The sequence below is a fragment of the Anguilla anguilla genome, chromosome 18, assembly GCF_013347855.1.
Source record: "Anguilla anguilla isolate fAngAng1 chromosome 18, fAngAng1.pri, whole genome shotgun sequence".
NCBI lineage: Eukaryota > Metazoa > Chordata > Actinopteri > Anguilliformes > Anguillidae > Anguilla > Anguilla anguilla.
Genome location: NC_049218.1, coordinates 7,102,378 through 7,162,467, shown reverse-complemented (window position 1 = coordinate 7,162,467; position 60,090 = coordinate 7,102,378). Strand labels below are relative to the sequence as shown.

General features: G+C 42.7%; 4 protein-coding genes and 1 long non-coding RNA gene across 6 annotated transcripts; 1 reads left to right on the top strand and 4 right to left on the bottom strand.

Moving 5' to 3' along the window:
- Positions 1-2,589: 2,589 nt before the first annotated feature.
- LOC118218387 lies at positions 2,590-9,198 on the bottom strand. Its single transcript, XR_004763404.1, has 3 exons — positions 8,278-9,198; positions 3,557-3,678; positions 2,590-2,969 (listed from the first exon to the last, which is right to left on the bottom strand). It is a non-coding gene; the product is annotated as an uncharacterized LOC118218387 (long non-coding RNA).
- Positions 9,199-10,550: 1,352 nt separating this feature from the next.
- Positions 10,551-20,404, bottom strand: spef1 (sperm flagellar 1). The gene is made up of 7 exons (XM_035399783.1): positions 20,224-20,404; positions 19,669-19,780; positions 18,872-19,025; positions 18,404-18,462; positions 13,492-13,672; positions 11,931-12,081; positions 10,551-11,894 (listed from the first exon to the last, which is right to left on the bottom strand). The coding sequence occupies exons 1-6, from the start codon at positions 20,330-20,332 to the stop codon at positions 11,968-11,970; spliced, it is 729 nt and encodes a 242-aa protein (XP_035255674.1). The 5' UTR covers positions 20,333-20,404; the 3' UTR covers positions 10,551-11,894; positions 11,931-11,967.
- Positions 20,405-21,611: 1,207 nt separating this feature from the next.
- Positions 21,612-38,780, bottom strand: adam8a (ADAM metallopeptidase domain 8a). Its single transcript, XM_035399579.1, has 25 exons — positions 38,637-38,780; positions 38,097-38,203; positions 37,064-37,137; positions 36,445-36,523; positions 35,205-35,281; positions 32,290-32,473; positions 31,643-31,708; positions 31,424-31,495; positions 30,958-31,127; positions 30,270-30,351; positions 29,861-30,003; positions 29,547-29,724; positions 28,767-28,856; positions 28,173-28,368; positions 26,811-26,913; positions 25,775-25,946; positions 25,425-25,505; positions 25,230-25,314; positions 24,913-25,033; positions 23,902-24,076; positions 23,764-23,808; positions 23,566-23,622; positions 23,076-23,126; positions 22,711-22,788; positions 21,612-21,938 (listed from the first exon to the last, which is right to left on the bottom strand). The coding sequence occupies exons 1-25, from the start codon at positions 38,683-38,685 to the stop codon at positions 21,888-21,890; spliced, it is 2,586 nt and encodes an 861-aa protein (XP_035255470.1). The 5' UTR covers positions 38,686-38,780; the 3' UTR covers positions 21,612-21,887.
- Positions 38,781-42,586: 3,806 nt separating this feature from the next.
- Positions 42,587-47,309, top strand: znf511 (zinc finger protein 511). Of its 2 annotated transcripts, none has more exons than XM_035399484.1 (6): positions 42,587-42,951; positions 43,151-43,224; positions 43,936-44,137; positions 44,765-44,889; positions 45,373-45,549; positions 47,095-47,309. In XM_035399484.1, exons 1-6 carry the CDS (start codon positions 42,733-42,735, stop codon positions 47,162-47,164), a joined length of 867 nt encoding a protein of 288 aa, XP_035255375.1. In that variant the 5' UTR covers positions 42,587-42,732; the 3' UTR covers positions 47,165-47,309. The 2 variants fall into 2 exon arrangements, with proteins under 2 accessions (XP_035255375.1, XP_035255374.1); XM_035399483.1 differs by having other exon boundaries at positions 42,589-42,951; positions 45,370-45,549.
- A 1,531-nt stretch (positions 47,310-48,840) lies between these two features.
- Positions 48,841-51,778, bottom strand: msx3 (muscle segment homeobox 3). Its single transcript, XM_035399486.1, has 2 exons — positions 51,267-51,778; positions 48,841-50,712 (listed from the first exon to the last, which is right to left on the bottom strand). Exons 1-2 carry the CDS (start codon positions 51,664-51,666, stop codon positions 50,297-50,299), a joined length of 816 nt encoding a protein of 271 aa, XP_035255377.1. The 5' UTR covers positions 51,667-51,778; the 3' UTR covers positions 48,841-50,296.
- Between the last annotated feature and the right edge of the window lie 8,312 nt (positions 51,779-60,090).

The window sequence follows — 60,090 nt, the reverse complement described above, 5'->3', positions numbered from 1 at the left end:
TGAAAGAACACTAACAATGCAGCTGTAAAATGGGATGGTGAATAGCAGTCATTTGTGGGAGGACTTTGACCTCAGAACGAACCTGGCCTCCAGTATGACTTAGATTAATTTCATTTGCCTTTTTTCCTTTCTACAGCTCGGGGGTCTGTCTGTTCTAATTTTCTTAAAACAGACCCAGACAAAAAAACCAAAAAAAAAAGAAAGAAAAAACCAGGAAGTGTTCTCTGAGAGAGTCAGTGTACAAACATGATTCATGGAGGCCTAGCAGAGGAGCTGTGTGCTGGCTGTCGCTATGACCCATATTTCTGTATCCCCCCCCCCCCCCCCCCAAGAAAATGAGCTCCAAAGAGTTATTTGTTTAGGTGCAGGAAATGTCCGAGACGCTTGTGTGAGGAGAATGAACGATTCTGCTTTGCCTCGTCTTCCTTCCCAGTCATGAGGCCAGTATCCGATTATACTGCATATTACCAGGCTTCATTATATATATATATATATATATATATATATAAAAACAAAAAAAACCTTTAGTGAAAAATTCCAATATGTGCATAATTCCATAATGCATACTAAAGTCAAACTTATGGAATTATTGTACTTGCATTACAGATGCATTCAATATTTATTGTCTTTATTCGGCCTTCTTTCTCTGTGTTCGATGCTGTTTGCGCCTCGTGAGAAAAGCGCTCTTCAGATAAACTTATCGTCATGGTAACTGTGGCAGTTAGAATCTGCTGGGAGGAGTGTGTTTAGGTGCGTGCAGTAAAACCGTACCTGAACACTGCCAGCTCTGTGCAAAAAGTATTTAAAGGGAATGTGTATCGAATCTGGCCGACCCCTCTTTGCAGGTGCTGGTCATCAGAGCTGAGTGGTTCATCAGAGCAGATTGGCAGAGCCTGTGGGTGTGGCTGGTGTAGTTTAAGAGGGCTGTTTGTGTCCTTCTTGGTCCTTACATCTGGCCTGCTTGCCAAGCGGGCTATGTCCTTTGTGGGGGGGGGGGGTGGCTTTCTACCTTTCCAACATCTCAATACCACACTTAACATTCATCCTTACATTGCTTTACACTTACTGAAGTGTTCACTGTTCACACCTCTGATATCTCATACATACACCCTGTGCTTATGTATTACGCTTTTGTGTAGACTTAGTTTAAAAAGATAATATCTACAATTGCACACCTCCTTTGATTTTGATGTCTGGTTTCTCTTTCATGTCACAAACAGGAGCCCGTTTGTAACACCACGTGCACACGCATTAAAAATGATGATATCGGTGGTTTGGATGATGTTGAAATTAACACACATGGGTACATATGTTTAGAGGTAGTTGACTGCGGTGATGCGCAGCAAAAAGAACTCACCGTGAAGGGTGACCGTTGCACATCACCCTTCCCAAACCGCATTCTGGGCTGAAGCTGAATTTGAAAAGATCAGGCAGCGGATGTTCGTTTTCAGCCTTGGAGTCAAACATCGGTCAACAGGAAACGAACTGAACCGCATCCGTGGAAAAGTGAAAACACGACCGCTCTGTCTTCCCAGTGTTTTGTTTTGATTTTGAATAACAGAATGCTGTTGTCGTGGCATAGCACCGCTTGTGAAAAGGTGTCCTGTTCTCACGCCCAAACCTGGGGTCTGAATCACTTCCCATCATAGGTGGAGTTTGGCGCTTAAGCACGGGGGGTTGGGGGGTGGGGGGGGGGGGGGTAGGTGGGGGGGGGTCGGTCGTCACAGACTGGGGGATATCAGATTGCAATCAAGAACCGGGGCGGGAGGGGAGGTGAGTGATTTTGCAATCACGAGGGGTGGGGCGAGGTTCAGATTGCAATCGTAAACTGGGTGAAGTAGGGGAATTTGTGATCGCAAACTGGTCGCAAAACATACTAAAATATACCCCCCCACCCCCCACCCCAGGAAGGTGACGGTTTCAGCGGTAAATGACGGAATCCTGCCAAACCGACCCGTGTCCCGCTGCTGCAGACTACCATGGTCACGATCGTAATCGTTCAGGTCGGGGGTTTTTGCCCCATTTCGCTTTCTGTTTCCTCTGTAGAGCGACCTGTTCGAGACGGTCTCCGCAAAAAAGCGCCACACAAATAAAACTCAATCGAACTGAACAGTCCACCGGTGACGCAAACCCGGAATCGAACCCGCGACGTCTCGGCTCGCGATGAAGCTCGCAGTCTCAGGTGCTCCTCTCTTCCTCCTGACCATATTTGCCGCAACCCGAGTTGGAACCGAATGAACCCTGTCAGCATTTGCCCGCGCTTCCTCCCTGATAGGCACCAGGCACAGCTTCCTGGATGTGCCTGAGCCCTTCCTGTCCGTGGCCTTGGTCAGTGGATCCACAGGAAGTAGCCCCCCCCCCCCCCCCCCCCCCGGGCCACGCATCTGAGGACGGGGAGCGATGGGACACCCGGGCGACAGCCTCGTGCGACATGTTTGTGTCACTTCCTGACGTGGGCTAAATACGTAATGAAAACACCTCTTAACCCAGAGGTGTCACGCTCCAGTCCTGGGGGGCCGCAGTGCTTGCAGGTATTTGTGATCACCCTTTAATCAGGAGCCAATTGGGAACAAGGTATGTGGACTTTATTAATAGCTCTGTGACTAATAAGCCATTATGTCATACAGTGGTTGTCCAAGACTTGAGACTGAAATCGTGGCTTTAAACCTTTTGGCACCAGGAAGACCCCTTAAAATTCCTGACAAGGAAATCATTCAGTTTCAACCCATGTTCAGAACAAAACATTCAGAGAACATTCTTTTTTCATAAAAGATTCTGAAGCTGATTTTTATAGGTAAATTCTGGTGTTTAAAGTGCACATTCAGCGCTGGTCTGGTCATTTTCTTTGGACTTTTGCTGGGGTAGAGTTGGCAGTGACAGAGTTCCTGTCCCGTGAGGCTTGTAAAGCAGATTTGATGATGTTGAACCCGTGGGCCGCTGGTCTGCTCCTCAGCTGGGGCCGAGCCACCCTGTCAGGAGATGATGATGAAGGTGAACTGGCCTGGCACCAAGGAGAGGCGTTAGCATTGCACTGCTAATGCTGCAGCGGCGCGCTCCCCTCAACCCCTCCCCCCAGCACCCTGCACCCTGCCCCCAGCCCCCACCCATAGCACAGCTTTTGGCCACCAGGACCCCTGAAGGGGGGGGGGGGGGGCGGGAACTACTGCTCAACGAGTCTGTAGGAAAATATGGCTTTCTGAGAGAGAGACAGAGAGGGGGAGAGAGGGAGGGGGGGAGAGAGAGAGAGAGAGAGAGAGAGAGAGAGAGAGGCAGTGAGGGAAGAAGAGAGAGAGGAAGAGGAAGATATAAAGAGAATGAAATAGGGAGAAATAAAGACAGAGAAAAATTTTAAAGTGAGAAAGAAAGAAAGAGGCTGACACAATCCACACGCACACGCACACACACGCAGACACACACTCACACGCACGACCCAACACTCTTCCCCCGCACACTCACTCACACACACTAGTATTCTGACAGTATCCTGACAGAAATGTAGGTGTCCTAAGGTTCCCTGTGAGGGTGCTGGTGGATTCTCCAGGGGCCAATATCTCACCGCCAATCCCATCCTGAGTCACCGACAGCGGTGCCTCCTCCTAACGCCCCCACGCACAGACACACATTTCAACAGCTTATTTATCGCCTTCTCTTTCAGCACCCTGCTTTCATGTTGTTTATCTGAAAAAAAAAATATGATTCATCAAGTGAAGGACATACTTCATCAGATCAGGGATCAGATAGGAACGAAAACAGCTTATTTAACAGATGGTGTGTGTGTGTGCATGTGCTTATGCATACATGGCTGTGTGTGTGTGCGTGTGTGCGTTTGTGTGTGCATGGCATAATCATACATGGTTGTGTGTATTTCACATGTATTTCATGGTTGTGTGTATAGGCCACCGCTGTCAAATGGCATGACTTTCATTTGACAAAAACCCAAAGGAGTTAAATGTATATTCACCCCTAGGAAAAAGAAATATATGTGAAAATTACTTTGAAGTCCAAAATACGGAACAGATTTCTAGTTCTAAAAGTCTAACAATAAAAGTCACCAAAGAACCATATACAGTATATAACTCTACAAGCAGACACACTCCAACCACACACACATGCACGCACGCACACACACATGCACGCACGCACGCACGCACACACAAAACAAAATGAACTGAAACAGTGTGTGAGGCTACGAAAGGGAATTCTTAATCTAGCGGAAGGTTGAATTCCCAGAATTCCGCCTGCCGATCGGTCATCGCTGACACCTTGAGCCGGAGTTTTTTAAAAAAGACATACCGAGAGCCTCCACTCATCTGTGTACATTTCTACCCCGTTATCTCCGAGGAAGAATTTACAGCCAATCGGAGGCCTCCAGACTCTCCGCGAATCTGTTTGAAGCGGATCTGATAAACAGAAGGCCCGAGCGGGATGGAGGCCGGGGGAGGCGCGCGAGCTGAAAGGGTAGCGAGAGAGAGGGAGAGAGAGAGAGAGCAGCACAACGGCTCTGACCTCGCGGTGAAGCCGGCCGGCACCCAGACGAAGACGCATTCCTCGGCCCAAATGTTTGTTTTCCAGACGTTTCCCCGGCTGCGGACGCCGCCGAGGTCCAGGAGGAACGGCTCATGTGGTTGTTCTTACTTGTTTGGTCCATCTTGTCTGTTTTTGTGCAACTCTCAGGAAGAAATGATTTCTTAAAACTTTTTTTTTTTTTTTGTTATTCATTGCTCCACATCACATTAGATTACATTACATTACGGCTATTCAGTTAGAGCCTCTTAGTCCAGCATTTAGTAAGATGCTCTTACACATCTTTTGTTTTTTGTTTTTTTGTTTTTTTACATAGTATCCATTTATGCAGCTGGGTATATCGTGAAGCAATTCAGGTTAATTACCTTGCTCAACGGTACAAAGACAGTGTTCTACCTGGGATTTGAACCTGCAACCTTTAGGTTAGAAATACATTTCAGCATGATGTTCATGGTGCAAGGCTGTATACAGACTGCAGGAGACTGCTTGTCTGCCAGCTCTGGGGTTATGGTATTTAGTCTGCATCTGGGACAGTAGGCCAGTGAAGCCTTTGCCATGGAGCCAGACAAGGCCTGTCTGTTTGAGCATTTGAAGACACCCTGGCTGACTGGGAAATCCCCCGAGATGAGTCCTGATTGGGTGATGGATGGGGGGGAGGGGGGGTTTCCCTGGGAACTGTGAGGGCTGTAGTTGGGTTAGGTGACATCATCACAGCAAAACATTAATTCTGGGCTCTAATAAAAACAATGGAATTTTTACATGCGTATTCACATGGGGACGCATTTCAAATCCTTCCTATAAGAAATGCGCTGGTGCTCTAGACTGCAGGCAGAGTGACAGGGGTGATACTCAGCCCAACCATAGCTAGATTTGCTATGTATAGCTAACGCCATGTAGGGAGTCATTTTACAGTCATTTATTAATATGTGACCGAGTGAACCTGGTGCTATTTCGGCTGAACTGTATGGAATGTATGGATTCCTGCTGACCATAAATAACAAGGATGACAAAACTGTTGTTTTTTTTTTAAAAACATAAAAATAAAAACTCCACCGACCCTGGGTAGAGAAAGCCTCAATTTCTACAGCAGACACCAGAGCCAGGGCAGGTTCTCCTTATCAGACCCCCAACAGAGCTCGCGTCTCCCTCCACTACTTTCTGTCTCTCCGCTTCACATAACAGAGACGAGAGGAGAGTTGGCAAATACCTGCTAAATCCCCTTTACGGCGGTCATCAGCACCAATCTGTCAACCACTTCCTTTTCTAGCTATTTGGAGCTGTTACCTGTGGGGTTAGGTTTTTCACGCATGCGTGTCAGGCTTAATCAGGTGAATGTGAAGGTAGTTACAACACAGAACTGGGGATTTTGCACGGTATCAACAGGCGTCCAGTCGCAGCCATCTTCTCTTGTGGGTTTTCTGGTGGGTACAGTAAAAACAAATCATGCCTTGCTTTAAAAATTAGGTTACTTTCACACATTTGGATCGTTTTTTTTTTCAGAACCTGAGTACATATGCCGTCCAATTTAAATTAATTTGATGTATATTAAAGCTTACTCGGAATCCAAGAGCACACCAAAAAAGCGCTGATCTTTGTTTGGATTGGTGGTCAAGGTGACCACCTAGCACCGTAGCAGAGGCGCAAGCTGCTACCTGTTTGATGTGTTATTCATAGACTTCCATTCGATGCCAGTCATGATTAAGTGGGTGTTTCTCTTATAATTCAACACAGGAATTGTAGCACTTTGATGCGTCATTAATAAAACCCCTTTGTAAAATTTCATTTGGAAATCCAAACGCGGCTGAGTGGATTATAGCTGGTTAATCATGACTCTGAAGATTCAAACAGAAACAGATGGTTCAGTTCTTGGACCAGCACAGCTGTGACGGGCTAGTAGGCGAGAATGCCTGTCGGCTGAATTTGCGGGTGGAGGCATTAAAAATGGTTGAGCAATCACACGACATCCAAAATCGCCGCTAGTTCACCTTGCTCAGAAGTAAAAAATAATGTTCTTGGTTGCAAAACAAGGTTGAAACCTTGACTGCAGAAACTTGGTAAAATTAGTTCAAGACTCTTAGACGGTGCGTGTAAATTTCACACGCAGGCACAAAATGGCTGCCATATTTGAGGTTGGTGAGTTTGACAGGCAAGCATTCGGTGTTTACAGTGTATGCTGATTCAGCAAGGGTCAAAAAAAAGATAATTTTTTTTCCAAGTATTTGCTGTCCGCGTCCTCCTGTGTATCACGCAACTGTTAATCTTAACGGTTGTAAATGTTAAGGTCACCCCCCACATTAACGAATAGTACACTAACAAAAATAAAAGCGGAGTTTAAGGATATGAAGAAGTTAAACCATGGCGATAAAGTTTTCCTTGGACACAACAGGCCTCCATCAAACTACGTCTTATTAGCCGGCTAGTTTCCATGTGACTTGACACACCTAACCAAACACCTTCCCTGAGCTTGACTTTAAAAAGTTCATTGTCTTTAAAAAAAAAAGTGCTTTAAATGCTAAGCTGCCTTTATGCCAGAATGCGAAATGATAACAAAAACACCAGTAATCAAACTTTTTTATCAGGGAACTGACCCATGCGTCCTTTCAAGGGAGGCATGACAGCATGTGGCCTTAGCGGAAACCCAGCTGTTATCAGAAGGTTGCAGGTTCAAATCCCAGCTGGGTCAGCAAACATTCAGCAGTGTGTGAACTTGGATAAGGGTATCTGATGAATACCGAATCTCTGCAAAATAGGGGAAACAGATGTCTGAGGGCAACCGGGCGCAGCAGGAACTGGCCACATCGAGTCGAGTGTGTCACAGCTCGCCCCGGTCAATGCAGTACCCCGGATATGGCGGGATGAGTAATTGTTTCAGCAGACCCCACCCACAGACTTATCAAGAACCGGGAAGCAGGAAGTGTTGGCGGTGGCCCTAATCGGCAGGTGGTTTGAGACGCAAACTCGGTGCATGCTGGGTATTTTGACTGACAATCAGGAAGCCATGGATTTCAAGGTTGTTCGTTGATTGCATGGCCTTCAGTTTGTTGCCGACCCTGGTAGTTGCCTCCAGCATTGCGAGGTGACACGATTTTTCTTATCTTCTGTTTTTATGGTGCCAGGAATCAGGTTTCTGAGTTTCTGTCGTAAATTGGGCACAAAGGTTTGTTTTCTTCCCGAGAAGAGAGAAATGTAGTTCCTTTTCACCTGGTTTACTTTGCTGATGGAGTCATGCAGGGGTTGTGCAGCACATTACTTAGATCAATTTATGTCAGTTTGTGATGCCTTCAGTGTCTGTTCTTTATTCCCATTACATCAGTTTTCTGTCCCAAAAGTAGCAGTACTTTTTTTTTTCCCTTCTTCACATTATTGCTTGGCCTTGAGAATTTGTTTCAAACGTTTCGAATTTTAAAATGTTTTCCTTTTCTAGAAAATTTATTTCTATTACAGTTTTACACAGCTGCAGGTCGTTAAACTTTAACCATAGGCTAAGTTTGGCAGCTTATTATTTATTCCGTAGAAACGCCCTTTACATTTTAAGAATGCGTTTGGGAGTAGCCAGGAGGCATGCCAGTGCAGCTGATATCTGATGAACTCACGTGAAAAAATTTTACAACGCCCTTTAAGTAAAAAATGCTCTTGGTGCGGGAGAACTCCGGTCGCTTTGATTTCACTGCACTAGCCCGGGCATCAGCTCAAAGCTGCCGGGGAACCTGCGGTTTTTAATCTCACTAATGACCGTGAATCAGGGTTACTCACCATGTGGATCCGCTCGGGAGGTCATATCCCGCTCCATCTCCACATTCCTGACATCTCCGCTCTCCCGCGCCACGGAGACACGGAGGGATGAGGAGCGTGAGTCAGCGCGAGCTGTCAGCGGGACCAGAGCGCGCTTGGCAGCGGACGCAGCTGTGCATCGCAGGATCAGGAATAAAAACAGTCACCCTCTGTTCGTTTTGTGGTTTCGACAGAGGACAGGTAACGCGAGAAACATGCACCTCAAGTGTCTATGGAACAGAGCTCAATTCACAGCGGGGACGGTTCAAATCCAGGCCGCTGACTATAAATAATTGCACGGAAAAATGCACTCGCGCTGTATCTTACAAACTTAAAACATGCGCTTTACACAATAAAATATAATTAAATAAAACAAAATGAAGACTATAAACACAGTATAAAGCAGCAATACAAGTAGAATGGCAACGTAGCCTGAGATTGGAAAAAAAAAACAACGTAATGCTTTTTGTTCTAAACACGTTGGTTCCATTGCGATATCAAATCCATAGTTAGCATCTTATGAGCGGTTTGATACAACAAAAGTGGTCATATTCAACACACGTGTTACTGAACTAGTAGTATAGTATCACTGTCAGCCTCGTGGATTAAAATACTAGATTCAAATTCAGTATCTTGTTGAAATAAAGTTTTGTGAAGGTGGTCCAGTGACTTGGGGGTTGATGGTGACGGTCTCCCTTGATACTAGAGGATGTGAATTGAAGCTGTCACGTTTTCCCAGGGCTTATTGCTGCTTGTAATCAGGAGGATGCAGGTTGCCTTCCCTGGTGGGGTACTTCTGTATTGGAGAAGGTGAATGGACTCTCTACGGCATGTCTGTGTAACTGGATGATATGTAAAACTAGCCCTCTGTGGGATAACAATGCCAGATAATGGCCTGTATTCAATCTGCTTTTCTCCTTAACTTTGACTTACACGTAAATGCAATCATTACACTTTTTCTCACATGCTCAGCTTGGCAAGTTAGTTTGAGCTGATTGCCAAACTTGCCTAACTGTGTTTGCAATGAAATAAAATTATTTCTTTTAATTGCTAGTCAACATTGGGTGCAGTCCAGCAAAAAATTTGATTGGATGAACAGAGTGGAGGTAGCACTATGGAAACGAGCGAACATAAAACCTGAAGCAGACAGACAGAGCATAGAGCAGTGGTCTCCAACCCTGGTCCTGGAGAGCTACAGGGTCTGCTGGTTTTCATAGTGACTCTGCACTTCATGAATCAATTAGAGCAGTTCATTACACAATTAACTCAACTCACCTGGTGTCTTGGGTCTCAATTGGGTGCTGATTTTAACAAAAACAAAAACCAGCAGACCCTGTAGCTCTCCGGGACCAGGGTTGGAGACCACTGGCATAGAGAAAGAGAGTAAATAATGGATGAAAGTAGAATAGGGATGGTCAAATCTGGCCCTTGAGACCAGCAGCACTGCTGGTTTTAATTATTCCCCTCTAATCAGGTCTGATTTACACCTGGGACCCCCAGGTGAGGTAAATCTCTGGCCAATCAGTAGCATTAATCAATCAATTAACTGTCGGGTAGAAAAGAGGACCGACAGTACCTCGTGGGCCAGATTTCAGTTCCCCCCACCGGAGCAGAGGATCCACAACAGACCTCTCTGTTTGTCTTACAGCCCCTCTCCCACACGAAGGCATGAATTAGGACAAAAAAAATAACACTGAGGCCTGGGGATGGGAGGAGGAGGAGGAGGCTGCCAAATTAATACTTTTAGGAGCCGGCACCCAAAACAAGGCCGATTACATAGTCTGAGCAGGTCTGTCGTAGGTGGTCCCGCAGGCGAGGCGAAGGTCAGGGCACTCAGCCCGGCGCAGCCCAGCTCGGGTTTCCCGTGGGCATCTGGAACCGGTTGAGCTCTGACCAGAGGACGCGGAAAAAATCCGGAACCGCCGGGACCCGGAAATAGCCGGAGCGCCTCCGCCGCTAAGGCTGCGCTAACACTGTGCGTTCCTCTCCCGAAAACGACGGCGCCCCTGCTGACTAATGCGGAGGGGCGTGCCCGAACGAGGGTGCGATGACGGGCATTCCGATCCATGGCGACATGCTGTCGTTTAAAAAAAAAAAAAAAAAACTTCCCTTTTCGCATAGGGGTCTTATCAGTTTAAAGAAATTCCAATGACGCTATGTGGCTTTAAGGTATGATAAAGAGATACAATCCTCCAAGAAGGATTGTACACACACACACACACACACACCTCAGTAATGCAGATTCACCAGATATGTTTCAGTTTTTTTCTACCACTGCAATTTCATTTTTATTTAAGACTGAAGACAGAGGATAAGAATCATCTCAAAAGGTCACAAAGGACTTGCTTGTACAAGCGCTGTTCACACAGTACATAAATATTAGTGTACATAATCATGTCTTCTTCAGTCTCACTGAAGAATATACTTTATTGGACCAGAAGACTGAATAAAAAAGCCTACTTGTAGTAAAAACACTAGTAAAAATTTTATCTTTTATGAAAAGCAATGTAATTGTTTATGACATCGATTAGCTTTAGTCTTAACCACTTGATTCTTTCATTTCGTGAAGGCATACAGTTCCCTTAAAGGGGAACTATTGAACTATTGAAATCAACTATTGAAATAGCTGAAAACTAATGAGCAATTAAAACCACCCCAAAACTTTTACATGTCACAATGTGGCCATATTCAACTGAGTAAATTAGGGATGGACCACTTCCAGGATTTTGTTTAAAAAAAAAATATATATATATATATGAGAAATGAGAGGCTGAGAAGCATGAGAGGCTGCTCAGGCACTCATAGCATTTGGATTTCTACAATTCGTATTTACTTCAGTAATCAACAGCATTAGCATTTATATACAATATAATTTGAATATGAGCACACTAATATATTACTATATTATTGCAATATATTAATATATTGCATTGGAACATGCAGGATAAGCCACCAAGCAACCCGTTCACTTTGTGTCTTGCTTGTTTGAAATTCCGTTTTATCCAGTCTTATGAAACTGGTGTCAGGCACAACAAGAATGCTTCTTTTTTTCTTCATAACAGTTGGTTTGTCATTCACCTCTAACAGGAAGGTGTCGTGTTGACAGTGCTTTTTGGGCAGGCGATGACTCTGCTTGTCAGATGTGGGAAGCAAACTCTGGCTTCTCAACTCACAGCACAGCAATATTACCTCACTGCAACCTAGGCCAGGCAGAATATCACACACTTTAGACATCCAGCCGGCTCACTAAACAGGATACATTTGGAAATGCAAACCTGAAAACCATTATAGTTCTCCTTTAACTGGGGACAGTGTCATGATTGAACCTTTTTTTTAAAGTGCCCTGGGTAGTAACAGTTCCATTGTAGTCATATGTGACGTTAGCATACGTCTCAAAAAACAAGCAATATATAGAGAAATAGGACACAATCCTATAAAGCCATTAACTCACTCAAGCTCTTTTAGAGACACAGTGACAGCCGAATGGTAACCTAGCACCCAGCATCCTTCCACAGCTGGGTGGTAACCTAGCGCCCAGCATCATCCTGCAGATGGGTGGTAACCTAGCACCCAGCATCCTCCCACAGCTGGGTGGTAACCTAGCACCCAGCATCATCCTGCAGATGGGTGGTAACCTAGCACCCAGCATCCACCTGTAGCTGGGACTGGAACTCATGCCATGTTAGCCCGGGTCCTGTACCGCTCTACATGTCGGGTTAAATCCTCAATGCGCAGGTCTTTCAGCTGAACCAGGTGTTCAAGCCTGTTCACTTTGATCTGCAAGATCTGTAAGCAAGAAGAAGGCGGTCAGTGACAGATGCAAAAATAAAAAGTTTTTCCGGACATGAGAAAGAGATACATCAAAGATCTTTATCAAACTATCAAAATATTTCCGGACATATTTAAAAAAAATTTAAAAAAAATTAAAAACCATATACTGCTATTTTGACCTTATTGCTTTCATATGGGGGATGAAATTTGGGAGGTGCTGTGCAGATGCAATAACACTAACTTCCCTGCAGTATTGCACATCTGCGATGACCACTCTGCTCAGGGGAAGTTCAAATCTGGCTATGCTGATGTGACTCACTGACCAGCGCTGATGTGTCCTGCCTTTTCTGCCCAAAACTAAGCTTTGCTCACCAACTTACAGCGGAGTGTCAGGAACCACCGCTTCACTGAAGGCCGATCTGCACCCCCCCAACCAAACACACACTTCCTGTCCAGATGCCAGTTGAGGAAGTACCAGTTTCCCAAAGTCACTTCACAGAAAGGATGATACTATTGCTTGCAAAATTGTCACATTCTGCAGAACTGCATTTCTTAAATAAGGGTAGATTGTAATCGCATAAAACAGCAGTTCTCAAGTTCGCAAGAATATGCTGGCTTTCGTTCCAACCACAATTTCAATTTCCAAATTGTAGCAAGCAGTTATATTTTCTAAATTATGGTTTTCATGAATTGAAAGATTACTTACTCTCTTAAGCCACACTATATAAGAAATAACTACGCAACTCCATATTCATATTGTACTATGTTGCAAATAAGGTAAAAAAAAAATGCACTGATCAAATTAAACACAGAGATAAATCAACAGGCTCTTAATTGGTGAAAGTGTGGGCACATGGCCACTAGAACAAAACAGATAATTCTAGATAATGAAGAATTCAAAGACAAAGTAAACGACAATGAGTTAAACCTGCACTGTGTTAACAAGTTTAAGGAAAAAATTATGGAAGAACTTAAACACATGCGTTCAGAAGCTTAACTGAGCGAGCGATTGGTTGGAATGAAAACCACCATACGCAGGGCTCCCCCAGGACAAAACTTGAGAACTACTGGTGTAAAATATTTACATCACTATGTGGCCTTAAAGGCTCAAGTAGTGTAACTGTGCCAAAGTGTCAAATGGTGAGGCACTCAGTCAGTATTTCGCCTGGGTAAATTTATGTTGCAGATTTCTTTTGACATTTTAGTGTTCAAACCCCTTTCCACCCGTTGAATGTTCTGGGTGGATTTTAAATAATTTTACATGATCAGTAGCACTGAATAAGGTAGCCGGAAAAGGCTGCTCCTCTCTTCCCTGACCTCCGCTGTCTCCTGCAGGTCTAACTGCCAAGATATACTCCTCCCTTTTCTCACCTCCGCTGTCTCCTTCAGGGCTAACCGCTAAGATCTGCTCCTCCCTCCTCTCACCTCCACTGTCTCCTTCAGAGCTAAGAGGGCCTGCTCCTTCTCCTCCATCAGAAGGCGGAACGTGGGGTCCATGTGGGAGGTGGTCACCGTGGTGGGCTGGGCCCTGGGGACATGCAAAAAACGGGCTGACTCGGACACAGACACAGGTCCACCAGCTTTACCAACTACAGGAGTTTTATAGCTTCTGGAGGGAACTTTTTAGATGATCCCTTACAAAAATTAGTAACAGGCTGAATTGACCCTCCAGGTCTAAATCATCACATGCCTATAATCCCTTGTGACAGCTGTTTCCAGCACCTCTCCCTCTACCCACCTTCACCTTTATTACTGTTTTTTAAATATTTCTCTGTCTTAGTCACTGATGTCCAACTGGGAGATCAGCTGCCTCAAGCCCAAAATCAAAAACATCAACATATTCCGAATGCTATGTTGTAAGGAAGTGTACTGAATTGTACTTGATTATAATTTAGCAGTTTACATCAGATTTTTCAGGAAAGCGTCAGCAAGAAAATCGCTACAATTTGTTGTACTAGTCACACGGAGAGAAGCCGTCACAATCCCATTGGAGTATTTTGGTTGATTCATTTTTGGTTCCCAGTATCTATAGTCCATATGTTACATTTTACCCCGAGAATAACTGACATGATCTGTACTTCGTACTACTGTAATTCATGCTATACAATGAGGAAAAGGGGGTGGGGGTGGAGAATGTTATACCCAGGTATGACATCATTGTTTGAGGTGGAGCCCTAAATAATTTTGCTTTGTTGTGGCTAAAATATACGTGCTGGAAATAAGGTGAGGACCCACATCATAATGATTTTTGGTTGGAGCGCTCCTTTAAACGCTGAGCTGCACAGCCATTGTTTCCATGAGCCATTTCCTGTGGATACTGGTGGAAGGTCCACCTTGATGGAGCCCATTGCCTCATCGCTTGGCTTTGCTGGGACGGCAGGGTATCGCACGGTACCTGGTTTTCTGCACAAGTCTGCTGTCGTCTTTCCTCGGCCCGGGACCCGGCTTCACGTGAGAAGGCGCCGCTGGGATACGGAGGTGATCTGTACACAAAATGGTGGCACGGTAAGATGGCGGATCCTTTTAACTGGGAATCTTACACAGAGATGTCGTGTCTGTTGACTTTTAGTGCATTCCCACACGTAAATGCTTATTTTAAGTCAGTTGATTGGCTAAAGAGTCCGCACACCTTGTCTCCAAGGCCTATGTTAGCTGAAGACTGAACAGAAATAACAAAGCGAGTAGATAATGTGGTCCTCCCGGACTGGAGGTTGACTTATCCCCTGCTATACACTCACCACCTACCCAAGCTCCTGCCTTATTACAGTACAGAGCATCCATTGGCTATGACCCCTTGGCCCTTTTACACTTTTTAATCTTTTTAATGCCACATACATCTAATTTCATGAATCGTCCCCGGAGGAAGTGTGGTCCGATTTCTGCCAGGGTTGGATACGAATATAAATGCCCCAGCATGCATCTCCTTCCTGTCACCAGCATTCTATTTACGGGATAACATCCCATAATATGTGTGCAGGACTCGTGAGACCCTGTTGTGTCCGGCGGGTCATCTGATACGCGTTCAACAGCTAGGAGGAATGCGATCTCAGCCAACACGCGTGGAATTGGACCTACTGCACAACACGTGAAAAATCACGAGTAAACAGATGACCAATAGCATTTTAATTTTGCATTAGATGTATTAGAATGTAGGAATGTTCTGGCTTCAACTGCAAGGAGTCAGAAGCCTTCAATGCTCACTGAGCTGAGTATGTTGTGGGCCTATGGAATCTGTGGTTATCTACACATGTTTATAAACGGCATTTACTTTCCAGTGAAAAGCAGCTGAGCGTGTAAACTGTCTGCAACCCGTCTCAGTGCCACACCTCCATACTCTCAGTGGCCCATGGGAACAGCTTAACCCCGGTAGCCTGGGGTAATTAGCCTCCGCGTGGGCCCTGTTTCTCAGAATGATGTCATGAGGAAAAATGTGAGCATGTGCCATTAAAGAGCAGCTGAAATGGGGGGGGGGTCCAACGCAGCGTGGCCAATCGGTACCCTTTAAAGGAATCTTTGTGGGCCCAGTCATAGTCCTGCATTTTACTTCAGCTGTGAGGGCAAACGTTCCACCGGCCCCGGCATGGGTGAGCAAATGGCCGAGGATAAGAAACTGGGGGTCAGATATGCAGAGATAAGCGTCCCTCGCGGCTCTTAAGCTCCAGCCAGTGGCCTGGGGAACCTGGAGAGACCGCACTCTGGGGCTCAACCCAAAAGCCACGTCGAACAGAGAGTCACATACAGCCGTCCTCCCCCCTCACACCCCCCACCTCCCCCCCCCCCCCCCCAGAGTGCGGGTCTCCCACTGAGCAGAACAGGCTCATGTGCTGCTGGGGTCTGTGGTTTGCTGCCTGACTCAACTCTTTTCCAGAGAACAGAGAAGGGAGGGGGGAGATTTTGTGGCAGGCCAAGTCAGTGAAGAAACGGTTATAAAATCTCTTCCCTAAAAAACTCTTTCCTCTCCCCTCTGTAAGCCCTCTCTTCTCTGCTCTCCTCTTTCCCCTCTCCGCTCTCATCCCTTGTGTGTGTGTGTGTGTGTGTGTGTGTGTGTGTGTTTGTGTGCGTGTCTGTGTGTGTGAGCATGCGTGTAAGTGTGTAAGTGAGTGTGTGTGTGTATCTTGTGCAGATATCACCATCTGTTGCCTGTGCAGGCTTGGTGGTAGTGTGTGAGACAGGGCTCCACTGTTTATGAAATATGTCTACAGCTGTGAAGACACTTTGTCAGCTGATGACATTTAAGGTTGTGTGATACTTGTTCTCACATCACATGCTAATTCATTGAGACATTTTTAAACAGAACCAAAGAAGACACGCACACGCACACACGTGCGTGGTGTTGTATGAATAAATGAAAGTACAGGTAAAATTTATAGCCTTGAAAATTTTTCCCTACCTTCCTGTTTGATGGTCTACGAAACTGACACCATATTCAATTCTCATCAGTTCAAGAGCAGCACAAATCTCAGAAAATGTCTGAAAAATTCCATCAACAGACCGAACCACTTTGTCTGAGTCACGTTAGAAAAATAAACTTTCCTGCGCTTTTAGTATGCAACCACTCTTGCGAGCGGCACAATGGAACACACACTGTCATCAGTAATGGGGTGTGGCATTAGCTTCTAATCACGGTATCAGCCAGAAACTACAGTTTCAGTATCCAGGTACGCAGACACTTAAACTACATTCAGATCGGACCATATATTATAAAAACCATTATTATACATCCACATTTTGAGTACTGGTTTATCGTGTTAGATTATTTACACCCCCTGTTAATGGAAGCATTGGAGCTGCTTAAAATATCAGTAATGATGTCTCCGAATTAGTCAAAATAGAGTCAGAACTAGGAGACTGCATGTTTATAAAAGGGGGGGGGGGGGGGTAGAAGAGATGGTTTATGCCTTTCTGGTGTTTTGCTAAATTAGCCTTTTCAGCTGAAGAGGGGGAGGCGTCCTCGGAGCGGAGCTGACCGAGGGAGAGGCCATGGCCTCCGATGACTCCAGTTCTTTATTTTTCTGCCTCAGAATGTAGGCCAAGAGGATTAAAAAAAAAAAAAAACCAACCTCCCCCCAAAAACATTTATTTTCCTTTCTGCGAACGCTGCACAAAACAGCCGAAATGCAGCGCGCCGCTCCAAACAAACTTGTCCGGAGACGAAAACTGTTAAATGCCTTTCCTTCACAGCGGACGGCAGTTTCTCTCTCCCTCTTTTCTTGTGGATCGTGCCACCTTTGATCACGGCCCAGAAACAAGCGACGCTGCAACGTGACCTCACCAGAACCGCAGACAGTCATCAAAAGAATTTTCCAGAAAACTGGGTCTAATTCCTCATTGTGGGGATGAGGATTATTCTGGGGTTTCCCCGGGACACATGCTGACCTATTCTAATGAATCAAAAGGGAGGAAACTGTTCTGTTCTTAAAAATACTAAATAAGCATGTCACCTAATTTTCATTCAGCAACAAAAAACCAGGCGGTCGTGAGAAGACTTCAAAGTCCTGGAAAGAGATCTACAGCCAATGTTTCTGATGCAACATTCATACAACCTTTACATACAAAATAGAAGTATTTACAGAGACTCCATTTTTTACTATTTGTTTTTGACCTGAATTAGAGGTTATGAGCTTCCCTTTCGAGGTTTCAAGTATTGGGTAAACTAGAAACATTCAGAAAAGAGTTTACACTGTGGCACACCAATGTCATTGATAGTTCACTTGCTAGGTAATCAGAATCTGGAAACATATAGTATACAACTTATACATGAATGTATACTGTGTTTGTGTGTGTGTGTGTGTGTTTGCGTGTTTGCGTGTGTGTGTGTGCGTGTGTTTGTGCACTCTGGATGGGGGGAAGGGCAATTAGTAGTCTGCAGGACAATGGTCAGTTGTGTCCCCACTAATGTTAGATGTACACTCTTGCCTGGTAGAAGAGAAACTGCCAAGCAACAAGACAGAAATCACACCCTGATAGGCTACTGCACAAAAGAGGAAGAGCTTAAGTTTAGCGATGTAGAGCATGGCGATGACTACAGTGGGATACAGCTGTACTCTTCAGTGCGGGTGTGGCAGGAACATGTCGATGTGCTACAGTGGGACACAGCCATACTCTTCAGTGTGGGTGTGGAATGCATGCACTGTAAAGCACTGAACAACCACCAATAATACCAGGTCAATGCGGAGAGTTTTTTGAGTAGTTTCACAAAAGTTATATAAGTTTGGTATATTTGTGCTATAGGTATAGGTTTGTAGTATATTTACTTCCCAGGACACATGTCATCTTCTAACATTTCTAAGACCTTCTTGGTTTGACTGACCACTTGTCCCTGTTGAACCTTAAATACAGTGGAGCTGTCATACCTGTTCTTGATTTTTCATTTGTGGTGCTGTAGTACTCCAAGTCCTAGAAAAAAAAACCCCAAAATGATAGTTTTCTTTTTTCTTTTCAATAGTTTTTCTTTTAAACAACGTGTTTCTTTAAAAGTATTTAAAGAGAACATTTAAAGTCACTTGACAATGGGTTAGGAGGATTTGAAAACTGGAGCATTTATCAGCACTCTCTCACACACAGCCCTTTCCTCACACAATACACACACAGACACACACACACACACGTACGCACACACACACACGCACACGCATACACACCTTCACAGGCACACACACACACACATGCACATACACATGCACCCATACACACGCACACGCATACACACCTTCACAAGCACACACACACGTACGCACACACACACATGCACATACACATGCACACGCATACACACCTTCACAGGCACACACACACACACACACACCTGTGGCCCTCTCTCTTCGAGAGCTCCCAGCCGCTTGTCTTCAATCTTCTCTCTCAGTGTGCAGAGAACAGACTCAATAAGCCCAGCTGTGCATAGTGATATTTTCTTTATGGTGTCTTCTGGAACATGGAAGTTCAACTTTGCGAAGACCTTCCTAAAATAAAATTTTCAACTATTAGGGAAAAAAAACCCTCAAACCCTCATATTTACTGAACAAAATGAAAAATGGCGACTGAGGCTGACTTTGGAAGTATTTTGAAAGCTGTAGTTCAACTTTCCCATTGTGATATAGGCTAGTTATTATCACATATCACTACCTTTGTCATTTGCTTGCAAGATTAAAAATCCTTAAAATTCAACACATTATATGTCCAGTATTATCAAGCTTGCTTATGTGATAAACAATTCTTGTTCACTATAACCACAATAATATGGTTTGAAACTTATGAACATCTGGTTCAAAGTAAAATTCCGGCCCATATATCTGAGTGGCCAATAAGTAAATAATTAACAGCAATAAATCAGAAATAAAAACAGAACAGGAGTGACACTGTGTGAATTATGCTGTACAAAATATCCATACAAGAAGTAGGTCAAATCTACGACGTAGGACACGGTCCAAACCAAACCGTAAACACGACCCCATCCTCCCCTGATAGCTAGCTACAGTACTGTTCCCACTCCTCCCACGCAGGAGCAGGGCAAGATAAGTTTAAAAAAATTTTTTTTTACTTTTTTTATTTTTATTTTATTTATTTATTTTTCCATCTGGCTAATTTGTGGAAAATGCATCTTGCCTGTTCAGAGTGCCCCAGTTGTTCAGCTTCTGGTGGGTCGAGTTGGCAGGAGTGTAGTTATGCAGCTCCACGAGTTTTGGAAAATAAAACTTCACCACCTCAGCTGCCATCACTACAGATATATAACGTAAGAAAGAATGTATCGATTATTCACGAACCTATTTTACATTTAAGAAAGAAACTTTTAAATGTAAAATGAACACGTAAATGAGAAAGAATAGATAATTAGATGGTTATTTGCAGGCAATTGCATGGTGATTTACCGTTAATGATTCAAGGTATTCGAAGACCTACTAAGATGTTTGCCTCTGAAATTCAGCACAGAAAGCTTTGAAAACACTTTTTATGGTTGCCACTATTTATTTATTCATTTGCTGTTGATTAGAATTGTTTATCTGGCCAACTAAGAACCGGCCTCTTCTTGAAGCCTTCATGTTAAATTTCAGGTAGTTAACGTTCACCACATCTACACAACCAAATTGAACGGAACCATTCGACAAGGACTGCTAGCCAACGTTAGTCTATACCTAAATATTGCAATTTCTAGCTCGTTACCTCCGTCACTGAAGTCCCTTGTTATATTCCGTTTTGGTCTGGAAAGTGGTATTTTGTCAATCCAAGCATACAGATCTTGCAATGTCTCTTCATCTAGTTCTTTATTCATTGTTTGACGTAAACACCCTAACTTAATTTACGTTCATAAGTGAGCTGGCCCTCCAAGATGGATTGTTACTGCGGTTACTAGGTAACCACACGTCATAGTTTTCTCCTACGGTGGGTGTGAATAGACAAAAGTACCTTCATGAAAGGCGTTGCGTTATCTCAATGGATTTAAAAGTCCATGAAATTTCGACCGACTGTGCTGAAGCCAGTTTTCTGTTTAGTAAATTGCCTGGCCTACAGTAACACCAAATATTTGCGTTTGGCTAAAATTAATGTGCAAGACGTTACAATGTAAGGCAACTGCAGGAATTTCTTATGAAGGCAGGGTCATGTGTGTATGATGTGTATAAACACACACACACTCTCTCTCTTGCCCTCTCCCTCTCCCGAATGGGCACACACACACGCACACACACGCGCGCACACACACAACAGAATTAGAATTTTTGCCTGACAATAGAAAACTTTACCTTCTAATGGGTTTCGGTTTTTACATAAATAGAAACCCATAAGAAGAAGCCAGTAAGAGGAGACCTTTGTTTTTTTTTTTGAAAATGTTTTTTATTGTTCTGGAAAACAGGTAAAAAAATGAAATCACAGTATTTTGATCAAGTTGATTATGAATTGCAATGTGATTATTATTATTATTAAAATAGCAAGCTACAAGAGTAAATACAGGGAAAAAAGTAAAAACAGTGTAAAGCCTAATGGTTTGTGCAATTCTGTAGTATTCAGCCCAGCTGAATGCAAGTTTAACAAGTAATTTTAAAAACTATACACAGTTTTTTCATTCTTTTGTCAGTAGATACTAAGCTGTGTGCAATGACAAAAAATAAAGCACAAAGGCATTTGCTAAATAAATAAATAACGGCAATAATAATTTACATTGTGTGAATCCCTGCCCTGATCAGGGTGAACATTTAAATGATGCCAAGTTGGTCTGAGGTCTCTTAAAGTGCCTGTACCGCTCAATCAGGGCATGAATTGACAACAAAACACCTTTGAAGATGAATTCTTCAGGAAGGAACATCAACTTTAAACCCCCCCCACCCCCCAACAAAAAAATGACATAAATAAAAAACAACCAAGAAACAATGTAGCAATGGAATAAAACCTTTAAATAGCAGTTGGCATCTTTCAAACATTCCTTACCTTAGATGACATAGCAATAATATGCAGCTCTTGCACTAGTAAAAAGAGAGGAGCTCTTGTCTTGTCTTACCAAACTCGTACCAAAAACGTAATCAACTGAGAATGAATTTTTGTTTTTAAAAAAAAGAAAAAAAAAGAAAAAGAAAAGCGGAAAGTCTCTGAATCTGTTTAGTCTGTGCGGCCACACGCTTGAAGGTTTCCAAAACCTCCTGTCCATTTGACAAGGGGAGGCTCTCCCCTCCTTTCCAATCCCTTTCCTGGCTTTTGAGGGGCCGGAACACTGCGGATGCGAATCCACTGTTGCATCCGTCTTCAAAGAGGCCTTCCCTGACTAGGCCACATGGCTGGTGGTCAGAACCCCTTCGCGGGTTTCGATGAGTCAGCGCAAAATCAATCTTTCGGCTTCATCTGGGCCTGGTGGGGGGCTTCAGAGGAACTTTCGGCCCCGCGGAGACCTACAGGAAAGATCAGACACCCGAATCGAGTCAGCGCTAACTCTGCTTCGAGACGGCCTTCTGCTGTGACTCAAGACGCCACGAAAAGCCCCAGATGGCTTCTCTGCGTTCGTGCCAAAACGTTGGAGGGGGTCATTGGAGCAATGTGGCGTTGGCTGAGCAGAGCCAGGGCAAATGCGCATCTTAAAAAGTTTGACTCTTTAGATGCTGGTAAAAAATGTGAAAACACTGATAGATTTCTGAGAAGCATGTTGACCAAAACCGTACCAAAAAAGCATACAATCATGTGAAAGAAGAATTTTGTTATGAATATTGGTAAAAATAGATGTTAGGCACACAAAAGGAGACAAGGACCTAGAAGTGGCCAGAATGTAGGCCAGCGTTGCCCAACCCTGTTCTTGGAGCTCAACTGTCCTGTAGGTTTTCACTCAAACCCTAACAAAGCGCACCTCGTTCAACAGCTAAAGATCTTGTTGACCGGCTAATTAGTAAAATCAGGTGTGCCAAATTAAGATTGAAATGTAAAACTACAGGACGGTAGTTCTCCAGGAACAGGGCTGTGCAGCCCCTGGTGCAGGCAATGTGGAAAGAGTATTTGCCATAATGAAATATGACAGTGTAAATGGGTGCCATTGAGGAAGCCACGGGTGTCATAAAAGTCAGGCAGCCACTGAATCATGTGTTCATGCAAAGGCACAAGATCAGAGTGACCAATCACACGCGTGGATCATGTGGAGCGGTAAAAGGAAGTGCATGTGAAATGAGCACCCACCTGAGGCTGTTTCCAGGGTGACTGGGTTCCTGCTGGCTTCACAGGGGGCACTGGAGGTTTTGGCTTTGGCATGTTGCCCTAGGAACAGATATATTACACTATAATGTCTAAAACAAAGCAATTCAGCCCAGATAAAGGCGTCTGTCTGTAAGATAATTTATTATATATATATATACAGTATATATGTACACACATGCACACACAAAGATATCAACATACTGTATATAATTGACTGTTAGGAATAAGTGACATGGCCACTGAGCAATAAATTAAAATAAAAAGTAAAATGAAAATAAAACAACTTGTACCGCTTGTTATAAAATTTTGCTAAATTGTTATAAATGAAAGATGAGCATGTTGTTTACCTGCTTCTCATTCAGCTGTGGTAAAGGCTTCATTGGAGGTATTGGTTTATTCTGTGACAACACAACATCCATTATTATCGCAAAAATATTGAATTCAACCAAAGATTTATTTACCTAATTGTATAAAATAAACAATGGGATGACCAAGTCATTTGATAAAACTATACCTGAGAAATAAATACTGGCCAAGAAACATTTAACACATTTATTGACTTTTTCTGCATAAATCATAAAGCAATTTAAACAGAAACATGTTCTGCCTATATACCTTTAACAAGGCACCAATTTTGATCATACCAAAGAAAAAATTCAGATAAGAAAAAACGGTGAATTCCAAAATGTTTGTGGAAACGTTTGTAAGCACAGTTTTCGATTAAATCTGATCCAATGCGTGTTTTGTGAATGAGGCCCAATATGTTTTAAAATATGACCAAAGTTAGCACATACTAGGAAAGTAGTTTGCTACATAACAGCATGTCTATGTTCTCACCTTTAAATATGATGGTTTGTTTGGAGCAACAGGAGGTGGAATATTGGGTCTTGCCACCTGAAAGAAGCAAAACATAAAAGAAAATATTCAAGATATTAGTGCATAACAATGTGTAAAATTAACTGATAATAAAGGTAATACTCCATGCTATCACTACAGATAAAGGTTTGTTTTCACATAATGGGCATATTGTTGTACCTGTACAGGATTTGGAGATTTTTCTGTCTGTGCTTTCTTGGGGGGCTATAAAAGAAAAAAAAGAATAAAACATTAGTGTACTTCTGGGAAAATACCCAGCTGGACCTCCAGGATGCTGATTGGCTGGGGCAGTCTCACCTGTGGGGGGGGTCGGCTGGGCACCACCCTGACGACCAGCGGGGTGCAGGCCTGAGTGGCGGACGACTCCAGGAAGGTGGGCTCACTGATCCGAGGGGCCCCGCACCGTGGGCTACCCTTCCCGCCCCTCTCCAAAAACAGAGGGTTGGACAGGCCCGAGGCAGAGTGCGGCTTCCTGCAAGTGGATGATGGGAAATAGAACTATCAGACATCACAGTCAGAGCGCAAGAGGACGACGGGAACTCTCAGACATCACAGACAGACGGCAAGAGGACGATGGAAAATAGAACTTTCAGTCACAGACAGCTGGCCAATAAACACACAGCTTGCTCCGCACACAGAAGCCCATTCCAGAGGTCCAAGTGTCCGGGTGTGGTTAAAGAGCCACTTTAGAGGTCCAGGTGTTTGAGTGTGGTTAAAGATCCACTCCAGGAGAAGCTCTGCTGTGTGTGTTCAGCTTTTTCCATAAAAAATGAAGTGTCATCAGAATGGAATGGCTGCCTCACAAGTAAGCAGTACATCTGGATACTATGCGTATCATGAACAGAAATTTGGAAACAACATACAACCCATTTTGGTTGTTATTTTGAGAGTAAATGTAAGCAATTGTCATCTTGAGAGGGATTTTCACTCTGTCGGAATCTGTCACTTAACAGGACACCAACAAATCCTTTCACATTTCTGTCTCAAATGCCCTCCAAATTTTCCATGGTGAAACTGAAAATAAATGCTTTCTGTGAAGCATTGACTGTAAGCTATACATGTTTGTGCTCTGCAATTTTCACACAAGTGGGCATTTCTCTGAACACTTTGAAGAATAGGTTTTTTAGAATGTTTTTTTTTTTCAAAATTCTAAGTCAGTGTTCTAGAACTCCGTTGCTTTCAGTTTACAGTAGCGATTGTTACATCATCATTAGAGTGTTCAGTTAAGAGCATTCCAATCACATATTTGTGATCTCACACCTTAAGGAGTTAAACAGTGAGAGATGGAGGAGGAGGAAAAGCACTCACTTCTCCCCTGGGTATTTCTGCTTCCTGGGCTTCCGGTAGAACAGGAGCCCACCGACCACAAGTGAGATCAGCACCAGCACCACCCCTGCCACCGACGCCCCGATTACCAGCATGCTGTCATCTGCAAAAAAAACAACCGTATCACAACGTCTGCAAAACACCTCCCGAAAAATCACACAGTCACATCACAAAAACGACCCAATCCCACTGTCTGCAAAAGCACCCTAATAATCCCAATTACATTATTTGCAAAAACACCTTGACCATTCATTACACAGCACAGCTGAGGCTGATCCGGGTACTCTCCTGAGGCTTACCTGCGGGAAGGTCAGACAGTTTGATGTTGCAGTAGGGCGGAGCCCAGCCGGGGTCACAGTGACACGCCCGCTCGTGATTACACACCTGCCAGGTGAAGAGAGAAGACATGTTCAAATCCAAAACCGATTCAGCATTATTTGAATAATAGCTTTGGTGCAAATGAGGCAGAAAGCGCAGATGTTGTATCGGCCCACCCCGTGATTGTTGCATTTGGCAGAACACTCTTCTTCCGTGCCGTAGACTGTAACGTCCTGGCACCGGTTGTCGTAGCACACCTGTCAAAACGTAGAAAAACAGACGCTTGCTGAAAAAGTGCAATGCCTCAAACGTGAACAAAGAATTCCAGTGCTGCACATTCCAATCTTCGTCTAAATCACACGTTACTAAGTTGTCAGTGAACACTAATGTGTTCTGGAGGAGATCAACGCATTTGTGTGTCCAAACAAAGACTTCAACTGCATTTCAACACTCTCATGCATTAACCAATAATCACAGCTGCTTTTTAACTACAATGCAAAGAGCATGGAAGAAATGTTAAACTCACCTTGTTAACTCCACACTTAGTTCCCGTCGGAACCATCCCTAAGTTGTCTGTTTCCGAAGGATCCACTGCGATGTTGCACTGCGTCCTGAACATTAAAGTCAGGATGGCTTTCTGACCCGTGATGGGGAACTCGTTTCCGCCTGAGCAGAAGATCTTCCCACATTTAATGTCCCTGAGAGACAGGAGAGAACATCCATGTTTTCATCTTCCACTGATTACATTTCCTGATATTCACGATACTATGAGAAATTTAAAATCCAGAGAAAGTTTTCAGTTGGCTGTATTAAGCATTTATAAATGAGTTATGTATGGTTTAAATTTTACACAGATTACATATCAGTGCAGAATAATGGTTCAGGAATTGGGCTTGTGTTCAAAGGCTGTGGGCTTGTTTCCTTGCTGGGATACTGCCATTGTACCATTGACTTTGGCCTAAAAACAGTGGTTCAGATCAAAAATCATCAGCTCACGCAACTGTTTAAGAAGAATTTTTTTTTTCAATCCACCATGTTTTAGGACATCTGTTGCAGTACTCTCCGAGAATCAATCCAATCTTTAGTCTGGAGATGGATGCACTCAGCCAACTTGTAACTCGTTGTTATGGAAATAATCTTTTAATGCTAATGCTGTTGGAAGGTGTAGTCATTACTCAATAACATTCTAAGATTTAAAAAAAAAATGAAATTCTCAATTTGTCTTGCCTGCTGTCAAGGCTTTGATCCAAACCGGGATTAAGTATTTAAAAAGGGGCGACATAGCTCAGGAGGTAAGACCGATTGTCTGGCAGTCGGAGGGTTGCCGGTTCAAAACCCCGCCCTGGGCATGTCGAAGTGTCCTTGAGCAAGACACCTAACCCCTAACTGCTCTGGCGAATGAGAGGCATCAATTGTAAAGCGCTTTGGATAAAAGCGCTATATAAATGCAGTCCATTTACCATTTACCAAAAAAACATTGCTGTTGTGAGCACAGGAAAAAGGGGGGACTGTGCTTGTTGCACAGGTATTTCTCAGAGCGGTGGGAGAGAAGCTGTGCTTACTGTGCTGGGCACTTCTGATAGCCATATGGGTTCCTGCCACAGTTGGCATCCCGGCTCCCTTGGGTGTTCTGATAGAAGCAGGCATCCGGAGCGACCTGTGCCCCTACAGGGTAAGAGAGATAGACAGACATGAGGGACGGCAGTGTAGTATAATGGTTAGGGATACTGGTATTGTAACCCTAAAGGTCACAGGTTCGATTCCTGGGTAGGACAATGCTGTTGTACCCTTGAGCAAGGTACTTAACCTGCATTGCTTCAGTACGTATCCAGCGGTATAAATGGATGCAATGTAAAAAATGCAATGCCAAATGTTGTGTAAGTTGCTCTGGATAAGATAAGAGCGTCTGCTAAATGCCTGCAATGTAATATAATTTAACTAACTCACTGTTATGAACCTGTGCCCTGCTCTGTGCTGTGTATGTGACCGTGCTGCTCAGTCTCCACTGATCTGGAATTTGAGTGCTGAGCAGTTGTGGGCCTGCAGTGAGCTCACTATTTGTCGTCAGGAGTTCTGAAAGAATGATGCTGGCTTATCTATCACAGTTTGCATATTTATGAGCAGCAATCCTGATAAAACAATCTAGCACCTGCCCTGAGAAAAGAGTGCTCCAGTGTTCCTTATTTCAGTCCCCGTGAAATGTTTTACTCTAATCTAGCAACTGTTTTACTATCTTTACATCCTAGTAAAAGATTTATTATGTTACAGTCACTTGGCAGACGCTCTTTTCCAGAATGATGTACAGTAGTGGAGAACATCAGCGTAACTCTTAGGAATATAAACATGCGCTGTCACCAAGAAGGCACAGACACACAATTTATGGAGGCCCAATTCATAGTTTATCGCTTAAATTTATAGCTATGGTTGTGGAAACAAGGAGGAAACAAGCCTTTGTGCAATGTTGGTGTGTATGACAGTGTGTAGTGCAGTGCTAGTGTATAGGACAGTGTGTAGCGCAGTGCTGGTGTGTAGGACAGCGTGCAGTGCAGTGTTGGTGTGTAGTACAGTGTGTAGTGCAGTGTGCAATACAGCATGTAGTGCAGTGTTGGTGTGTAGTACAGTGTGTAGTGCAGTGTGCAATACAGCGTGTAGTGCAGTGTTGGTGTGCAGTACAGCGTGTAGTGCAGTGTGCAATACAGCGTGTAGTGCAGTGTTGGTGTGCAGTACAGAGTGTAGTGCAGTGCTGATGTTTAGCACAGTGTGTAGCGCAGTGTTGATGTGTAGCACAGCGTGTAGTGCACTGTTAGCGTGTAGCACCGTGTGTAGCGCAGTGTACCTGCTCCCCACAGCTTGGTGCAGTGTTGACGTGTAGCACAGCGTGTAGTGCACTGTTAGCGTGTAGCACCGTGTGTAGCGCAGTGTACCTGCTCCCCACAGCTTGGTGCAGTGCTGCTGGTGAGTGGGGCAGTGCCCGTTGTGGCAGTAGCCCCGGTCGGAGCTGCAGGGAAGGCCGTTCATCCTGAAGGCGTCGCTGGGGCACTGCGGGGCGCCTCCTGTGCAGTACTCCGCCAGGTCACAGTCGCCAGCGCTTTTTCGGCAGAGGGTCCCCGCCTGTTTGAGCTGGGGGGGGGGAGGGGGAGTGGGGGGGGCAGCGAGGAAACACGTTTAAAAGAAACAAAACGCTTCGCTCGAACACGAGGATCGTCCTGGCTCTGTGACCGACCGCGCACTGAATAACCCTAACTCACTGGCGGTTACGATAAATCACAAATATGTTTTACTTGCACAGAAATAAACATGAAAAGAGAAACCCTTGTGAACAGGGTGCTATAATGATTACTTCCCATCCATGTGCGTGTGATTCTTGTATTGCATGCTACTTACATTGTCCGTACATTAGTTTTAATAGTGCAGTGAGCTCTTCCCTTACCTAAGAGATACGTTCATTTTAATAGTGCACTTTGCTGTCCTTACCTGAGAGGTAAGTTCATTTCGATAGCATAATAAGGTGTCCTTACCTGGCAGTTCTGGCAGCACTCCCCGTGTGCACACTGGGCCCCCTCGGACAGGAGGCAAGTGGTGGCGTTACAGCATGGGTTTTGGCATTCCTGCAAAGGTCAAAGGATCAAATTGGGGTGGCAGTGTGGTATAATTATTTGTGAACTGGGCTTTTAACTCAAAGGTTCATTTCCTGGGTAGGACACTACTGCTGCACCCTTGAGCAAGATACTTAACCTGAATTGCTTCAGTGTGTATCCAGCTGTATAAACGGATCCTGTGTAAGACGTTATATAAATTGCTCTGGATAAGAGCATCCGCCAAATGCCAGGAATGTCAATGTGACGGCCAACAGAAACCTCACCCGGTATGACATAGCCAGTGTAAGACCTTTACTCCAAAAGAAACAGTAACACCACAGAGCACACTCTTCACCAAATAAGTCCACAGACAAGATCATCATCATGAAATAAATGTCAATTGTAATATAATGGTTTTAGTGATGATAATGGACTGGGTACAATGGGTAGATTTGATTAATTTATAGATTACATTAATTATTTGCTAATTACTGCTACTGTTACCTAAGGTGGCTTCTAGCACTTGCACATGTTAATCACTCATAAACTCTTTTGCGCATTTTTATATTAGAAAAAGATAAGTTCATTGAAATAGCTTATTTGTGGTTCATTGGCTGTGCTACTGTAAGGATTCAAACTTGCAGCCCTCAGACCCAGGATCTTGGTTGCTGCACCATACACGGCCCACTTCCTGGACAGTCGGGGAACATAGTGTCTTACCTCTACAGTGCCACAGTCACACTCCTCTCCAGCTTCCAAAAAGGCATTTCCACAGACGGGACCCCCATAAAGCTGGTCGGCGTTCGGGGTGTCCAGCAGGCAGCTGGGATTGGCCTTCTCCAGAAAGGACCTCAGCTGTGTCTGACTGCAGTGGCTGAACTCCTTTGGGAAGATAAACCTAAAAAAAAAAAAAAATCATATTTACATTCTTAAAAAATAATAGTCATATAGATGTTCATTTAAAAAAAAAAGATGAATATTTTAAAGAGAAGCGAAGTTTGGGAACGGCTGTTTCAGGAGATGGGGAATCTCACCCAACGCTGTCGGCCATGATGCAGTTCCTGCTGAAGCCGGATGCCCCACAGCTGCAGTGTGAGTCATCGTGGGACATGCCCAGGTTGTGCCCCATCTCATGGGCGATAGTGGATGCCACCCCGATAGGGTTTCTGTTGTGGTCCTGAGAAGAACAAGGGTCGTGTCATTTCTGCCTGTCAAGTCAACTTCCCTCGCAAGCATTGCACTCTTTCTTATAAATTCAGCCTATGTTTTAGATTTAGCAACCGCTGAACTCACCAAACTGTGTGAAGGAAACAATATCGATTTTTAAACTGTTAATCAAGGTTAGTGAAAAATGTTGGTTGAATCCTAGCCTGAGCGCCCCAGATGTGTCAGATAGATGCGGCTTTAATGGAAAATGGGGTTCAGGCAGAGGCGGGGCTGTACCTCATTCACAGCTCCAGAGCCTCCGGTACACATGGCAAATTTGGTTGCCAAGCCGACAGTGGTGCCTTCAAAATCTATACCGCTGGAGAGAGGAAAACGCAACACGAAACTATTAAAATGAAGAAAGGAGAAACAAAGGCAGGTATATTTTTGCACAAACAGACTCACACTCTTAAACTACAGAACTATAATCTGCAGCCATAATCTGAGGATTTTTTAAAAAACTGAGGGTCCCTAGAATGGTCACCACCTTTCACCCCACTAGTGCTGGCCCTGATAGCAAGGCACCATACTTAATGCCTCCATTCAAAAAGGAAAAACAGATTTTCTTTCGTACACGTACAAATTTCACTGATATCACCAGGCCACAAAAGGCTACCTTCAACCTCCTGTTCATTAAATGTATTTCTTTTAATTTTCTAAACTACAAAAATAACCAGTCAACCTGCCATGATATGGGTTGTATTAAGGTCTGAGTGATAAAGTTACTGTGTTTTTTTGAACCACCGTTACCAGACGGCTCAAATAATTCCCCCTAAAAACTCCTCCAAACCCACCATCTTTTGAATCCCCTTTATTTAGGGGTACCTCCTCCAGCCTGGCAACCCTTCTGCGAACAAGAAAAGTCTTCCCCCTGCTTGACCATGCCAGAAATGCCCAGGACAAGATGGCGGCTCCTGCTACTCACGTGACGAACTGCGCGTTGTCGTGCTTCTTCTTCTTGAGCAGGCTGCTCTGCCGCCACTTGAGAAATCTGGTGAGGGTCTCATCAGGATCGGAGCTGACCTCAATCTGGTCCTGGTAGGACCAGACCTCCAAGCCCACGAGCATGACCCGGATGTTCACAGGCCGATACAGCTGAAAAGCCACAGGAAACATTTAGATTCCTCATTTAGGTTCTTCAGCCAAGCCAACCCCAGAGGGCTGCAGTATCGGCTGGTTTATGGTGCGATTCAAATAGCTGAAGTCATTGATCGGCTAGAGTTTACACAACTTGTTTCCAAGACCCTAATTAGCTGCTGATTTAAAGGAAACCACAAAGGCTTGCAGACACTTTCCAGGACTGTAATCACATTCAAAGTAATTTCAGGATTGATTTTAGAAGCACGAACATGCACGCCACACAAATAAATAATAAATAAAGTCTCCGATACCTTATCAACATGATTTGCAATTTCCAGCATTCTGGCTTGTATAGTCTTCATACTTTCCCCATGTTTCTTAAACTGAAAACACATCAGATAAAAACAAGTAAATACCCACAATAAATGTTAGGACCATTGTTTTGACTACGTGTATAGAAAATTGAGAAAAGCTGTACCAATCACAGATTAGAAATACAAATACAAGTAAAATGGCAAGAGAAAAATCACCTCTGCTTTGTCAACCACCAAATACATCTCCACAAATCTTTGGACATCAGAAAAGGGCTTGCTTTCCTGAAAACAAAGAGTATGATTACATTTCCTCAAAAGGCATGTTTTTTTTCTGTTTTCACTGTATTCAGGGTGGATTTAAACTGATTTTAGATTTCAAGACTAATGAAATTGCCTCTGTAATTACATATAACCTGGGCGAGATACATTGATACATTGATTATACATTGATATCAAATGTACTGATGAATGGTATATATAATTCATGAAAAATTAATGCCCCATCTCTACTGGAAGTACTGAAATTACTTTAATCTCCCATGAAAACAGTGTGTGTGTGTGTGTGTGTGTGTAAATGTGTGTGTATATGTGTGTGTGTGTGTATGTGTAACAGGACGGCGTGTAGCACAGTGGGTAAGGACCTGGATACAATGTAAAATGCTATGTAAAGGTTGTGTAAGTCGCTCTGGATAGGAGTGTCTGCTAAATGCCTGTAATGTAATGTAATGTAATGTAATGTGTATGAATGTGTGTGTGTGTGTGTGTGTGTGTGTGTGCGTGTGTATGAATGTGTGTGAGTGTGTGTGCGTGTATGAATGTGTCTGTGTGTATCCATATGTGTGCACGTGCGTGCGCTCCTGTACCCAGTTGGCGAGGCTGAGCAGCCCGGAGGCCCTGGGGCCGAGGTCGTAGGCGGTTTTGTTGGGGTGGCTGCAGGTGGCCCTCTTCCCTCGAAGGCGGTCCGGCCGGTACACCGCATGGTCGTCTTCCGCCGACCGTCCCAAGGGCTCGATCAGGTACACCTGCTGCTCGGCCCTCAGGAAGCCCCTACAGGAGGGCAAAGAGCACATCAGACCCAGCACCCCTGCTTCTCCACAGCATACATGCAACACGCATACATACTAATGTAGCATTCATAAACAAATCCACCATACACCGATCAATTATATAGGATAGAATAGAATAGAACACAACAGAACAACATAGAATAGAATAGAATAGAATAGAATAGAATAGAATAGAATAGAATAGAATAAAATAGAATAGAATAGAATAGAATAGAATAGAATAGAATAGAATAGAATAGCATAAATCAATTTCATTGCTGTGTCATAAGCTTATGATAAGTGATTTAGTCATAAGTGCGCATTACAACAGCTGCAGATCTTTAAAAGGCTGTCTAAGGACACAAAAAACCACATGCTACATAGTCATATAAATCAGAATGCAGTCAGTTATTAAGCAGAAGAAACAGTGTCTCAGTGAGTCTCTGGACAGAACGTGCTGTTTTTTTTTTTTTTTTTCTTACAGGGGTTATGACCAAGCTGCAAATGCACAGCAAGTGAATCACAGCCCTCAAGGCACAATTCACTCCCCCAAAAAGCCACGTTAGCTATTAACAGGCTGCGCAACACTGCACAGCTCAATTCGACTGAGAAGAAAAAAAGGAAACATTTTACTGCCTCGCATTCCCAACTGTTGTCGAAGCATTAAAATGAGACAGTTAAACAACAACAGCGACAGCTTGAAGATAACCCCGGATATCAATTAAACTGCAGTCAAAAACAGCAGCTTTAAGATAACCCCAGACATTAAATATGCGGTATGAGACCAAAAAAACATATACAAGATGAGAAACTGATATGACAACTTCAGGAGACACAGATATGTCCGATATCCGATACAATTAGGGACACAAATTTATCCACAACTGTTTTCTTAACTGCAATTCATTCATTTCTCAACAAGCAAATTAATTAGCAAACTCCCCCTCCCCAGTATTCTACCTCACTTCCCACTAATTACACATTTTGCTGAAAGAACCATGGTTTCTTTTGGAATGTGTTCTAGCAGTTTCTCAGTAACTTCTTTGAATGTTTCGAGGCAGTGGTCATTTATTAATTTGCACTCATGTCTGCGTGTCTGTTGGGCCAGTGTTTGGCATTCATTTGTCAGCTGTTCAGCCTTACAGTACGTTTCTTGTACTCAGACCTCTCTGCTCAAATCAGTGAAACATTTCAACCGGACCTTTTGCCATGTTCCGCCAACAACTTCCAGTGTGCGGTGCTCCTAAACCCTTGATGTGCAAAAACTACCACAGCTGTGCCAACACAACAATATTTGCTGCAGGGTAAATTTCCAAGGTCCACAAATCTGGAGTATAAACTGAAGCATTGCATGGTATAGTACAGCAGAATAGCTTTTACCTGTACAGCAGAAAAAAAAAACTGAAAATGTAATTTTGCATGGTTTTATGGTAGAATCTGAACCTTTGCTCTATTGCACTGATTAGAGACACCATATGGCACAACCTGCTGTTTGGATACTGCTTGAAATCCACGTCACATTCCTGTCTTTCTCACAAGGTGTATCACCTCAGCAAACCACTTTTATGAGAGTCACAATTCATCACCCATTGTATAATTAGTCAGGGCGGGGGAGGGGCTGGGAGAATCCAACACCCACAGCGACTCCACAGTGCCTTTAGATGGTAATGCAAGCGGAATTCATTTTGGGTCACATGCCCTAGATAAACTGGTGTCTCTAGATATGACTCAATATATGTCTATATTGATGTACGTGAACTCGGGAATATAAATGTTAGATACCTAAGATAATATATTTTCTGAGATAAGAAGCACTTCAACTTCACTGCAAGTAATGCAGACTAGCAAACCAGTTCTGAAGTCCACAACCAAAACCTGACCGAATAAAGAACTCAGCATGTGGCACTCTGAACGAACATTTCGCAACAAGGATTTCATAACTCGACCAATCTCCATTGTTTGGATAAATATCCATTTGGATGAAGCTACAGTTCAAAGCAGATTCTTTTCTTTTTTCATACTGTCAGCAAAATGTTCCCTTCACATTCTACACACAATTTTCAAAATTCTAACCCTGCACATTACAACCAAGCAACTCCACTCAAAAAAAATTACATAATTTTGACAGAACAGATGTGGTCCAAGAAATGACTGGCCTGACTTCACATTACATAATGCATGACATTCGTACACAAGAACCACATTAAAGACTTCAACAGCGCCTTTTCTCAGTAACCCTCATTGCCAAATATGGAGGTACACCAGTCTATCTTCTCAAGCAGGATGTAACACCTTTTATTAAATTCAAGATAATGTGCGATGTTGACGCCATCATTAAAAATTAATCTGAGAGGGAATTCTTAGAAATACCTCAGTCTACCTCATGACACTTCATGACAACGGATGTCAAACTTAAAATCCTCCTTCATGGACTATTAAATTCTCATGGCTGAGTCCACCTATCTGAGTAGCAAACCTGGGTCAAATACTTATTTGTTTTGGATTCAGATACTTTTCTACGCTTTACTGATCTTGTCTGGTGTATTGGAACCAATGAAGTACTCTCAAAAAGTGCAAACTCTGCATTCTGGTCATATTGGCAGGCTCAGTTACACCAGGCAAGATCAATGGAGTACAGTAAAGTATTTGAATCCAAAACAAACACGTATTTGACCCAGGTCTGCTGAGCAGCTCTACACAGGCATAGGTGAATAAAGCAGACCAGTACATACCGTATTCCAGAGCAGAGTCCAACACTGACAGAAGAATCTCCCACACCTTGGATATGCCCCTGGTAATAGCAGTGATCCTGTTGACACAAAATAAACCACAGAGGAATTAAATGTAGTGTAATCGCAGTGTGAGACAGCAGCCAATGGGGATCCTTTTCTTTGGTACACTGATACTGTATTAATCATTTGGAAAATACTTTGTCATGTTACATTTTTTCCCCCAATGAAACTGAAACAGATGAATGGAAACGTGCATTTTCCATAGGAAGAAGAAAACTGAAGAGCCAGAACTAAGAGGGGAAAACCAGGAATAGGATTCCCTGACCCTGAAAAAAAAGGCTAGAAACACTCCTGGAAACATGAAGAATTCAACAACACAATATAAAGAAATGTAGGCTGGGAATATCGACATATCGGAAAGCTCTCATATGTCTACACAGAGACACATATGCACATAAGTGCAATGCCATATAGCCAAAGATTATAAACTCAGAGACTTTGTGAGTGAGGAGAGAGCGTGTAGTAATGACAAGAAGAACTTCTGTAGTGTCTGAGGACCGGGTGTGATTTCAGTGGGCCGGTCCCAACACGGAGCCAGGAGGAACACAGTGATCTGAGCCAAACAGAGGCTGGAATGGGTCCCATTCCAGCTTTTCAGTGTAAGAACATGCCCTGGATTTACAGGCTGGGCACTGTGTCCCCTGGTGATGGTTCAAGAGGTAAACCGACAGAAATAGCTTGTGATAAACGCAGGTCAAAATACCCTGCTCCCCTCCATCTTCAACAACAACAACAATATCAACAACAACAACAACAACAACAACAACTAATAATAATAATAATGTTTACTTGGCTCAGTGATTTATCAATACTCAATGTGTTGAACAGGATAGAAGCTAGAATTACAGAACTGCAATCAATACGGTGGTACAATTATAATTAATGAACAAACTGACAATGATTATGGAGTTGATAACAGTAATAGAATATTTTTTCCACCGTCCCCCGCAAATAACAATTCACTGTACTCGCACTTAATGATTAATTCCTACCTCTAATCAAACTCTACACTTATCTGGCGGGGTCTGGTACTGTGCTGTGAGTGAGGTCATCCGCTGGTGAGACCTGTGGCAGTGGCGTGGCTGACTCCCAGGCTGGGGCCCGCGGGTGAGTTTAAATGCACTGCATTCCGGACCGAAGGCCACGGAGGACCCACTAAACGAAATCTCTACTCCCTTACCTCACGATCAGGCGATGTGGTCACCTCTGTCCCGTCTTCCAAGTAGTGCGTCTCCGTGTAATGCTTTCCCATGAGAAACCTGTCAAAGGAAACGGCACGCAAAGCTCACTCAACGAGACGCGGTTTCAGTCAGTTATGGTTTCATTGCCTGAAATGCAAATAAAAAATGCAGTCATTTCAGGGCCATGGGTGGGCTATATTCTGCAACTGGGCTTTCTCTGCGGCTGCTCCCTCTGTGTGGAATGCTCTTCCAATGAGCATCAGGGATGTAGAGAGTTTTGACATTTTTTAAATCCCTACTCAAGACCCATCTCTTCAGCATAAGTTATCCTTAGCTTCTCTATTCCTTTGCTTTGTATGTTTGTTATTTGTATGTTATCTTGTACTGCCGTCTGTTCCGTATTACTGTCCTATGTATAGGCTTTGCCTTCTGTATTTACTGTACTTTCTGTTTTTTAACCTTTTAACTTTGTTAAGTGACCTTGGGCTCTGGAAAGGTGCTATATATATATATATATATATATATATATATATATATATATATATATATAATGTATTATTATTTTTGTTATTATTAATTGTATTTGCTCAGACTGTGTCCCTTGATGAAAAGTCTCACCTGTTCTTCTCAAGATGAAGAGTAAAGTTCTTTCCCTCCACAGCCAAAGCATAATGAAGCTCGTCAGGATAAGGCTATGGTCAGAAAAGAATAAGTTAGAATTTGCCTGTGTCTATATTTTGATGACAAGTACTACAGTACTATTGAAAAATAAACCACCTTTTCCAAAAGGAATTTTGAATTTGAAACTCCATCAGAAGAGTGACAGTAAATTTGTAAATACTTAATGAAAATACAATAAAACATAATTGAAGGGGCTAATGGAACAGCCAAAGAATGGCTCTAGTGATAGCTATAAAATTGTCATGGTTAAGCCATGAGCAGATCGGTTTATTAAACCCATATGATTCTAATTATTATCTATGCGGACGAAGGCACTCAATACCACAGGAAACCGCATTGTTCCCACCACTGTTGGCCAATGCTTTTCTTTCCCGAAAAGAAAAAACTCGACAAAAACTATTTCTGGTTCAACGTGTAGTTTACGCAGGAACAACACAGTGCAGCGCGAGGCGTGCTTTGGAGACCTCGCATTTTTTCTTCTTCTTCACGAAGCCGGATTGTGCAGGCAGAGAGCATTATCGATGGAACCACGGATGCTATTAAACAGATCCCCAAAGTACTGAATAGGTAACATTTACGATGCAGTAGCCTATAAAACAGTGGAATGAAGGATGCATCAGCAGAAGGCCCAGATAATTCGATAACACTAACTCTTGAAACACTGGTGGCACGGGTGCTGTGAGGCAGCCTGACTGCACATGATAACAACAATCAAATATTAACTATAAGCGGAAGCCCTTGCTTTCTGGACAAAGGACGTCCGAACTTTTAAGAGCTAAAAGGCGACTAGTCAGAATTGAAGTTACGGGCAATCAAATGCAATATTCGCGTTGTATACTTTGGGAACCAAGGAGGTTGGAAAGAAACATTGGCTAAGGAAAGAAACATCTGTGAAACATGTAATAAAATTAGTATTGATTCTGTTTTAAAAGCCTATTCAGCTCGCCTCTGCGCTCCACGACGCACGCACCTGTGTGGACGATGCGCTCCTTTTCGCCCGAACGGTAAGTTTCTGAGGTCTGACAACGGCGTAGTCCATCACATGAGGCAGCGTGCGTAAACTTTCCACGAACAGTCCTGAAAAATATTACTAAGTTTTTAAAAATCATTTAGGCTAAACGCACACGTACAAGCAATGCAGACAAAATAAGCCTGTCGTAGCTATCGAATATAGACATGAATACAAAATACAGAAAATACATTTGGCTACAGCGCGCACACGGACAATAGTGTAATTTTACATTAAATTTTAACGCACACACAACGAAACGATTCACATCAACAGAACTAGACAAAACCAAGCCGATTTCGTATTCTACGAAAGCTTCTTAGACAAACTGTTCCTTCCAGCAATATAAATTTAAAAATCCCTGTTTTATACTTCATATTCCTTCCCAGGAATATGAATTTAAAAATCCATAAATTGTACTACACACAACGTCGCCGAATGAATTTTCTATAAATAATAAAGATGTACATATTTTTCCTCAAAACTGGATTTTGAACTTACCCCATGACGAAAGGCCAATGAGTGACAGAATAAATAGATAGTATCGCATTGCTGACAACGCGCCCGCTACTCTCCGGTCCTGAAAACGATTCTCAGACTTGGGAGTCTTGCTTAGGAGTTTCGCTGTAGTCCTGCCTCCGAGTACGCTGACTGATATCCTGTGTATTTGCATACAAGCGTTGAGCTCCTATCCGGTAACAGCGCATTAAACGGAGTCATCCGGTGATTCATTCTAAAGTCAGATATTACCGGAAGGCCGTTAATTCTGAAACAATACAAGAAGTCCGTAAAACATATCTACTCCCAATTCTCCTGGTAGGCTACAGTATGACTTACATAATTTGATGTGCCAATAATAAGCAACCATTCCAGAAACTAAAAATTCTATCCACGCATGCAGGACATATGACGGAACAGTCGTGCAGATTGTATTTAGTCAAATAAATGCAGAGCGATAGTTAACTCCTCTCCTCTGTGTAAATGGAAATAACAAACAAGTCAAACGAAAAAATAAATAAAAATAACAATAACGCCAATATCCCCACGTGCTTAAGAGAATTAAGATATTGGTCACATTAATTTAATTTGTGTGTAATAAATAATGGGTATAGTCATCGATAGATACGTTTTGTATGGGGAGTTCGGGGGGGGGGGGCTCATTTTACCCACAAGATCCGCGCGACCCACATTTGTACAGGATTATAGATTATCAGCGTCATCTGAGGCGGTCCGAGCGGTTCCTCCCAGGAAGGAACAGCGCGTGGGCTACGATACCGCTGATGCGTGACAAGGCATCAAAGAGAGCGGAAGTGCAGTCCCTGAGAGCCACTCCACCCTTGGTGCTCTGGGAGACAGTGGAGGGGTGACTAGTGAGCTTTGGTCTGAGATTTCCTTTTAATGCAGTGCTCTTAAAAAGATAGTTCACGTTATTATTATTATTATTATTACTATTATTATTATTAGTATTATTCAGCATTATTGTTTGTATTACATTGGCACTGACAGTTTGTGTGCGATTAAGGATATTTTAGACACCTGCTGGCTTCACACTGGCTGGTATAGGGGCATCACTGAGTTTGGGGTACAGTATAAGGCTAAAGCAATAAAATATACTCCCAAAGCAGCCCGCACAGCAATTTTAAGCCTCGTAGGTTGTACATATTACCTGATTATTTTTTGAATTACATTTTGTCTTAACTTCCGTTGACGCTAGTTCCTATGACTCATATATGTTTCAAAGTGAGACTGCTGCATCCACAGAAAGACACAGTGCAGCTTCTTGTATCATCAGGACTACATGCGGAGAGAAGCAGTGACATTACCGCATGACATATAAGCAACAACAAATTTTACGGGACTGAAAACAGTATGTACTTGTGTTGTTCCAACTTGTAGGACATGTAGACACTAAATGTATGAAAATGTGACTAATTATCCTCAGCCGTGGTGCCAGCATGCCAATTCACCCCTCCACCTTCAACTGCTCAGCCTTTCTCTGTGGCAACTCCTCACCGGTAAATTCAGGCTCAGATAAATACTGCTCAGCAACATAGCCGAAACACCGGTCACTTTAAGACTCCATTTTATCAGGCCCATATTGAGCCGGTTAGCATGTGGTTCATCGGGTGCTGAGTGTGCAGAAACACTTCTGCGAGTTCGCACTGACGATCCGATAAAATCATCTGCCTTTGGATGGGAATGATGTTCAACTGATGTGGTTCATAGCATCACTTTGAACCGCAGTTACATCCTTATGCAGAGACATCTCCACCAGTAGACTACATTTCAACCAGGAAGAACAGTGGGAAAAGTCATATTTTTCCGTTTCAAATGTATTTTGGCTTCCAAGGAAGTCAGTTTTCTAGGATTTCATATCGGCCAGGGGAGTTCAGTCTCATTCGAGAAGGGCCAGTGTGGATACAGGTGCAGGTTTATGTTTTAGCCCACAAATACTTTACTTTGATTTTTTTTATTTAACCTTTATTTAACCAGGAAAACCCCCATTGAGATTGAAATCTCTTTCGCAAGGGGGACCTGACATAAAACACAAGACAATGGAAGACACCTGATTCAGCTAATTGACTAATTCTGGTCTTCAAACGAAACCTTGACATGTAGAATCCGGTGTCGTGGTGTTAGCCTAAAACAAAAACAAAAAACCTGCACCCACACCGGCCCTTTTGCAATAATATTGGTCATCCCTGGCATAGACAAAGAGGATAAGGCTTTGGAATGACGTGTATAATAGTGGAAGTAGTTTAGCCTTGGCTACTCAATTCAATAGGCCTGAGGATTCATTTCCTGGAGCTGGCTGCACCATCTCTATGACCTCATGCATATGTAAATGTTTGGGACTAAGCATAGCATGCCCGTTCCCATTCTCTCATTTTAAAAAGTCCCCACCGTCCAGGGCCTAAATGAATCACCTTATTTCAATCTGGAATCAACCTGGAAATATTTATGTCTCTGCCTACTCCTCATTTAGAAGCAGTGAGGGTCGCTTTGTCATGTTACTGCTAGTCCGCACGTTTTACACCAGTTGTTCCTGGTTATGGTTATACACTTTGTTGTACGTCGCTCTGGATAAGAGCGTCTGCCAAATGCCTGTAATGTAGGGTAATAGTTATTTATAACATGCTGGAAAGGTGTAGGTGCTCACAGGTAAGAGTCTTTATCTGTAGATGATGAGTGATGGTCAGAGAGGTCCATGTTCACAATACCCTCTTACTGTATTGGTTTCCATTACCAGAACTCATGACCGCTACACCATGATATCATGCTGCATCATGCAAACTGATATATCATTGAGAGGTATGAGTTAATTTCATTTGTGAAACGTAATAGCGAACCATTAAAGGGATATTTCAATTTTTGCGGTCTTTGTTTCAATTTTAATTCAATTTATGTGTGTCTGTTTTTGGTAGGCCCAGAAAATGTTTCTGTGCAATGAGTGACACATTGAATTTCTGATTTACATTAGTTTCTGATGACCTGCTGGCTTTACAATCGCAGGTTTAAAGGCATTGTGGGGATTGTGGTCTAAATCAAGAAACTACGCTTCAACTCCATAGCAGCTTGTACAGCGACATTGTGCCTCCAGAGGTCATAGGTCTCGAGTTCAGTGTATATTTCCTGACTTTTCTTCAAAAAATAAATATATATAAATAAAAAATAAAAAATAAAATTGGTATAATCTTATCTTTGCTTGGAATTACTTTCCAGGGCACATGTGCATGAAAGAAAGTAGTGACACACATTGGAAAAAATAATGTCACTATTCAAGCTGCATCAGAGTTACTTTAAGTGTTTTTTCTTGGTTTAGACCAAAAACCCTTAATGTGTCTACATCAGCCAAAGCCAGCTGGTTGTCACAGACTTTTGCGTCTAACTAACATATACTCCTCATTATACACAAAACACTGTCTAGGACAATCAGGAAATATGCATTAAACTGAAATAATATATAAAACCCCAGAAGATTAAATATCGTTTCAAATTGATTTTATACTAAAGACAAGGGTATATGTACTGCAGTACATTCCATAATCCTAAACAGAGAAGCTATTTGGCGCTATCTTGTGGATAAATGAGAAACTGATCATATACATCCGGCAATTTATACAGTTTCAGGAAATCCTCCCACAAACCGATTAATCCCCGTATTTGGCAACCCGTTTCGTGAAGGGTCTCTGCTCCATCTACATTGAACTTCCGTCTACGTAGGGAAACACTGATACGGTTTAAAGGTTCCATTCTTTTTAAAAAAATTAGGGGAAGACGGGGAGAAAAACGAAATTAATTCTCACTTATCGCAAGGAAATAATGAACTATACACTACGTGTCGTATGACGTAAACTGGCATTTGTTCACGTTGAATATTTACTGATTTTAACAGGTGCTAAATGTTTGCCTTTACTTTAAACCTAGTTTAGGACCCGGGGGACGGTTTGGCAGAAATGACGTCTGCTAGTACGTTTGTAAACGTTGAAGCGGGTGAAGGGAGGGCGCTTGTGATCGATTGAAATAATGTAGTCTGCCGTGTTGTGCTTTTAATGTCTGATAATATCAGTTTGTTTGATAAATATTTATTGATACTATGTTGCAATCTGAATTGCTTCGATTTTTAATACAGACTGAATCCGTGGACACGGATATTTTGGCGATTCCAGTCTTGCAAGCCGATACAAAACCAAAGGAGCCTAATTTAGAAAAGTTAGCAAGTGTTTGCGGAGATGACGGAACCGAAGAAATCGGCTCACCCTTCACTTTCACGCCGCAACAAATTCGGCTGAGCAAGGACCATGAAATGTTTGAAGTACGTTTCTATGGGACAGGAATTGGAAACATTTTGACTCTGCAACTGCACCGTAACTGCACGGATTTAATGCCACGGCGCAACTTAACTTTCCTCTTTCTATATCGAGCGTGGGCAATAATTAAACCTGTTTTTTAATCACCATCATCCTTGTTGTTATGCTATACTACGTTTAAGACTGGTGGTCTTGTCTCTGCAGGATGGCGACATACACAGACATTTATACCTGCAAGATGTTGCGACCACTTCAGCTGAGGTTTCTGAAACGCCAACGTGAGTAGCATAAAGTAAAATGATTACCCGTATCGTTATACACAGTTGGTTGCTTAACACTGCAATGATATGTAACCTTCTGACTTTAAACCACAGAATGTCAGTGGGTTTATGTTTGGTTGGAACTGGATGAGAGACTACCTGGGGAAATCATACTTATCCTGGGTGTGGTACTGGTGCGTGAAGCTGGATGCATCATTTCCTCCGGATTAGCGGGGATACAGTGTTGTCAGGGGATAACACTACACAGCTAAATATTCAGCGTTAAATCAGCTCTTACAGAGTACACATGGTCCGTATTGGACTTGTATGTACTCTGTTAGAGTTGGATTAACACTGGACATTTTACTGTGCACTTAAGTTTTTGAGCATGGCATCCTCTGGGTCAGATTGTAACACTGAAGCTGGGTGGCTCTTGATGACCTAATCTACTCTTATACAGTTTATTGGCTGCACAATCCTTTGTATTCCCAATTTAACTCACTTCAGTAAATCCTGTCAGCACTGAATATGAGAATCGAGTTTCTCAGTAGATCAACCATGTAATACAATAAAATCACAGTAGGGGTTGAATCATTTAGTGCCAGCTGGTGGCTGCCGTAACTGTTTCCAAATCCAAAGCTCATCATGCATGTCAAATTTGTGCCAAACTTCTGAAGTAGAATCGGATGTTTAATTGTCGCTTATTCGTAATCTTTCTCTATCTCGCAGGGTCTCGGCATTCAGATGTCACATTGCGGGCTGCAGCCAGCTGTTTGACACGCTGGAAGGATACGAGCACCACTACAGTTCCCTCCACAGGCACGTGTGCTCCAGCTGCCGGAGGTCTTTCCCTTCCGACCGCCTCCTGGACATCCACATCCTGGAGTGGCACGACTCCTACTTCCAGATCATGGCAGAGAAGCAGAGCATGGTAACAGGATTTTCCCACATCATGTCATGCTATGTAAATAGTTGTTAGTTGCTGTGGATAAGCGCGTTTGCTAATTGTCTGTTGTGTAATGTAATGTCATACAAAATACTGCACATGCCTCATGCAGGCATTTAGCAGACACTCTTATCCTGAGTGACTTGCACGCAGTTTACATTGCATCCATTTTGTACAGTTGTATGTATACTGAAGCAGTGCATGTTAAGCACCTTGCTCAAGGGTACAATGGCTGTGCCCCACCTGGGAATCAAACCTGCAATCTTTAGGTTGCGGGGCCCGTCCCTTACGCATAATGCTTCACAGCCGCCACGTAGGCTCAGGGCCACCACCAGGGAGAGTGTATTGGTGGGTGTATTGGAGAGTGTATTGGTGGAACACACGGTTCAGCTGCAGTGCGTCTGGTGGGGCTGACACAGTAGTGACCTGGGAGGCATAACTGGTGATCAAATTTGGGAGTAAAGGGGGGGGGGGGGGAAATCATTAAATGAAATAGATATTAAATTATTTTAATGGTAATGTTGTTCAACAGATCTGCCGGTTCTGTTGTCATTTTGTCTTGTGCTGCCCCCTTGTGGCTATATCACGTAATTGTGTTTGTATTTTTTTCAGTACCAGTGCTTAGTAGAAGGATGTGATTTGAAGTTCAAGACCAGCAAGGAAAGAAAAAATCATTTGATCAAAATTCATCGTTACCCTCCTGACTTCAGATTTGACAGATCCAAGAAGAGTAAAAGGTAAAAAAAAAAAAAAAGTCAAACACAATCTATTTTCATCTGATTTCCCATACTTTTGAAAATAACATTGGATGGACAACATCTGAGTTTCAAGCCATAACTTGTAAATCATTGTTCACGTTTTAGTCTTGGGCAACGATATAATACAAACAAACAGTTGGAGGCAATACAGTTAAACTACTATGTAAAGAATCAAATAAAAAAATATTTAAATGAACAATCGCGTGAGATTTCTGATATTTGGAAAATTGCCTTGCCAAAAATGTAAGCACCCGTGTTTCCTGGCTCCACAGCCAGACCATTTTGGTTGACCCCATCAATATAACTTCATAACTGCAAGCAACTGTATCAGCAACTACAAATAAAATAAAAAACTGTAATCTTGGAGCTAAACTCCAGTTATAAGGAAGAGAATAGACAGAGGCGTGTCTGTGTCTTCGGTGAGACTGAATGACCGAACTCATAACGGCCGTTTTTCAGCAGGACGCAAGAGAAGACTCCGCCGAAGAGCGCCGCGAGCGACGCGGGCATGGAGGTTTCCGTAGCGACGGATGCCGCGGCGCGCGAGTCAGAACCCGGGGAGTCGATGGAGTTCTGTGCCTCCAGCGAGCACGACGGCCAAAAAAAGGAGGAGCAGCCAAAACCGCGCTATTCTTACAGGTCAGTAATCACAGTTTGCAGCCGGATGTCCATCCTTCCTATAAAAAAAATTCAATATAAAGACTGTTCATTATGTGTGGTGCCAGGTTGAGGAGTGAGTTTTTAAATGTTGAGATTTAAAGTAGTATTTATGGATACATATGTCTGCTTCTCTTTGGCTGTGTAACCATTGCAAAATGCAAAAAATGTGAATATTCTGAAGCCACACCTCAGAATTGTGATGATTATACAGACTGTTGGCAATATGTACTGCAACAGGAGGGGAATTCTAGAGTCCATATGGGACAAAGTAAGAACAAAAATCACGACAAAAAGCCCTACTATAAATTATTTCTGTATTTCCTACTCCCTGGAGGTACTACAGCTGATGCTACAGCAAATGCACGTCTAATGCTCAACTAATGAACGGCTAATGCAGGGCTAATGCTCAACTAATGCACAGCAAATGTGCAGCCAATGCACTACTAATGAACAGCCAATGTGCGGCTAATGCAGGGCTAATGCTCAGCTAATGAATAGCCAATGTGCGGCTAATGCACAGCCAATGCATGGCTAATGCCCTGCTAATGCACAGCTAATGTATGGCTATTGCATGGCTAACACAACGGTAAGTGGGGGAGCCAAACGTGTGTCACTGCTGTGGGTCATAGCTGCCTGCTGCTGTAGCTCAGTGGTTCCTCAAGTGGAGGGGTGTGCAGAGAGACATCAAGTGGGGTATGGAATGAGGCCTGTATGGAGCAAATAGTCCTTTAGCATCCAAAAACAAATGCGAGGGGGGGCTAAGAAAGGAGGGGGTGTGCCTCGCTGAGGCTGAATCGGATCCAAAAGGAGATTATGTTAAATCACCATCTCCATTTTGGGCCTGCCCTCACTGAGTCGATATGATTTGTTTGAAAGTGATTGGTTGCATGCCGGACGTTTAGTGGAACTGGGCCCAGCGGAGACCCTTTGAAGGGGCGGTGCTCACTTTGAAAAGGGCGCACCAACCTAGGTAAACTGTTTAAAAATAAATAAATAAATAAATAAAATTACATTGCTCTGGTACTTGGACCAGCAAGTGACTGGGACCTTAAAAATGATCTGTGGGACTTTTATATGAAAATAGAACTTTTAAATTGACCAACATGTGGCTGGAACTTTTAAAATGACCAACAGGTGACTGGGAATTTTAAATATCCCAAGAGGTGACTGGGACTTTTGTAATGATCCACAGATGACTGGGACATTTAAAATGATCCACAGGTGACTGGGATCTTACAAATGACCAATAGATGAGGCAGCACTGTAGTATAATGACTAAGGAGTTGGTCTTGTAATCTAAAGGTCGCAGGTTCGATTCCCTGGTTGGGCATTGCCGTTGTACCCTTGAGCAAGGTACTTGACCTTGACCTGCATTGCTCCGGTATATATCCAGCGGTATAATTGGATACAGTGTAAATTGCTCTGGATAAGAGTGTCTGCTAAATGCCTGTAAACAAGATGACCATGACTTAAAAAAATAAAATGGCTGACAGGTGACCGGGTCCTTGTGTTTGCCGTTTCCAGGGTGCCGCACACCATTTGCTTCGGTCAGGGCTCGACCCGAGGCTTTAGAGGCAGCAGAAGGAAGAAGTAGACCAAAGCGTTTTCTGCAGATGAGTGTTACCCCCCCCCCCCCCCCCCCCTCCACACACGCTCCCCGTATGTCCACTGGTAGCGGTCCCCAGGGCGTGGTGTGAAGTATTGTGTTTTCAACAATAAAATCATGAAGTGCATTAGGACATGTAATATCCTGTGTTTTTTTTTTTTTTGTTTTTTCCACAAGTCGTATCTTATAAAAATTAACAAGCGTTAACTTGGTATTGTTCCCAATAAGAGACTTAAAGAATCAGCGTAGTTCTAATTTACGTGATAGGCTACTGTTTGTGGTAAGATGTATTGGGACATTTTCTGCAAGTAAGAAGAAACACCGTCAAAGTTTGGCGTTCTAGCCTGGTTTGTGTGTATAACACCCAGAACTGGATTGTGTCAAGCTCGTGTTCTGAACTACAAGCCACAAACCCGTTCAGCCACAAAGCCACAAACGCATTCACTTTTCTGCTGTTCAATTTCTGTATTTAAAGTTAATGTAGTGCTGTTCACGATTCGCCCAGATGGTGGCGCAGATGTGTTGCTGAAAAGTTGGGCAGTAGTTGGTGAGGTTATTCTGCATCTCAGTATGCATAATTATCAGCACCGTTTATTACATACATATGAATATTCACAGCTCAGCACTATTATTATTATTTAGAAATTCTACCAGAAATGGTAGCTTTAACCTCAGTTATTTGAAATTAAAGCTAAAATACCCTTTACTGTGTCATATGTGTTATCTAAATGGTTTCACTTTGATGTACATCTTATTTTTATGTAAGATGTATTTTTATCTTATTTAAGTAAGATGGTCAAATACATCAGTTACGTTTTGTTGTACTTCATTATTTAGTCATTTAATTTAGTGCCTTTTTAATTATTGAACATTGTTACAACGGAGAAACACTCGAAACACCCAGTTTTCTTTTAACACTAAGCCTGAAACGGGCTGTCTATACGCTTTCAAACCTGTACCTTGTAAATCACACTGAAATGTTATACCGATTTTTCAGGCTAATATCTACGCGAAGATGTCCTACAGTGTTTTATGTAAATAGAATATTGAGGGGTGACTCATGTAATATTTTTACATTTAAGCCAGTGTTCCATTTTCATCAGTTGGAAAAACGTTCCCTTAAGTATCAAGGAAAGCCAGGCTGAATTTATTACTGAAAATTAAGCAAAACTCTTGAATTAGCGATGCAGTGGTTATGCTGCTCAACAAATGAGTAATATACAACTCAACTCCCATTCCTTTCTTTTCAGTGTTCCTCCTAATGTCCTCGGTCATTATTATTAAGCACGTTTTATTATACGGACGTCACTGCCGAAGCAGATTTCGTTGTTCTAAGTGTCATTTAAAATATTTTATTGAATATTTTGTACAAGCAGTTCCCCTCTGATTTATATATATATTTGATGTGTGGTTGCATATATATCGCACAATCGCACACACAAAATGTAAACACACATTATTATTTATAAACTTATTTTTCAAGTGTAGCCTAATAGATTTTTATTGTCAGTTTTGCATACAATATATAAAACCAGCATAGCTATGTGCTGTACCTTTCCGGGTGGGACTGCATTTCGGATGGTGCCTTCTTTATTAAGAGCTCAATCTGAACATAAAATACTGGTTCATTTTATATTCATTAAAAAAGACAAAATCACAGGAAACATGGAAACTTATAAAGTTTACTGTTTTTCCAAGTAGCCCATAAAGTTCTCAAAAGTTAAAAAAAATAGACACACATACGCAACAAAGCATATAGTTGACCGAACATCCTGTGAAAATGTTCAAATGGGAAAAAACGTTACGGGATTTAGAAAAATACACCCTTTTATTTTGTTGACAGGAATATACTTTCATTGTGTAAAATAAAGATTATTGAAATATACAAATACACTTGAGGTCTTGACCCGAAAAAAACAAATTCCAGATTATCTTCTGTAGGCTAGTACAACGTTATAAGAATTGTAAATTTGAATTTATAATTATTTTACAATCTTTGTTTCGAGCTGATGGATATTTGGTTTCTAAACGAAAACTTTAAAATCATTTTAAAATAGTGTCCTTCGTATTTTAGAACGTTCTGACACATGCCCTTGACACTAACCTGAAAACAACAAAGCTGCAGTGTATACAGTTAAAATGCTTTTTAAATCGCCGGCATGTTATACTTAGTGAGTCTACTACATAAGTGTATGTAGTCTTGGAAGACAATATTAGTCCTATCATTGTTAAAATAGTCTGTTATAGCTGGGCTTGATGTCTGTTGCAAAATAAGTATGCCTGTTGTAAATTTATTTTATTTCTGTATATTGGGCCTACTCAATTTATTTAGTTATTTTATTCTATTTTTAAAATATGTTTTAAAATATATCTTTTCAGTTAGCACCGTCCCTGAACAACCAGCAACTGTAAGGGATTCCTTAGAAGGGGACACAGCGCGGCATAAGGCCCGAATAGGCTAAATGTAGACATGCGTAAAGAATATGGGCTGCATTTGAACACTATCAACGATAAAGCCTCGTGTAATCAACAAAACAGCATTGCGAGATTTTTAAAAAACTTTAATTGACAGTCAGTGTTTTCGAATTTCACACAATAAGTATACTCTGTGGTTCCATTTTGCATTTTTGCATTAATATTTTGCATTTTTAGCAACGTATTTTGTTTTTGTTGCTCGTATAACCTAGTATTTCATATATTTTCACGGCAGCCTGATTATTTGTGTAAGTACAAGGACCAGCCGCACTTAATTTAGTTAAATCCTGATGCCAAACCCCACAGCGAAAAAGTTGCTGTCCCCCATTCCTGTGGGCTATGGCTTCGCAATGAACACACTGAAATATTAAGTGTTAAGTCAACTCTTACAGAGCATATATGGTCCCTGCTGGACTCATTAACACTGGACATTTTACTGTGAACTGGTGTTTTCAGAGCTGGTTAATGTGAAATCGGGGATACAGGCTTGTCGCAGCACAGGTAGTAGCAGCCTACACATTTTAATGGGCCGGTTTGAAGGTCTATATATATTTTAATTACTATCATATATACATGTTCTGCGTAGCTGTGCGTATAAACGCGGTTTTACAAAGGGTTGCGAAAACTTGCACACAATTTACCTATTTAAGACAAATAGTACATTCCATATGTCACTGGTCCACTGAAAAGTCCGGGAACTGGCAAGGTCGGTCTTGGAAAAGAATTAGAGGGTCCGTAGAGAGAAGGCGAGCCAATGTGAGCTCCCAGCGGGAATGGAAACGCAAAAGCGGGTAGCAGAGGCTTAGTTGCGAGTTTGAATTTTTCCAGCTCGGCCTCTTGCAGTCTCTTGGCTTTAGCCCTTCTGTTCTGGAACCAAATTTTGACCTGCGTCTCCGTGAGACTGAGCGAGTTTGAGAATTCCGCTCTCTCCGCAATTGAGAGGTACTGTTTCTGGCGAAACTTTCTCTCCAACGCCAGCAACTGCGAAGTGGTGAACGGCGTTCGCGGCTTCCTGTTGTTTTTGTGCTTCCTTAAGGTGCACGCGGATGGACTGGGAGGTCCTGTCAACAAGAAAAAATGCATGAATACAGCGATCAGTGTATTTTTGGGGTTCGGGTTGTCCAACTTGTTAACAATGAAAGTCAGCAAGGCCAGTGTCGACATTGCATCGGCCTAATCCAAAATAGGCTTCTGTATTGCAGTAAAATAGCATATTGTCTACATCCCTGCATATTAGCCTACCCCTTTTTCTGGAAACACGGTGAAAATAAATTGTCACACAAGCAAGTGTCTTTAACGGAATTAAGAAACCAGAAACAATGAAGGAGTGGTGATAGGCTACCCATCGTCCGAATTCAGCACCGTTTTAATTTTGTCTACTCTTTGACTACTCTTGACAATATGTCATTTTTAAACGAGTAAACATACACAACGGCATTGTTAACATTTATAATTTACTACTATAATTATGAATTAACGTTTCATTGTGATCACTTGTAAAATGGCAGTATGGAAGGGAGCTAACTACTGAACTATTGCTTACTGCAGCACTTTTTTAAAAATATTTGCGATTGCGTGTATTTGAGAGAGGGAAAACATAATATAATGAACTTACTTGGAGGGGTGGAGTACGCCGAAGTTTGAAACCAAGTGCTGTGCTCGTTATCATTTTCATCTTCGCCCTCCTTTTTCTTGCAGTCTGGGATATTTTGAAAGTTCTTTACAGAGTTTTTCTCCACGTTAAATGTCTTTGGAGAGTGTAGTAGTGTCCGTTCTGGCGTAGACGGTGGAACTAGTTCCGATTCATGGAAAAAACTTTGGGTCCGACATGGAGTTCTGTCAGAAATGAGCGATTCAACACTAAAAGGGAGACTGAACGTCTTGCTTCTGTATCCTTTGGGAGTTGTCGTTACATTTGACTGCCCGTCTTCCTTATCAGAATCCTCTCTTTCCTGTAGTTTTATCTCTTGGGAGAGAGACCGCTGGTCAGGATTCATGACAGAGTATGGGGCCATACACCTTTAGGCTAATAAGTAGCTTGACAGTCCTGAACCGCGTCCTGGCGTGCTACCGTTCCGTGAAGCGCAGCGCGCGCTGTCAAAATACTAGCAGTGTTGTGACGGCGCTTTGCTTTTGTGCATATAAAGTTCCACAAGTTCCCTCTTAACTCGCCGCCTTCCAATCAGCTTGACAACTTGGCCTCGTGACGTTGCGTGCTCTCTGTTGTGATTGGTCAGTCTTTTGTAAAGCCCATCAGGAATAATTTGGGAAGACAGTATAGTTAATCATAGGCGTCTTGTCCGGGAGGTTTATTGATACTGTTATTCACTGGCTCCTCTTACGAGCACACGCCACTGTTGAAATTTTAGACTTACAATCAGCAAGAAAGGCAGTCGAGAAATAGATTCTTTATTATTTAAACGAATATGCCCAGAATAATCATTTAGCCTACGGATTAAAAAAAATTAAAAACCTAAGATCTTACCGTTATTTTTATTCTACCGAATGCTGCATGAAACTGACAGACATTTCAAAACCGCTTACACGTATTCAGTTAACCAGAATAGTTTACTTGTTCAAATGTCAATTATTTATTCACTTTTAGGCTATGTAGGGCTCCCGATAGGCTGTGATGGAGAAAAAGAAAATGTCTAATTCGAGGACCAGAGTATTTAGTCAACTGGAAATTGCTGGAGTTGTGTTAGAGGCGTTTAAAATGTATATATTAAAACGAATTTCCAAAAATAGTTTTGTAACCTAAACTGGGTTCTCTGATATATCCGAATGATGCATGATTATTAGTCACACGGCATTACAGCAATTTAAAGCTTGTCTCGGCCTTTTAAGGCCTACAAAAGCTTCATTTGAAAAGCAACGGACAATCCTTCACCGCAAGTCAAAGCATTTAATAAGGTAGACAAGTTATGTTTTGGAAGGCGCCGCGCAGGCTCGGCGGGATCAAAAAGGAAGCTACCTCAGGGAGAAAAGGCAACAGTTAACTCCACTTAACCAATTGTCCACGAAAAGTTTAATGTCTCGTGCATAGCTGGAGGGGGGGACGGTTCTCACAGACTCCTGCTTGCTGCAAGTATGTTAACTGTTGCGTTTCTGGATTTTTGAACTACAACTGACATGTGCTGCGCTGCGCTGCGTATTAAATGTCCAGAAAAAAAGATAAAATGTTTCTGTTGTTGGCAATGTTTTTACTGTTTAGCTACAGGGAATTTACCGCTAAGAAAACAGTCAGTTCTGAGAATGAATCTTATTATAATGTTGAGAAATGTACAGTCTTATGTTAAATTCAAAATATTTTTTTTGTCATGATGAATATTTAACTTGGTGTACGGTTTTATAATATGATGAAAAGCCATTTAATTTCATGTGTTCGTCAGCCACGTTATATCAGTTTTAAAAAGTGTCCGAATAAAAATATCTTCATATATAATCTCTGAATATGTCTGATGGGATTTAATTAAGAATTTGATGTCCATAATTATTTTTATAGTGTAATTTTGCTGTGGAATTATATTGCAAGGGGGAAATTATAAAGTTACCTTTATTAGTAAAATGATCCAGGTCCCGGAGGAAAACAAAAATACTGTTATTTCTTCACTAACCTGCTCATAAATATTTTACTGTTCATGCTATTAATTACCAAGTTTTTTAAAGCTATAAAATGTTATTTACTGTTAAAATTATATTCAATAAGAAAGACAAAGAAAGCACAAAAAGGGAAAGTTCGAGAAAGTTTTGAGTTTATGTCCAGTGCTCTAACGAGTTCCACACACAGAACACGTGTTTCTGTGAGTCTCATAGTCCTCTTAGTCCTCTAATTAAAATAAAAAAATAAAAAACCAGTACATATGACATGTTTGTTAATTGGTTGAAGTGACGATTCAGGGTAATGAGAACTCAATTCAATTATCATTATTTAACCCAATATCTTTTAAAGAAGTATGCTTTAAATAGCCTAACGTTAAAAGCATCAAAGCCGCTTAGTTTGATATTTTACTGCATCTTACTGAAAAGTTTTAATGGCGTAGGCCTACCTTTAAATATACATACACCAGTACACTTTAAATTGAGAATATATAGATAAACTAAAATCTAAAGGACATGTTTACACCTTGAATGGTGACGTGAACGTGAACCCATGATCTGTTGTCTGCGATTTATAAACAGATCTGCATCAGCCACATCACCGCTTCTATAAGAGCGGGCCTTTTGGCTACGTACAAGCCCAACATAAGGAAGGCTAAAATGTATCAGTGACAATTTTATAGCAAGTCGTTAATACATCATTGTAATCGTCAGTTTGTAATAGCTATTATAAACATATTCCAAGAGTATATGTTCAACAGATGACTCTTTCTGCTGATCCAGTGTAAAGCCTATTGTCAAACTTACCTCCGCATACACATGAATAGACTATTATCTGAAATAAAATCTAATTTATACAGCAAATTCATTTTTTTTGGTCACAAAGAGCTTCACAGCATACCCCAGCCTAAAACTCCCAAACCAACAAGCCGACAGTGACAAGGGCAAATTCTTAATTTATAGAAAGTGCTATTCTCTATAGTTTGTTTTAAGCGAAGCGATATTGAATCTATTCTGAAGGAGTGGTCCTGTAAATTCACAATGAAAAACAAAAGGCGGAAAAACGGTTAGATATTAAATCCATGATTCTGTATTTAATAGGTGATTATTACTGTCATTAATGGAGACAAACTTTTCGGACTGAAACCTGATAAATTGGAGCCTATTCATTATTTTCCCGGAATAAAATAATTAAGATGCAATGTCTTAGTTCATATTAGCCTATTTGACAAAAATTTTAATTATAATTTTTTTTATTACAATTAGCCTACTATAGAATGTCACATGAACCAGAATGTCAGAATGTCACATGAACGACTCATTTATGTGGCATTTTGGAAAGCGTATGAGTCTAATGTCTCGATTATAAGCTATACATTACTCCAAATAAACAGATATATGCTGAAATAACTAATATGTCACAAAGATTCGAAGTTTCACATGTCATTCAGATCATTTATTTTTCAGTATCGACATAGGTCTTATTCTAATAGCTTTTAGAAGGAAAAAAAAAGGTGAAATCTTACATAAAAACGGAAACGGGCCCAAAATGTCTCAATTAATCTTTAACATCTTTTAGCATCTTTTTTGCTAGCTGGCTAAAAGATATTCGAGAGCCAAAACGCCAAACGAGTAGCTATGGCATGTTCCGAACTTTTTGCCGTACTGTCTCCTCTTCACTTTCAAATCTCGTCAAATGTGATCGGAATACCCTAGCTCAGGCAGCGACCCCCCGGCGCGTTGTGAATCAGTCTTTGAAAGTTGGGATGCCACTCGAATTCTATGCAAGCGTAATCAGAAGGCCCCTGTAGCCTCCTCCCTCGCGAATACCGCTCTCACCGTGTTGTTCAAAAACAGTGCACATATTGAAGCGTTTATGACACCGAGGGATGTGGTCGCCAGATTTATTACGGAACAGAATAAACAGTGCGCCTCTATGTTCTTGTTTGAAAGGGAGACCTACTTTAGGACATTCAGAATATTACACATGTTAAAAAACGAACCATATAAGCTGTAAAGGGCCTTGTCTGGCTCAGATAAACGTTTGTTTGATTACGTTGTTGGATGCAAGCAATTGCTGCTGGAGAGTAAGTTTTCTCTAACCACAAAACGGTTGCGCACAAAGTAGCACCGTCACCGACTTAAGAAAATAAACTGCGTTTGTTTATTTTTTATTTTTTTTTTTTTTGATGGGATATCAATGTCTGAACAGTTTATGAAGTTGTAATTAGTCGCTAAATGTATAACATTCACCCAGTAAGGCTAAGCATTTTTGTAAATGCTTAGCCTAAATAACCAAAAATCGCCTGCCATTCGCAGTCTAAAATGGGGCCCTTTTCTGTCCATTCAGCAGAACAGCAATGCACACTGTCCATAACACTGCCTCCAGTATCTTAGCTCGTTTTACATTTTTTTCTTTCTTTTACCGCATTATGGATTGGGACAGTCACACAAGCAACTATGAATGGTTGCATAAAGAAACAAACTTTCAACACGTTCTTAAATGTCTCGCTCAGAACAAAGGGCAAAAGCACACACAGGGAGAGACTAGGTTGAATAGATGTGTGGCTATGACAGGGTATGTCAATAAAACATCAAACCAAGCTCTCTACATGAATCTTGTCTGTAGCTTTAAAAGAGGTCAGTTTTTTTTTTTTTTTCATCTTTTTAACTTCTGCCTTGTTCCAGACTGAGGTCAAGTCCCCTTTTAATCTGTCGGCGTATGCTCAATCTATCAGGCTGGGTATCATCTCCGACCGGGGTCTGTCCTGGTGATGTCACAAACCGGCTGCTGTTTGCCAGCCCCCCCACCCACCTCCAGGGCCTCGTGCGGTGGCTCCAGAACCGCCTTTAATTATTCAAGTGATTTTCACCGGCGGGGTCAATTAAGTAATCATGGCTAAATTAAGTGATTAGATCACCTGCTGGATCACATTTCCGAAGGTAGAGTCTGGCGCTTCCTTTAATGCCTCCTGCACGATGAGCCGCTCTCCGCATTAGCCGCGCACAATGGGCTTCGTGCCTGCACAAGCTGGAGGCCCCCCTCGCGCGGCAGCCCAGCGACCAGGGATTAGTCTGGATCAGCGGTTTTTGGGGGCCCCCGTTTGACGTTCCTAATAGTCACGGAGCCGGCCGGGGAGCCACTGGATCATGGCGTCTTTGCTGAATCACGATGGATCTCAACTGTGAGGGTCTTTACCGGATCGCATTCGGCCTCGTGTTGATGTTGTGAGTGCGTGTGGGAGGGTGGGTCTGGTGGTCCTCCCCCCCAGGAAAATTTTGCTATTAAGGAAGTCGATCCTGCATTTCAGTGGCTTCTGGGAGGCTAGGTGACTAGATTAGAGATAAAATAAGAGAGAGGCTACTTTTTATCTTACACCTGCCAAGCTTTCACCTTTTCTTCCTTATCTGACCCATCTGTAAAAGTGCTGGGGACATGACCCCCCCCCCCCCCCCCCCCGCCTTATATTATGCCCATGTCTGGCTGCTGTGCCAGCAACGGTAGTCTCTGTTCCTCAAGGTGTCACTGTATGAACTGACATATTCATCCACTGCACACTGACAGTTGTGTTCTGGCACCAGCGTACCACTGTTTGATACATAAGAGAGAGTTTCTTCCAGACGCAATGCTCTTGGAGTGTACACACAGCATGCCACTTCTGTAGCACTGGCTGCTCATCTAGAAACTATGACTGGAGGGAATTGGAAAGTACAGACTGGTCTTTTTTTCCCTCCAGGCTGCCTTTTGAAACTTTGCTGAAAACTGTCAATGCCTTCTAAAGCTTTCTAATTCACCATTTTTTACCCCTCCAGTCCATCATTTAGGGTTAGTGTAACTGCTTGAAAAAGTTAACATGGAATACTTTTCCCCCCGTGAGCTGACTGTAGTCATGCCAACAGAACGGCTGCACAGCAGCCTGCCCATTGGCTGTTTTTCTTCGCCGTTCCCTCTTTGAGTTCAGGGATTTACCACGTGCTGATTTCTGATGTGGAATGTTTATCCACTTCTAGGGTTCTAGGTTATGTACATTTCTCGTGTGTCCTCTGCCCGGTTTCTGCAGAAATAAAAAAGACAAAACATATTATTTTCGCAGGGATTGTCTTAGGAAGTATGTGCTTTTTTAATAATTTTTTTTTTTATAAAGTGGTCATTTGAAATGGGCCTGTCTGAGCAATCATCTTGATTTATTTTCCTTTTGTCACAAACATCACATTGTATATGCTAATAAATTGTTTATTCGGGGATAAACAGTCTTGCATTGTGGAGTTGCATTGAGAGTTGGAGAAACTGCATTTGTAAGTTGGACACAATGCACTTTCATTTTTTGTTCAGATTTTTGACTCTCTCATAAACAAATGAGGTTTCCTTGAACCACAAGTTCAGCAGGCTGCACGTGGTTCACCACTGAGGGACTACTAGAGAAAAAAAAAAAATATTATTACCCAAATTTTATTTTCTTTATGATAACCTTTGATATGCTAAAACGCACGACACATTTAGTGTTTTCTTTAATAAATATGGCATTTCCTGTATTTCTAAGGGTCGGTTCCGCTACGGAGCTCTCAGCTTCGGCGAATGTAGCGCAGTCTGTGGTCTCGGTCACCCTGTCACTCTTTGCCAAGCCTTGTCAGCTCTTTTTAATCCTATCCCCCGAATTGCTAATTGAGAGTTAAAGACCGGGGGACTTAGCGGTGGGCTGGCGGGCTGGCGGGCTGGCTGGCTGGCTCCTCGAGCGACCGCGGCGTCGGATCGGTCGCGTTACATTCGACCCCGTAAGCGAGCGTTTACACGCCCTGGTGTGTGTGTGTGTGTGTGTGTGTGTTTTTTTTGCTCAGTAATCCCACTTATCACGTGCCATGGGCGATTATACACCCGTCTCCCCCCCACCAGCAAAGTCACACAAGGACATCTCACAGTTCGCATGGGGGGGGGGGGGGGTGCGATGTGGGGTGGCGGGGTGGCGCGGGGGCGCGGGGGAGGGGGAGGTCTACCAGCAGACTTTTCACGCGCTGTGGTGGGATTGCTCCATCTGTGAATATTGATTTTCATACCTAATGAGTTGCCATAAAAAATGACGTTCATTCAAAGTGACATCTCATACTCTTGGCAACTTGTTCCAGTGTAATCCGCGCAATATTGGCCTTTTCCACAAGCGTTGTTGAACAGATTCCGAGGAACAAGAGGATCTTTTCTTTGCGGCTTTTATGCATTTCATAACTCGCCTGATTGGCCTGACAGGCCAATTTGCTGTTGATCCCATGCTAGCATATGACTGTCATGCAAATCAAAAGGCTTGTTCTGCAGGGGAGTAAACAAGGTCATTGAAATTCAGTTTGTGAGAGAGCTTGTGTTTAACGGGCGACTTTTTGTGTTTGACATCCAATTTTATGTCAATTAACTGGAGTCTGACAAAGGTGAACTTTAGTTTGTTACATTTTGTATTTGAGAGAAAAAATGATCACCAAAGCAACAGCCTTACAGAATGTTTAAGACAATTTAGGAAAATTTGGGAAAGGTCATAAGTGGGCACTATGTCCAGAATGTAACAAGACTGACCTTTTACATCTAACATCCGTGCTTAATGGTCTAAAGCATGAACAGCTACACTCTCCTCAGAAGAGTTGAGGTTCTCTGGATAAGATTTCCCCCCCTCACCTCAACACTGTGGTGCTCACAGTGTTTTGCAATATTTAAATTCATAGCACTTCAATTAACTAAACAACCAATCTATCAACCACTCCTTTTTTCAGCCAACCAACCAACCAACCAACCAATCAATGATGCCTTCTTAGATATGAGGGAGCACAGCACTGGGTCCAACGTGTCATGTTTATGTTAGAATCTTGTTTTCTCCTTTGATCTACGTTTCAAAAAGAGGTGACAGCAGCAATAACCAGCTCCATATGAGAATTGTTTTGGAAATGTAAATGTCTTTCCTTACAGGAGGTTCCCTGTATCTGTGAACCTCTCATCAGGAGGGACTAGAGCCATGCCTGAGGCTGTTTTTTTTAATCAGAGTATATAGAGGGAATACATAGACTGACTTGTCAACACTGATCTCTTCCCTCACACTACAGTAGTTCAGTTTTGTGCATTTTTTGGGCGGGAGGGAGGGTATGTCCCAGGCCCTCTCGTTGGAGCAGAGTGCCTTGTCTTGTCAAGGCTTGGCCTTCCTCTCTCTACTGTGTGTGGAGAGGTCCTTGCGTAAGTTTTTTGGAATGTTTTTTTTCACAAGTCTGTGTTCTAGAACTACAACATTGCTTTCAATTACCAGTAATGATTGTTACATCAGCACTAGAATGTTCAGTTAAGAACATTCTAATCACATATCACAACGCTCCAGCATAACCCGGAAGCATGCCACAGGCGCTTGGCAGACTGTTTTACCAGCTGCCTGTCCAAAACCATGGGACAGCCATCCGAACGGGACCCCTGTCTGGCCAGCGGGGCGTCTGCCATCACACTGCACAGAGAGCTGGGATCGCCGCTTTGGCCTAAAGAAGGGGCGGGCTCCACAGCCTCAGGTAATGTAGCCTAGCGGAGGGATTCTCACACAATGCCCATGAAAGTGCACTCGGAGAGGGGCGTTTGCTGAATTACACCTGGAGCGAGGGGTGCAGGGAGGGTGGGGGGGGGGACGGGAACGGGAACGGGAACCCTAAACCCCGGCGGTACCAGACGGAGACACAAAGGGCTGCGGGAGGGGGCTCGTGGTGAGCCGGTGCGAGAGACGGGCCGTTGACATGACGGGCCGGGCGGACGGCGCCGGGGATGAAAATCGGCGCGGAGCCACCCAGGGGCTCACTGCTCCGCCCCTGCAGGGCCAGCGCGTATACGA

What these genes read in the sequence shown, in the direction of transcription:
- msx3 (XM_035399486.1), bottom strand. Translation starts at nt 51,666, where the DNA reads ATGGCCCCATACTCTGTCATGAATCCTGACCAGCGGTCTCTCTCCCAA. An exon ending in GGCGTACTCCACCCCTCCAA is followed by an intron (nt 50,713 to 51,266) that starts GTAAGTTCATTA and finishes TCTTGTTGACAG; the next exon opens with GACCTCCCAGTCCATCCGCG.
- znf511 (XM_035399483.1), top strand. Translation starts at nt 42,733, where the DNA reads ATGTTGCAATCTGAATTGCTTCGATTTTTAATACAGACTGAATCCGTG. An exon ending in AGGACCATGAAATGTTTGAA is followed by an intron (nt 42,952 to 43,150) that starts GTACGTTTCTAT and finishes TTGTCTCTGCAG; the next exon opens with GATGGCGACATACACAGACA. An exon ending in GAGGTTTCTGAAACGCCAAC is followed by an intron (nt 43,225 to 43,935) that starts GTGAGTAGCATA and finishes TCTATCTCGCAG; the next exon opens with GGTCTCGGCATTCAGATGTC.
- adam8a (XM_035399579.1), bottom strand. Translation starts at nt 38,685, where the DNA reads ATGCGATACTATCTATTTATTCTGTCACTCATTGGCCTTTCGTCATGG. An exon ending in TTGCAAATCATGTTGATAAG is followed by an intron (nt 31,128 to 31,423) that starts GTATCGGAGACT and finishes GTGGCTTTTCAG; the next exon opens with CTGTATCGGCCTGTGAACAT. An exon ending in AGTGCTGCCAGAACTGCCAG is followed by an intron (nt 28,369 to 28,766) that starts GTAAGGACACCT and finishes CCCCCCCCCCAG; the next exon opens with CTCAAACAGGCGGGGACCCT.
- spef1 (XM_035399783.1), bottom strand. Translation starts at nt 20,332, where the DNA reads ATGAATAAAGAACTAGATGAAGAGACATTGCAAGATCTGTATGCTTGG. An exon ending in TCGAAGAGAGAGGGCCACAG is followed by an intron (nt 18,463 to 18,871) that starts GTGTGTGTGTGT and finishes TTTTTTTTCTAG; the next exon opens with GACTTGGAGTACTACAGCAC. An exon ending in CTCTGAAGGAGACAGTGGAG is followed by an intron (nt 12,082 to 13,491) that starts GTGAGAGGAGGG and finishes TCTTGCTTACAG; the next exon opens with ATCTTGCAGATCAAAGTGAA.